The sequence below is a fragment of the Cucumis sativus genome, chromosome 7 (genome assembly GCF_000004075.3).
Source record: "Cucumis sativus cultivar 9930 chromosome 7, Cucumber_9930_V3, whole genome shotgun sequence".
NCBI lineage: Eukaryota > Viridiplantae > Streptophyta > Magnoliopsida > Cucurbitales > Cucurbitaceae > Cucumis > Cucumis sativus.
In genome coordinates this window covers 16,287,319-16,359,407 of record NC_026661.2, presented here as the reverse complement: position 1 = coordinate 16,359,407, position 72,089 = coordinate 16,287,319, and the positions used below count along the sequence as shown (strand labels likewise).

The 72,089-nt window shown below is 30.8% G+C and overlaps 5 protein-coding genes and 1 long non-coding RNA gene across 6 annotated transcripts in view; 3 read left to right on the top strand and 3 right to left on the bottom strand.

Moving 5' to 3' along the window:
• Nucleotides 1-6,049: 6,049 nt before the first annotated feature.
• LOC116405299 lies at nt 6,050-7,249 on the bottom strand. Its single transcript, XR_004218466.1, has 2 exons — nt 7,012-7,249; nt 6,050-6,303 (listed from the first exon to the last, which is right to left on the bottom strand). It is a non-coding gene; the product is annotated as an uncharacterized LOC116405299 (long non-coding RNA).
• A 19,827-nt stretch (nt 7,250-27,076) lies between these two features.
• Nucleotides 27,077-32,879, top strand: LOC101214996 (protein CUP-SHAPED COTYLEDON 3). The gene is made up of 3 exons (XM_004149278.3): nt 27,077-27,361; nt 30,432-30,697; nt 32,381-32,879. The coding sequence occupies exons 1-3, from the start codon at nt 27,193-27,195 to the stop codon at nt 32,708-32,710; spliced, it is 765 nt and encodes a 254-aa protein (XP_004149326.1). The 5' UTR covers nt 27,077-27,192; the 3' UTR covers nt 32,711-32,879.
• Nucleotides 32,880-35,751: 2,872 nt separating this feature from the next.
• Nucleotides 35,752-39,719, top strand: ABCA19 (ABC transporter I family member 19-like). The gene is given in 6 exon segments (NM_001280772.1): nt 35,752-35,938; nt 36,353-36,513; nt 37,036-37,087; nt 38,594-38,730; nt 38,956-39,042; nt 39,423-39,719. Coding segments are annotated over 6 exon segments (921 nt in total).
• Nucleotides 39,720-41,869: 2,150 nt separating this feature from the next.
• LOC101212341 (FRIGIDA-like protein 3) lies at nt 41,870-54,802 on the bottom strand. The gene is made up of 4 exons (XM_004149267.3): nt 54,585-54,802; nt 45,525-46,585; nt 43,912-44,084; nt 41,870-42,551 (listed from the first exon to the last, which is right to left on the bottom strand). The coding sequence occupies exons 2-4, from the start codon at nt 46,573-46,575 to the stop codon at nt 42,123-42,125; spliced, it is 1,653 nt and encodes a 550-aa protein (XP_004149315.1). The 5' UTR covers nt 46,576-46,585; nt 54,585-54,802; the 3' UTR covers nt 41,870-42,122.
• Nucleotides 54,803-60,066: 5,264 nt separating this feature from the next.
• LOC101212588 (rhodanese-like domain-containing protein 4A, chloroplastic) lies at nt 60,067-64,613 on the bottom strand. Its single transcript, XM_031889237.1, has 4 exons — nt 63,857-64,613; nt 63,116-63,218; nt 60,829-61,069; nt 60,067-60,146 (listed from the first exon to the last, which is right to left on the bottom strand). Exons 1-4 carry the CDS (start codon nt 64,561-64,563, stop codon nt 60,067-60,069), a joined length of 1,131 nt encoding a protein of 376 aa, XP_031745097.1. The 5' UTR covers nt 64,564-64,613.
• A 5,589-nt stretch (nt 64,614-70,202) lies between these two features.
• The window catches only part of LOC101212823 (putative rRNA methyltransferase YqxC), a 3,783-nt gene continuing 1,896 nt past the window's right edge, over nt 70,203-72,089 (top strand). Inside the window, exons 1-5 of the mRNA XM_004149269.3 lie at nt 70,203-70,476; nt 70,566-70,651; nt 70,744-70,846; nt 70,985-71,141; nt 71,988-72,089. The exon at nt 71,988-72,089 is cut by the window's right edge and continues 27 nt beyond it. Of these exons, the coding sequence (XP_004149317.1) occupies nt 70,340-70,476; nt 70,566-70,651; nt 70,744-70,846; nt 70,985-71,141; nt 71,988-72,089 (585 nt within the window). The 5' untranslated portion in view covers nt 70,203-70,339. The remainder of the gene's footprint in view (nt 70,477-70,565; nt 70,652-70,743; nt 70,847-70,984; nt 71,142-71,987) is intronic.

Sequence of the window (72,089 nt, the reverse complement as noted above, 5' to 3'; positions counted from 1 at the left end):
ATCATACCAGCATTATTTTCAATGATGATAACGTCGTCAACTTACACAAGAAAAAGAAGAATGGAGTTGTGGAGCCTGAAAATAAATAGTGAGGTATTCGCCTTAGAATTGACAAAACCCCAATTTAGCAGTGTGTGTTTCAGGGTATCGTTCCAAGCTTGGGGAGCTTTTTTGAGGCTGTAAATGGCTTTCCTCAATCTGCAAACATAATCGAGATATTGTGGGTAAACAAACCTAGGTGGCTGTGACATGTAAACTTCCTCTATCAGTGCTCTATTGGGAAAAGCATTGTTGAAGTCAAGTTGACGAAGAACCCAATGATTTGAGACAACCAAGCTTAAGATTATCCGAATCATTGAAGACTTTATGACCGAACTGAATGTCTCAAAAAAGTCAACCCCAGGATATTGATGAAACCCTTTTGCCACCAAACGAGCCTTGTAGCGTTGTATGGAGCCATCAACTGCTCGTTTGATGTGAAATACCCATTTGTTGTCGATAACATTTCAATGTGGATTAGGGGGTACAAGATACCAAGTTCGTTTGTTTAGCAAAGCAGCAAGTTCTTCATTCATGGTGGATTTCCACTAAGGAGTTCGGGGAGCATCGACTACACTCGTCAATTTCGTTACTATCCAATCAAGACTGATTTTCAAGTCCCCGCCTTCGGTTTAAGGATTGAGGAATGATGGGAATTAGATGAATTATTAGGTGGATTGTTGGATGGAATGAGTATGGACCATATTGTTGAGCTTGGAGACAAATTAGTAGGTGAATTAATTTTGGGGCTTGGTAAAAGACTTGTCATTGGAAATAAAACAAAGGGCTGTCAAGAAAAATAGCAAATTATGAGTTTTATTTTGAAAAAATAGTAAAAATAATTTTAAATTGTTATAATAGCAAAACATAAAAATTAGAAAAATAAATGAATGAAACAATCCCCTCAAATGCCCCTATCCAATATAAAAAGTACAATTATTTACCTAAACCCCAAATACATTGTAATTGAAATAGCATATGCTATATAAAAAATTTCTCATAAAAACATAAAGATTAGAAAATTTATCATTAATAGGAAGCTCCACCTCATGCCTGCAAAATTTAAAATCTATTTCAATGTCCAAAAGATGCAATTCACTTGAAATGGGTAATTGCAAAATTGAGACACATTCAATCAAAGGGTTTGGCTCTACACCTGTCGAACAACCATAGACGAAAGCTTCAAGTTGAAAAGGGGAGCATTGTTGATATTATAATAAAGATGAAATCATGAAATTATACCATAGAATTCAAAACTTATATACATCTTAGCAAGATATGCATTGGTGAGTTTGTCCACTCAAATCAGTGAGTTCTTCATACATTCGAAATTCATTTGAGCTATTCTCTCTTGTTTGCAATAAAAAAAATGGGGCACTTGTAAAAATGACAAAATAAGTTATAATAATTAAGTCCATATCACACACATTTTATTATTTGTGAAATGACAAAAATGAAGCCCAACCCACACATCAAAAGGTAAAATGTCACAAATGTCATCGTTACTAATATAAGTTATTGAAGGATAGTTTGGGAATAATATCAAATTTAAGATGGAGAAGTGAAAATTTTGCTATATTTGCAAAATTATAAAGCAATGTGTTATAATTGCTATATCATATTTTCAAAATGCTATCCTATGCAATTTTTCTAAAAAAATTCTCTTTCACAGTGTGTTTATCTCTTGTTGGCTGCCCCTCTCTCAATCTCTTTCTTTTCTTATCTCTAATAAAACCTAAAAGAAGAGATTCATATAATTGTAAAAATGTCATTGAGGCATAATTAAACCTTAAAATTTAAATTCAAATTGTTATTAAAAATATATATTCAAATTTTTATTAAAAATTATATTAAAATTTAAATTCAAATTTATATTAAAATTTACTTATTATGAGCTATTTAATAAATTGTTTAAAATATAACAAATTTGAAAATATTGTATATATATTTGCAATTAGCATAAATCTAGCAACAAAATAGCAAATTTAGTTAACATTTACCAAATTTGGATGTTGTTTGCAAAATACACATTTTTAATAAAAGAGACACAATAACTTAATTTTTATAATAAAAATCAATCAAAATAAGTGTACAATTTAAAATATAAATTAAAATAACTATGTATTATCTAATAAATTTTTTAAAAATAATTTGAAATATAAATCCTATGAAAATAGTGGGTTAGTGATTTTCATTACTATTTTAGAGATTAGATTTCATAATATTTGAATTCAAAATAGTATGAAATCTAAGGAAAGAGAAGTATAGTTGAAAATCTTTTAACAATTTTTTAGGGAAAATATTTATTAAACATAAGTTTTATGAATTAAATAAATAAATGTTAATGAATTTGATTTGAATATTAAAAATCCAAAAATGTTATGAATTATAGGCATATATTTAAGAGATATTGGAAAAATTTTGTCAATCTCGAAAATATCTTAAATTAGTTAATATTTTTCAAAAGTTTGTACATATACTATATGGTATGATATTTGGTCTCATTATTTGTATCATGCAAATACAAGTAAAACATGTATTTTAACCTACATAAAGAGATATAACACACGTATTGTACTTCTTGATTACACATGCATAACAAGGATGATTGAAAATAAAACGTCATATACAAAATAAAACATCTAATTAAAATAAATATGAATATTAACGTAATTAAAAAACACAAGGTGAAAAATAATTATCTGACATGAAAAATAATCATCCGATACAAGAGACACAATAAATTATTTTTTTAATAAAAATCAATAAAAATAAGTGTATAATCATAATTAGCACTTGTAGTGATGATAAAACTTTGTTTTTAAATTATTATTAACCATACGTATTATGCATTATCTGATATGTTTAATTTATGCTTGCCATTAAGGATATATGTAATATTTGAAATCAAAATATTATGAAATATAACTATTTGAGAATGGTTGGAATTCTCGTAACCATTTTTTTTATTAACCATAGGTACTATGTATTATCATATGAAAATAATAAAGTAGTGATTATCATTGTTTTAGGGATTAGATTTCATAATATTTGAATTCAAAATATTATGAAATCTAATGAATGAGAAATGGTTGAAAATCTTTTAGTAATTTTTGTGGGAAAAATATTTATTAAACATGAATTAAATAAATAAATGTTAATTAATATGATTTAAATACTAAAAGTTCGAAAATTTGTTATGGATTATAGACATATATTTAGGGGATATAGGAGAAATCTTGTTAGTCCAAATTAGTTAATATTTTTCAAAATTAATTGTAGTTTGCAAATTCATTGTATCTGTGATTATGTGTTATTTTGCAAATACATTATATCTAAAAACACGTACTATCCTACTTAAAGGAACGGGTAAAAAAAAATCCAAAAAATTCTATAACCGCCAGTTTAACCATACTAAATTTTGCTATTCTCACATTTACTCTAAAATAGTTGGGGATGGTGTATGGTCCATGGATGGAGGAGAAACTTTTGAGCGAATGAAAATTCCTCTTCGTTGAACTGCACATCTCAAGATATATACAGCCAAACAGTAAAACTCAAACATCTATGCCCTTTGTGATTCAAGCTTGGACCTAAGTAAACACACTTTTCTGAATGAAAATTAAACTTGTTAGTTTGATAAGAGCGTAAACAAGGAAAACAGGCACAATCAAATGTACGTAATGATGTGATATTAAGTTGCCTATTTAGTAATACTTCCATAGGTGATTTGTCATTAAGAACATAGGATGAGAGACCGTTCATTAACCGAGTTGCTGTTGAGAAGGTTGCCCACCAAAATTTGAGTGGTAACTTAGCCTGAGCCATGAGTATCAAGCCCATTCAGCTACATGACGATGTTTTCGTTCAGCACGCCCATTTTGTTTCGAGGTGTGAGGACAAGACATTCAAGATAATATACCTCTTTGCCCACACATATAATGAATTAATTTTCTTTTGTACTCACTACCATTATCTGATTGTAGAACTTTGATGTTGTTGTTATATTCAGAAAATTTTCAAAAGCTGCAGTTGTGTCACTTTTAAGTCTAAGAGGATAAATCCAGATATATCAGCTAAAATCATCAAGAAATAGCATATAGTAGCGAAATCCATAAGTAGACATGATTACAGCTAGCCCCCATACATCTTTGTGAATTAAGTCGAATTGTTTGGTGGCACAGGATTCAGACGGAGAGAATGGAAGAAAATGACTTTTACCCAATTGACATGATTGACAAAATTCTATTGATTCATTTTTTAAAGCCACATTACATCTTCTAGTGATCAAATAAAAAACTCTTGACGATGGATGACCCAAACGTCTATGCCATATGTTCTTAGACATAATACTGTTAACAAAATATTTGCTAAAATCATTTGGTCTTCTTCGATTTGCAAAGCGCATAAAAAAATGTCTATCTTGATGGTTTTTGCCCATCAAATAGGCAGACATCAAGAAAGCCCGACCATCAAGAAAACAAGTCATAAAAAACTCTTTCTTGGTAACTTCGATGTTTTTTGTCTATCAAGGAAACTGAAAAGGCCATCAAAAAAATGATTTACCATCAAGAAAGGGAACTTCAATGCTTTTGCCCATCAAGAAAACTGAAAAGCCCATCAAGAAAATTGGCCAAAACATGAAAGGCAATACCACATGAATTGTATAGGCTGTAGACTCTTTGTGTGTTATCGCTCAAAGGAAGATTTGGAATTTGCTTCTTTCATATATATCTTCTAGTATGACGTTGGATCATGATTCATGTGAGTCTTTCGATGTATAACCTTGGTAGATTAAAATTTTTCATTCATTAGACAAATTGCTTATTCTAGAATAAGTGATATTGGTGTGTAACAATAAGCTGATTATTTTGTAATTTGAAGGTATTGATTTTTATATCGCAAATTTCACAATAATTTAAGGATGATTTATGTTCGAATTTTTGTTCGTTATATAGTAGAGTATGAAAAAAATTAATATAGTGACCTTTTTTTTATGTCTTAGTAATTTTATAATTCCGCAAACATATCGCAAACATCTTGCAGATATCTTAACGACCCCAATTTTCAATAATTATGCTAGAAAATTTTTAAAACAAAGAGGATAATTATGCTAAAAACTTATTAAGATAAACATCTCACACATTCTAAACTTTCATTTAGCATTCCATAATCAAATTTGTATCTCTCTTAATTCCTTTAGAGTGTTTCTACACATGTTTAGGAAGCCTTTTTAGGTATGTATGTATTATTTGCACATCTCTCGCACATTTCAAACTTTTACTATGTATTCCAAAATCAAATTTATATCTCTCTTAAGTTCTTTGGAGTGCTACATGTGTTTAGGAAGCCTTTTAGGTACATATTTATTATCTCGCACACATCTTGCACACATCTTACACATATCTCGCACATTCCAAACTTTTACTATTTGTTCCAAAATCGAAATTCTACCTCTCTTAAGTCCTATGGAGTTCTTTTACGCATGTTTAGGTAGCCTTTTAGGTACATATGCATTATTTTGCTCACATATAGCACATTCCAAACTTTTACTATGTGTTCTAAAATCAAACTTCTACCTCTCTTAAGTCTTATGGAGTGCTTTTAAGCATGTTTAGAAACCATTTTAGATACATATGTATTATCTCGCACACTCCAAACTTTTACTATGCGTTCCAAAATCAAATTTCTAACTCTCTTAAGTCTTATGGAGTGCTTTTACGCATGTTTAGGAACTCTTTTAGGTACATATGTATTTCCTCGCACACATCTCACACATTCCAAACTTTTACTATGCATTCCAAAATCGAATGTGCACCTCTCTTAAATTCTTTTAGAGTAATTTTACGCATGCTTAGAAAGCCTTTAAGATACAAATTTTGATTAGTTTACAAATTAGAAATTAGAAAATTTCTAATTCCTCATTCCAAATTTTGGCAACCAATATCAATTTACAAATTATAAAATTTAATTAACAACCCAAAAACTCAGAAGAAGAAAAACCAGCAGAAATCAAAGATTAGTTTCTACACAAAAGAACAATGTCCAAAAAATCTACGAAGAAATATTCACTACAATGGTTGGAGTTTGAAAAAAATTTCTAATTTGTAAGAAAAAATGATGTCCACTATCATCCAAGCCTTCATTGTCGCCGCTATCCACCATTTGATCATGTCACCATTATTAGATGGAAGCACTTTTCATCGTTGTAGATCAGTAGTGGTGCAGGAGGGATATGTTTGTGTAAAATCACCCTTAACTCACCTAAAACAAGTATAGAATAATTAGTTTGAATTTGAAAGAAAAATTCACTATATTTTTTTTCCATACTCCACTATATAACGAACAAAAATTTGAACATAGGTCATATTTAATTATTATGTGATTTGCGATATGAAAATCAAATACGTCTTTTATATTACAAGAAAATCAACTTATTGTTTAATAAACTACATCAAATACCTCAACAACAATAATCAAATCAACCTACAAACAGCAGTAAAAATGCATAGAAAGTAACACTGAAATGGGTAGTAATCAAAAGCAAAAAAGAAACCATCAAACAAGTCATGACAGCAAATTCTCAAAGAATATCAACCCCAATCAATTTAACAAAAGAGTTAAGGTTTCTAATGGAAGTAAATTTTGAAAATCAAATGAAAAGCATCATTAAAATTGCAATTTACTGTTGTAAGTAACCAATATATTCTTTTTGTTAAGTGTGCATAATTTACCATTCAACAATTCAGCAAATGATGGAAACATCGAAATGAGACGATCTAACTCTTAGAAAAAAATTTAGATATAGGCAACGATGGAATGATCAAATGGAAAGATTTTTTTCTTACAAATCTACACACAAAATCTAGATCTAGACAGCAATGGAGCAAAAATGAATAAATAAGATTTTCACACCAACTAAAAATTTATCACCTACTAAAAAGTTCAATAACTAAACGAAAGTCGCCTTACCACATTGTTCAAACTCCTTCGCCACATTGAACTGCCTCTGTCTGATTTCCTTCACCATTCATTCGAAGATGCTATCACATAACAATAGAGATAGAGAGAACATCACATAAAAGTGGGGAGGGCAAGAATGGGAAGGGGAAGAAGATCAAATAAAAGTGGTAAGGTAAATAAGAGTCGATGTTCAAGCCATTATTCGTTTACCATTTGTCAAGGAAAAAATAGTAGGGGGGAGAATGAGGGCAAGAATGGGAAACACAAAATTGGAGGGAAAGAATGAAAATCATGAAATTAGGGTTTTACTAGGATAGTTATGACATTTCACATCAAATTTGTCCTCAAACACTTCTTTTAAAAGTAATCCCTAACACCCTAAAATGTCCCATTTTTTTAGAATTTTTCCTAATTTTTTTTTGGCATATTCAATCCATTGGAAATGGTGAACCATGTCCAAATGCAAATTTCAATAAAGTGTATGTAAAAAGTTAAATCAAATATTCTTGTATCCTTGAAAAGCCCTTTTTAGGGTCTCACAAGTCACCACCAACCACTCAAATGTCGGTTGATACCATGTCATAGTCATATATATATATATATATGGTAAAATATTTTGGAAGATGAACAATATGAAAACTCTATGTTCATCCCATCAAAGACATCAAACTTTTCTTGCTTCTAATATGGGATACACATCTCATCAAGTAATTGTTTCATTTCCTTTCCCACTTTCTTCTTTACTATATTCTCTCTTTATAGATTTTTTCTAATATCATGTGTGTGAGGTTGTCTTAAAAAGTCTCGGACCGAATCTAATTTTGGTTTTAGTAATTATTTTTCCATCCATTGTTTTAGATTTTAATGTGTTCACTATTGATTACTCACTTTCTGCGTGTCTTTTGCAACTATCTATGTTTATTGTTATGAGTATTAATTGGATGGTTATAGATTAGAATCATTTTCAATCCCAAACTTTTACAAAAGTTACAATTTTGCATTTTAACTGTTTTTTTTAACAATTTAGCTTTTTTAATTTTAATTTAGTCTTTGAACCTGGGTAACAATCTAGTCCCTGTACATTATAATTTGTTCTAATAAATTGTTACACAAGTTTAAGGATTAAATTATGCTATCTAATCACGCTTAACTCATAATCATTCTAAGACTATGTTTTGTTTCTATTTCACTATTTTGTAGATTATGAGCTAAACAAGAGTGGAACTTGATGTTGATGTCAAATTAGAGCCTAACTGAGCAAAAATGAATTCATATAGCATTAATCGGGTCAAACCATGGAGAAATAGGGCCAATTAGCTTCTGCCTTGCAGCGTTACAACGATGTAAGACAAAATGGCCCATATTTGCGAAAATCCCATAACGCTGCCTTAAAGCACCACGATACTCCAAACCTGATGCTCGCAATAATTTATGTTAGCACCGCGACACCATTTCTTTTTTCCATATAGCTTTTAGTTCGTCTTGTGACCGCATAGATGTGTGTTAGTCCTTTTTGGTTTTTTTCTCCCCAAAGACTGATGAGTTTACTTTTGTAGATTGTATATATCTTTGAAACTTCAAGATTTTTTTGTTGGTTACTTTGCCTCTTTATAATTTTGTGCATTTTAGTAGTCACTTAATATTTTGATACTTCTCATGAAGCTACTTTCATTTTTCCATATAGATTTTAGTTTATCTGGTGACTGCATATATGTTTTATCCCCTTTTGGTTTCTTCTCTATAAAGACCTATGAGTTTACTTTTGTAAGTTATATATCTCTAGATCAACATGTGATATTTGTTGTTCGTTACTTGGCCTCTTTTTAATGTGCATTTTGGTAGTCAAATAATTGTCATTTAAATACCTTTTGAATATTTTAGGTGGTTTTGTGACATGTAGTCACTTCTAGTATGTTTCTAGATTGAATGTATCATTACACCATTTTCTAGGAATATTTTTCATAGTCAAAGTATGATTTAGCAATTCTTTTGGAACATTTTCGAGAGCATCATTAACATTGGTGCATTGAGTTCAACTCTAAGTAGATATATCGTGATCTACTTTCTAATACCTACTTGAACTCATTTGTTTGATATGTTTGGGTGATATTATGTTGAACTAAAGTATGAAATTGTTCATAGGTGCTAATATATGTCATTAATTGTTTCCTTTTAGGTAGAATTAATGAGTGCTTAACTTTTGATCTATAAATGATGCATGAGAAATTAATGCTTAGACTTACATTAACGTTGTGATAATCATTGACAATGATGCTTTGAGTTGAACTCTAAAATGAATATTATTGCACAAGCTCACTGAAGTGGTGAAGCTACCAAATTAAAGCAAGTGATTGCCGACGTTTAGTTTAGTAACAAAACTTGTAGCAATTAATGTAGTTATTTGGGACAGTCACTTGTTGTATTTAGTTTCTTTGTAAAAATTTTACCAAGCTTTTTGTTAGTAGTTTTTTTGTATTTACAACTTTGGGATGTTCGTCGTTCAACACTTTTCTTGTATTTAGTTTTTCTTTGTAAAAACATTATGAACTTATTTTTATACATAAAATTTCATATTATATTTACGCATTTGTTTCAATTTTGTGAATAGTTGATGAAATTCACATGTGTAATATCGACAAGGTTCAAGAAGTGTTACACTTCATGTATTCTTGACAAGAAAAAAATGACATTCAACTTTCTTTTTTTTTTTTTTTTAACATTTTATAGTTGTCAATAACCATAATACTACAAAAATTAGCCAAAATTAATTTAGTTGAGAACAGTTATATATCATTTCATCGTAAGCTTGATGTGACAATTAATAGTTGTTAGTAACAATTGCAAAGTGAGTCATAGACTCTTTAGATTATTTCTTGAACATGCATAACCCTAATCTGACCATGTACTGTTTTAAAAAATATACTAATAACCTTAAATTTTTTGTGTGATAGATAGCTTATTATTGTCAATAAATAATTAAATCACGGTTAAACTAACACATAAATTTGAGGTTTTTAGGGTACAAATTAAATTAAATCAATTTCTAAACCTTAATAAACTAAAAATTTTCTTTTGAAATGTCATGGCTTTACTAATTAAAAGTTTAATAAAGTTTTAGTTGTTATTATCAAAAGGAAAAAAACCTACAATAACACTCTAACTTATTATTAATATATTATAAGAGCAAGACGAAGCATCGAAATTCATCCTCCTCTTTCCTTTACACAAATGAAAAAAATAAAATAAAAACACGTTATTTCGCACACAACCAATATATAAAGATAAGTACAACCAAGCATCATTCGAACATTTTATATATATTATAACAATTAACCAAACAAAATTGATAATCAACACACAAGGATCATCATATTCATCATATTGTTTATATCATATTTTCCAATTTCCCATTATGGAATTACAAAATTATACGTTACATACATGAATATGTCAAATACTCTTAACAAATAATTCTTATAACAAAAAAATTATAAAAGAATACGAAAGAGAGATTAGCACAAGAAGAGCCAAAAAGAAATATGGCCTTCTTGTCGATGAACAAAACAAAAAGTAATAATTTGGAACAACAAATTATTAATATTTAAATACGTAGGTAGTGAGTAGGATCATATTCAGATTCTTACAAATAAGTAAGGAATCCAATTATTGTTACCAAACAAAAAATCATTCATTGGTTCTTAATTATTCTTTAATTAATTCGACAAAATCTCTGAACTTGGGACATCATGTTCCACACACCTTAGGAGAATATTTGTTCATGTATAAAAATATAAGAAATTTTTACTCTATAATATATATACTTCGATAGATTCAGTGTAGGTTCAAGAAAGTTCAAACTTCCTCAACTTTATGATTTTTATATCATACATATATATATATAACTAAAATGATACTAATATCAATGGTCATCATGCTCTTTCTTAGATCCAAGTCTAAGCTCTATTATTTACATTTATTATGAAATTATTTGTAGTGGATTGTAAAGCTTTTGTATATATATTAAATGTGTACATACTATACTCTTCATGGAGTTTTCTAATCAATGGTTTGTACGATCTAATTAATAGTCAATTAACATAGTAAGTGGGTTGTTGAAAATTGAGGATAATGTTAGAAAATTATTAAAGCTCTATCTCGTTATTATTCAAAAACAACAATCCTCATTCAAGAAGAATTATGAAAGGATCCTCCTAGAAAGAAAATCAAATAATTATAAATATGGTTAGCTAACATTTTGTTGGGATCTTAATATAATTGAATTTGTGAATGAATTTTCAAATCATCACTAGGTTTGGTTACACTTTTTTTTTTTTGCTCCTATGATTCACATTATTTCTTTGAAGGGTTATTGCATCTCATAATTATGAAAAAATTTTAATATAAAAAGATACACTAAAATATAATAAAATTTAATATCTATTATCGATAGATATATAGATTTACAATGCGTGTCTATTATTGGTAAAAATATAAAATTTTATTATTTTTTAAACAATTTTATCATTTACCATAATTAATATATTAATAATTATAAATATTGCAAAACTGATCAAAAAAATAATCTCTTCTAGTGATATTGAGTGATTTTTAGACAAAATTTTGATTTTTATATTTACAACTCTTGCTCAACTATAATTATTATGCTTTTAATATATTTTTCTTTCCTTAGTAATAAAAATGGAGGTGGGTATGGTAAATAATTGTTGTTTTTTTGTTTCGTCTTTCTTACTATTTGAAATGACATAAATTATTCTTTTATAAAATAAACATAAACAATGATCAATATCTTTATTGTCTACCTATATTTTTTTAGTGATATTTGATTTTTTTTGCTATATTTATCTTATTAAATAAATTATTCAAAAATTAATTTTCTGACATTTTTATTTTTAAATATTTTATTTTGTGTATTTTATAAGTGAAAATAAAACTTGATTGTGTTAATTTCCAAAATTTATATAATTTTGAATTATTGTCTGAAAAATGAGAAACAAAAAGAAAACCTCAATGTCATTTTTTTAGATTAAGTCTATAAATATACTAATTTATATTAACTCATTTCATTACACTTCACCAAACAACCACTGATTATGTTAGTATATAACGACCCCTACTTTTTGAGTATAATGTAACTACGAATTAAAATAATTATCTCCCCTTATATATGAAAGAGACATTTCCTTCAAATTCTTACTCATTTATGGGTTGATCATAATATTAAACTGATTATTGTAACCGGTAATATATCATTTCAAAGTGAAAATGACATAATGAAGATGAAATAGTGTTTTTAATTTGGAAAACTTAGTTACCAAATATTATTAATTAGTAACCTGATGTGTTTTCAACAAAACAAAATTGAAAAAATAAATTGGGACTATGATGTTAAATAAATTTTAGTTAGATATACATATATAGGTAATTATCTTTATTAATCTTAAATACCCAAAGCGATCGAGTGTACAATTGTTAGTTTTTTCTATAGATATTTATTTGAGTATTTCAGGTTGTCTTTTTTTTTATCTAAACGGAAAAACGGAAAAACTTTGAGATTCTTTCAAGTATTTGTTCGTTGTCATATTTAAGCCTAATTATATCATCTAGCTTAAGTGGCTTTAGTCTATTTGTTTCCGATTAAGTTGTAATAAGTTTGCTAGTGTATTCTATTCATATTATATTCAAACTTTCCCCCCACAATCAAATCATACTAATATATAATTAAAACTAGCGTGGTACTTAAAATCAAAAGATGTCATTGTCTATTCATACATATTTATTCTCATCGTTAGACGCTGATGATTCATATCTAGAATCTAAATCACACTCATACATAAGATATATCATTTTAATCTGCACAGTTGTAATATGATCACAAAAAACCTGGTCGTTTGTTCAAATATATTTTTATTGTTAAATTGTGATTTTTCTTATTAGGTTTATGTCACACTCATACACGAATAGATATACCATTTTAATCCCATTAGTAGCTACAAAAAGACAACTTTATTTTCAAATGTGTTTCTATACTTTGAGATCATGATTTTCATATTTTTTGTTTAGATCACATCTGTATACATAAAAGAATAAACCGGTTCGAATGTAACTACCTCAACTCAAATAGTTGTTATGTAAAAGTGTAAGCACAAAATGGAGATGTAAAGAGGCAAATTGACAAAATTACTAGCACCTTTTTTGTTTTATATTTCTAAAGTAGCACAGTTTTAGAAAATTCGTAAATTTGTTTTTTAGGGTCAATCTTAGTCGAGATCAATTACGAGATTCTTTTGGAATTTCTCAAATTTTAAAAAACTCTTTGAGGATTATTTCGGTCTCTCTCGATTGAATGCATCACAAAGAGAGTGCGCTTTTCACTAAAAAATTGAAATTGAGATTAACTCTTTTCGAGCCAAATTTGTCACAAAAGTCCTTGTTGTGATTTATTTGTTCTAAAGTCTTATTTGATCCGAGATCATACAATAACATTCAAATTAATACAAAAATTAATATTGTATAATCAATGATCCAGAGCCAAAGTTGCCTCGAGATGGCCCCGAGATCCAAAAACATAAGCATTATGTCAATATATTGTCAATTTTTCCAATTATATCAATGATATCTTGAGTCAATGTGCCCCAAGATCCAACTATATAAGCATTATGTCAATGATATTGTCAATTTTCCCAATTATGTCAATGATCCCGAGCCAAAGTTGTCGGAGATGGTCCCGAGCTAATAAAACATAGGCATTATGTAGTATGATCTCGTCAATGCACGCTACCAAGAGAGACTAAGATAAATCCTTCAAAGAGTTTTAAAAATTTGAAAAGAATCTAAGCTAGGGGTGTTCAAAAAACGGTAACCCGACCAACTCGGATTACCCAACTCAAACCGTAAGGGTTGGATTGGGTTAAATTTTGTATTTGGTTAAGTTGGATTCGAAAATTGAAGAAACAAAAGTTAAGTCGGGTTGCCGGATTGTGCAAGTAAGCGATCGGGTTAACTCGATAAACCTGATTATGTGTATAAATAAACCTAAAATCTAAGACAAAACCTTCTTTTAAATAGAACTTGTATACTTGAAATTTGAAAAACAATATGAATAGAAATTATATATATTATATATATATATACCTTGAAAGATAATTTGTTGGCATTGCATAATGAAAAACAATATAAAATTTTGTCTAAATTATGAGGAGAAGAAAAAAAAAAAAACCAATCCGTCAATCCAATATGAATTTATTGAGTTTGAGATTTGGTTGAGTTGACGTTGACATATTGAATCAATATGGTTTATTTTTGCCAACTTGAATACTTTGGGTTGGTCCATAATTTTTCTCCAACCCGTGTGACTTATGTACACCTCTAATCTCAGTCGAGATTGACCCCGAGAAAACAAAATTATAAGTTTTCTAAAATTGTATCCGTTTTAAGATATAGAACAAAAAAAATGCTAGTTTTGTGGAATGTAAAATGTGAGGAATTTCAAGTTAAAAAATAAAAGCTAATAAAATCAACATATTTGATCTAATTTACTCAAAAATTGTTACATCAATACAACAAAACAAAATCAATGTTCCTATTAGATCCTGAGGATAACACGTTACACGTTCCTTACACATCATTTTCAAGATAAAGTGCTTAATTACAACAAAAACAAATCCCTAAATATTAGGTTATTACATATAAAAACAAATAAAATGAAATGTTCTTATTTAATCATGAACAATATAACCGTTTCACTATCATGTCATTCTAAATATATATCACTATCATGTCATGAACAAGAATTTTTATACATTGGATTAGTCCAAAACCCAATAAGTTACAAATTTGGACACAATGTCTTGGTAATACTATTAACACATGACAAATTTTCAACCTTTTCTCTATCAATTAACAGTACTTAGAATCAAATTTCAAAATTGTAAGCATATGTTTGTGTATTTTCAACCTTTTATCATAACCCCATGTTCTCCGTCATGATTTAAATTTTTATGATGGATCGTGATAGATAAGATAAACTATTATCTGTATTTATTATCGATTTTTGCTCTATGTATAGTCTATCACAAATAGATTGTGATATTTTGTTACATTTTTTACAAAATTTTTAACATCTAAATAATTTTCAAACCAATACCATTTTGTTGGGTTGTCGTGGGTAGATTATATATATTATAAAGCTATGCCCACAGATTTACAATAATTAGATTCTTGAAATAGATGTATAAGACCAAACGTTTGTTCAAACCGTATAATTGTCCTATTAAAGAATTAATTCAAACCAAATAACATTTTATATATAATGACTTTTTTAGGGTACCTTTTAGAGTAAAGTTTTTTAAGTGAGGTATTTTTTAGTACGGTATTTTAGCGATGTTTTACAGAAATTTTGTTGTAACGCTTAGAAGGAGTATCACCTAGATAGAACACCTAAACAAAATGTGTGCTATCTCGCCTTGCATCTAGCTCGCCTAGACAGAACACATGCTATCTAGCCTACTAGTCAGATCGCGTACAGTTTTGCTCACCTGGTTTAATCACATACAGAATAGCTCACTAATGATCAAATCGTTTGGTCAATTCGCCTACTGCAAAATAAAAACAAGTTAAGATAAAAAGGTTGAATCGCGAATCTCGCTTTCTTTAAGACATTTTGCAGCTTTGATCTTTTGTTCAAATAATTTCGTACAGCCCCGTCGTTTCCATAATAAAATAATCGTGTACAACGATGCAGGCATTGTGATCTTAGCAAATCCACTTTTGCCTATCTACTTTTCTCTTCCAAAACTTAGATGTCCCCGTTAGGACTCAAACCTACAAATAATTGTGTGGATATTTGAAGAAACTTTCACCATGATGTCATAGTAACATGGGACAAGCAAAATGTGTTTTTGTAATAATTAGATTTTCTTCAAAAATTTTCATCAACGATCCTCCACTTGAAAAATTTACTATCAACCCCCCACTTAAAATTTTTTGGAACATTTTCATCGAGCAGTGTCTATATGTACAATATTGTGCTTAAGCAAAGGTGTCTTATGACTTGAACCTTCACGTAGTGACAATAATTTAGAATATTGTAAAGTAACTCGTGGTTTTAAACTTTACTTCTAAGAAGATTGCACACACAACATATTCAAGTGAAGTTCTAAAATGTCTGTGCCTTAAGGTCATGTATGTATATCTCATTTTAGTGGACGCTCTAGAGAATTTGCTTGGAATTCCATTAGGAAACGGCTCTCACTTCCAGATCCACAAGTTAAGATATTCATGCTAGGTATACGGCTCTTCATCCACTTACCCCATGTGTGCTAAAATCATACACTCTTAATCTCTTCATATAATCCACCCTCTACGTGTCATATGTCCTATAAATAACATATTTTATTAGGGGCTATTGACTAAAAAATTTCGACAAATCACAAATTGACCGATCATTAATTAAAATTGATCAACAAATACTAGATTGAGTAGCACATCCAATCAAATTTAGTCATGTCGAGGTTGAGCTTGAAAGTAGACCAACTTAAATTTATTAAAAGTTTTGGGTCAAACTTAAATAAAAAAATATTATATTTTAAAATTTATTAATTTAAGTCCAAGCCCAAAAGTTGGCCCAAAGTCCCCAAGAATCATAAGAGATATAACATCGTTTCTAAGGGTCATTTTGGAAAATAACAAAATTACTTTTTCTTTTGAATTTTAGCAAATAGCATTTTTTGCACGTACATAATATTTTATTAAATACCAAAATATCCCATTTTCCAACTGAAATTATTTCGTTTCTACATTGTAATTAATTTATGTTATGTATTTTTTCAGCTTTTAATTATTTTTGACCTAGAAAAGATATAGTATAACTCATTCTCTGAGCTTGCAGAAGCCATGTCAAGGGCGGATTTATTAAGGGACCAGGGGGCACGTGCCTCCCTCACATTATCAATTTTTGTATTTTAATATTAATTTTGAAGTGTTAGATTACAATTATATTAAATTTAGCTTTATTTTGCCTAAATTCTACTTTTGCTGTATTGGTTGTGCCCCTAAATAATCTCGGTTGTGAGTTCAAATCGCATCTACTATAATTATTTTTATGAAATAGTTTTTCTTCCAAATATCAATATATTTTTAAAAGAAAATTGCATAAGGTAAAATTTTGCAAATATAACAAATTGTTTATTCTTATACTAAAAAATTTATTGATTTTTTCGATCTTAATCTTAATTTTAAAATATTAATAGTATAATAATTGCAATATGAAATATAATATAATGATTGTTGATCGGAGTAATTTAACTTCATTTGTGATTTTTTTTTCCTTCGATGTGTATTTTGAGTTGAATCTGATTCCAAATGATTTTGTTTTATTTTTTTATATTAATTTTTTGGTTTTACTTTGTCTCAATTTCGTATATCAATGTTTTGATATACTTATATTATATGTATTAGTTGGTTCACATACTTACTATGTGATTTTCGTTTTTTCAAAGTTTATCCAGTTCATTAGAGTATTATTAAGTATATGAATTATATAATTCAGTGTATCATTATCAAGTATATCAACAATATATTGTTAATCATTATCAAGTATGAATCAAATTTACAAGTGTATATCAAGTGTATAAATAGGACTTCAAGCATATCAAGTGCATTTAATCAATCAATTGTATAAGTGAAAAATACTAAATGTATCTGTAGTGTATCAGGTGTATCAAACATATATTAGTAATGTTTCAAGTGTGTATCAAAAGGTATCAAATGTATCAAAGACTATCAGGTGCATCAAGTGTATCAATCAAATGTATCGGGTGTATCAAGAAGTATCAGGTGTATTAGGTGTATCAAACGTATATAGGTAACGAGGACATTTATGACATTTTACCTCTTGATGTGTGGGTTGGGCTTTGTTTTTGCCATTTTCGCAAATAATAAAGTGTGTATGCTATGAATTTAATTACTATAACTTATTTTGATATTTTTGCAAGTGCTCTTTTATTAAAAGAGGAAAAAAACTCATATATAACTCTAACTTATTTCCTACACATCATTTGTTAGCTAACAAAAAAAAAAAAATGCAACAAAATCGGTGATTCAAACTTCCACTTCCTCAACAATATTCCATGAAAAATATATTATTCTTTTTTTTTTTTCCTTTTTGTATACAAATTTTAAATTCACATATTTACATTACAAAAACAATCATGTGAAATTGTCAGTATTTCTTTATTACTACAAATGTAGTGAATGTTATTGGAGTATGAGTGAAACGTCGAGATATTTTTTTAATATTTTTATTGTGTTTATTATATAGTGTCCGGTGTCCCCTACGTAAAATTTCTAGATCCGCCACTGACTCATGTCATAACTTTTTTCTTAATATCTTGGGACTCAACTAATGATTCAAACTTTTAATAAGTTTATTCAATCTTACTCATTTCAAAATAACCAAATTGAATTTGAATTTCAAAATAACTCAGTTGAATTTCGAAATAATAAAATTATTATTTTTCAGAATTTGAGAATCTCAACGATAGATTTTATATCAAAATAACATTAATTGAATTTCAAAATTAAAAAATCTCAACTTGTTTGCTATCTTATCTCAAAATAACATTAATGACTTGAATATCAAGATAACCAAATTATTATTTTGAAACGAGAAGAATCTCAACATTAATTTTATATTTTAAAATAACCAAATTATTAATTTTTCGAATCGGAGCATATCAACTATTGATTTTAAAATGCAAATTCAACATAATACAATTATTATTTTGAAGTTAGGAGAATTTCAACCATTGATTTTATTTCAAAATAGGGTTTTAATATCAAAATAATATTCATTCGTTCAATCACAAAAATAACAAAATTATTATTTTAAATTAAAATTTTCTTATGCCTTTTTGTTAAAGTGAGAACTCCCTTATTTGTTTACCAAATGTTTCTTATTAAATTTTAATTAACTTATTCTAAAAATATTGTATGGTATATATATATGAAATTTTAATTAACTTATTCTAAAAATATTATATTGTATACATATATAATTAGTTCAATATCATTAATTCATGCAATGGTGTAAATGAATTAAAATTAAAAAACAATTACATTAATTGGACTTTTAAACCAAAACATGTTAACTTGATTTCATAACATTAATTAAATTATAATTTCTAGCAATAGTGGTTTAAAAGTATAATTACTGTAATTATTTCAATATATTGCGTTCTTCTCAAAAATCTTTTATGTGTAATTAATTTGTGATATACAGTTATGAGTTTATCAAAAGTCTTTCCAATATAATTAATTTGTGTTATGCAATTACGATTATGCGTATGTAATTAATCTCAATCGGTTAATAGCGTAGAGAACCCTATCATAACATCTTCCTAATATCTCGGGATTTAAAATATATCAACAACTTTGTTCATTTTTTTTATTTCACGGTTGAGAACTTTAACAACTTTATTTTTTTTTATTTCAAAATAATCATATTATTAATTTTATTTCAAATTTTGAATTTGAAAATTAAAATTAGTTTTTGTATTAAGATCTCAACATTTTTTTATTATTTGGAAATTAAATCTCAACCCTTTTTTATTTTAAAATAAGTTGAATCTTTTAATTTAGAAATTAAAATTAGTGTTCGTATTAGATCTTAATTTATTTTTGAAAATTGAATTTATTTTTCCAATAAAATAGGCTAAGCGGTTGTGTTTTTATATAAAATCTCTCAAATTTCACTTGCATTTTATTAAATAACTTTTAGAAAAAACACAACTAAAATTTCCTTGAGAGATAACTTTTGTATTTTTTTGTTGTGAGTGAAGGTTTTTTGTTCTTCCACCCCAAGCATTTGAGATTGCAGGTTGTAGACTTGAAAATCAAAGATGGAAGATAGAAAATGAAGATAGTATTTGCGTGTTCAAATATTTATATTCTTCTTAAAAATGCATGATGAAGTTTTTTCTTGAAAATGCATGATAAAGTTGAAGATGAAACTGAAACTTCGAATGGAAAATGATGGAGATTGAGATTTGTCCGCTTCAAGGTGGAAAGATTAGGGTTTGCCCGTTCATAGAAGATGAGATCAAAAAAGAAAAATGGATACAAAGGAAGAATTTCAAAATTGAAGATGAGAAACGAAAAACAAAAATGAAAAATGAAGAATGAAGATTGTTGCAACGGGTCTGGAGAATGAAGATGAAGGGTTATGACTTTGATTGGACAAGTATGTATTCAAGATTATTAAAGTGTATTTATTCTATTTTAACTTTAAGAAAATAGCTTACACTTTATGTCTTATTGGGTTAAGTTAAAAATATTGTCTAATTATTTTAGTATAAATTTATTTTCAATGCTTTCTAATTCAGTTTAATATTTAACAGAGATCGAACAATAGTAGACTTCAAGATGTTGCAGATAATCCACAACACGTCCTAAATATATGCCAACACGTCCTAAATATATGCAGCGATAACGTACATGGAGAATATTCACTATATATATGATGTCCCTATTGTACCTGCTCCAGTTCAAAGGAGACGTGCTCGAGGGCAAGTGTCTGATCAATCGGCAAGTGTCTGATCAATCGGAAGCAGTTGACCAACATATGTAAGAAGTGCCTTTCGTGACACAGACAAAGCGAGCATGGTTACATTAGTCCAATAATGATGATGTCAGCATTTGGAACGACATATCATTATTCAAGAGTCGATTATTCAAGAGTCGGTCAATCGTCAGACTGACTTTGAAACATGATATTATAATTTAGAGGCAGGTTCATCATCATCAAACTTTGGGTAACAATACTATGATTTAGGGAGCGATCCTTTATCTTCATATATGCATGGTCATGGGCGCGGTCGTGGACAACATAATGAACGTTTGTACTACGAAATGCCTACAGAAGTATCCGAGCAACTAGCTAGATGAGCAACAACAACAAGTGAATCAGAAGGAAATACAACAACAAAGGATTTAGAGTCGATGACGACAACCAACTAGAAATCGTCGACGTCTAGGTTGTGGAACACATTGATCTTTTTTTTCATTGACTGAAAATTGCTAAATTATTGTATTAAAAATTTTGTTCCATCTTTTAATTATTTTCCAATCAAAAGCACTTACTACATGTTTACCTCCTTCAATTAATATAAAACTAGTGGATTACAATAATAAAAATCCATAAATTAGAAAATTAACGTAAACATAAATTTCAAAATTAAAGAAAAAAGTTTAACAAAATTTCATCAATTCAAAAATACAATGAATATATATTTTCAATAAGCTTCAATAACAATAAAATTGGTTTTCATAAAACAAATAATTTTTTTTCATGGAAGAGAAAAAATAAATGGGTATTTAATTAAAAAATTAGAATTTAAAATAGTTAAAAATATAATTTATTTGTTATATATAATAAAACTTAATTAATAAAGATATTATTTTCAAATTAAATTAAATGGCGTGAAAATGAAAAAAATGGAAATAGAAATATAACTCTCCCTATGAAAGAGAAAGAAAAAAAATTAAAACAACCATATTCTCGTAATTAGTTTAAAAAAACCACATTTTGGTAATTAATTTGACAAAAATGCATGATTAATATAATTTTACCTATATTGTAGGGTCTATGAATATAATTTAAATCTAACCAATATACTGATAATATTTTAATTAACTTCGGTAACAAAAAAAAATTGTAACGACTAATTTTAATCAATCTTTTCATTATTTTCAAATAAAAAACACTTTCTATGAGTTTATGGTCTTCAATTAATACAACACTAGTGATTACAACGATAAATATTCATAAATTAAAATTTTAACGTAAACATAAATATAAAAATTAAAGAAAAAATTTAAACGAAATTTCATCAATTTAAAAATACTATGGATATACATTTTCCACAAATTTAAATAACAATCAAATTGATTTTGAAACAAAAGAAAAAATTCATTAGAGAGAAACAAATGGATATTAAATTAAAAATTTAGAATTTAATTTGGTTAACAAAATAAAATTTATTTGTTGTAATAAATAAGAGTTAATTTTAAAAGGATATTAGAATTGTTCAACTGCGTTTAAAGGGAAAAAAAGAAAAAAGAAATAAAGGGGGCGAGTCTTGAAAAGAGAAAAAATTAAAATAGCTATATTTTGGTAATTAGTTTGAAAACAACTATATTTTCGTAATTAGTTTCAAAAATTGCATTATTCACGTAACTTTCCTAAGTTAAAACCCTTTGTATATAAAAACAAAACAAAAATTCTAAAAGTTATATAAATGAAGTTTGGTTGTATTTGAGTTGCGCGTGATTTTTGTTTTTTCATAAATGGAAGGTTTGATATCAGAGAAACGAAAAATTGAAAAAGTAAATGCATAAGATGTGAGACGACTCAAAAGATTAAAGAGGTTAGAGCATGCATTTATCATTTATCAAACAACCGGGTTTTTTAAATATATTTTTAAGTGTTTAATCTAAAAAATAACTTATTTTGAGAAAATTTGGAGTGATGGGTAAACACTCAAAAATAATTTTTCAATAGTTAATTTTCATAAATATAACATAAAATCAAAAAGGCCATGAACTCGACCCTTTTTTTAAATATCATAGGTTCGCCCTTTCTTTCCATCTTCTTTCTTCTCTTTTTCTACAATTTTTCTTTTATATGTTTCTGAAATCATGATTTTTATTTTCGATAAACCATAAATCTTGTATTTTTTTTTAAAGTGTTATTTGGTACACTAAATATAAAAGTACAATCTTAAACAAAAATTGTTGAAATATTGGTACCAAATCTAAACAACCAAGATCCGCGATTGTGTACCAAATCTAAATAATAAAAAATAAAAAAAAATACACCTTTCTGAATTGTATTTTAATCTGTTTTTGTGAAAATTATTAAAATTAAAAAAAAAATCTCAAATCATTCGAACCAGTCAGAAAATTTTAGAATTTATATAAATTATAGAAAGAGAATGACTTTTAACGAGGAACTCAAACTCCCAAAACCTATATTAAATCTATGGACGATACACATAGAATTTGATTTCAATATTGAATTTTGATATAAAAAAACAATTGAATAATAAATAATGGTGAATTGTTTTCCAAAATCAACAAAGTTGATGAATATAACAATGAGCAAGAGAGACAAAATACATGCAACAACATGCCAAGTAAGGAGGATTCCATTTTCTTCCATGTGTTCAAATAATAGTGGATCCCTTTTGTCACAATCCAAGCTATATTAGGGAGGTAATCTTTTTTTTTTCTTTTAAATATCAACCCTAACATTCAAACTATCTACTTTTAATAATTATCTTATCAAATCGACCCTCATAGTTTATCAACGAAAGACTTCTATCATTGATAAATCTATCGTTGATTGACTTTGCTATATTTATATTTTTTATAAAAATATTATTATATATTTAATTATTATTTCTAAAATTGCTAATGTCTCAAAGAAAAAGATGTTCGTGCAACTTATATAACACATATCTTTGCACATTCTACTAAATCGGTCAATTGTAAATTGGTGTATGGAAAATTCTATTAATTTTTTAAAAAATATTTTAAATTCAATTTTTATGTATATGATAAAAGTGGAGATGCAAGAAAATACTATTTTAGACATTATCGAATTTTAAAAAGATGGCTAATTAACATGACAATATATGATTTATAAGAAAAAGGTATTGATATTTTCCCTCCTCTCTCTCTTTATTTTTCATTCTCTTTCTCGTTCCTCTCTTCTTCATTCTCTTTCTCGTTCCCCTCTTCTTCATTCTCCTTCACTATCTGTCTCTCACTCTCATTAAGAAAATGCTTAAGAACTCGAAAATAAAATGTCTCATTCGAAATCTTGGAATTCAAATGTACCTATTTTTTATGACACATAACCAAAAAAGTAACTTTTAGTAGAAACATTTTCAAATATAGTATAATAAACCAAAATATTTACAAAAATGTGGCAAAATTTCATATTTTGTAAATGATAGACACTAATAGACATAGATAGAAATTTTGATATATTTTATAAATATTTTTAATAATTATGTCATTTATAATAATTTTTCTAATATTAATTAAAGCAAGTCTAATAGCCTAATTCAAATATGATCCAAATAAAAAACAACAATAATTTTAAAAATTAAAGAGATTTAAAATAAATTATAAAATATGAGGGGAAAGTGGTCTCTCCATTTTAAACTCACCCCATCTTCAAAACAAAAATTAAGCAATACTAACATGTTGTAGCCTATAAGTTAGGTTGCAACTAAGTCTCATTTTCAAATATAGATGAAAAAAATCGAGAACACTCATTCAAAATTATTTTGATTCATCCCCTTTAGGAATTGTCAAAACATTTGACTCTTCAGCCATTGCAATATAAAGGATTAGTCAATCAAATAATAGATAGTAAATGGGTCAGTTTAAAAATAAATGAATTGCTCGTTGTAGAATATTATTCTCGTCAGACTTAAACCTAACTAAAAAACAAGGGTTCGGACAATTTCGTCCTCCCCTTCGCCGAAGTCTAAGTAAAAAGACCGAAGGAAAGTAAGGTTTTGATCCGGAAATTTTTCTATCATTCATCTATCATTGATCGGTAGGGGGATTTTCATCTCTTGTCCATTCTTTCCAGTCTTTTCCTTTCCGTACCAAAAAAATTCGAAATAAAGAATCCATAAAGCAGTGTCAACTTTTCATCGAGTGAAAGAGATGGGTGCAACCCAACTATATCTAAGTTTTTTTCAAAATTTTAAACTCGACAATTTTAACTTTGAAGGTTATTTTGACTTAGAGACTCTTAGCTCTTTTTTTTTTTTTTAGCCTAGTTATTTTATCCACAATTATTTTTTTTCTCATCTTAATAAGGGTTATACATTGGACAAATTGCGTGCAAATCTTCTTTCGGGTTAGGCCAACCAGTCCAACATTCTTACTAAGTGTACTACAGTTTCATCTCTTAAGACTTAGGCTATGTCGGTCCTTAGAGTAACATAAGAGGTTCAACCAACCGATCAAGCTCATTTGTTCTTAGGACTATTACTTCAGTTTTTTACTCTCCTCTTTGACCATTTTACCTTTATTCTAGAATCCATCCATAACAGTTATATATGTCGTAAACATTAATGAAAAGTGACCGCATGGACCAAAATTTTACTTAAAAATACCTTAATTTAGAGATTAAGTTCCAAGTTTGAATCAAAATACAACAAATCTAAAACCTTTATAAGAATTTAATATGATGGCAAGTTTGAAAACGAAAGAACCAAAACCTCTCCTAGAAAAGTTTAACTGATTTCCCTAATTGTTTTTAGACCTTATGCGTGATATGTATAATTGTATAACTATTTTTACATTCAATAATTCAAGGAAAAAAAGTGATGGTATTGTCACAATTAGTATGAAGTAGCGATATGATCAACTAAAAATGAAGGTGACAGATATTGTTACGTTTGGCGATACAGCTGATAACTTTTCTTTTGATGAATTATTAGGCTTGGTTAAAAACTTACACATAATTCATAAAAGAATATATATATCTCTTTATATTTGAAAGCTTTATGAGTGATTTTATGTAAAAACAAGTTCAAGCATGTGTCTCAGCCATGGTTAGAGAAACAATGCAAAATATGTGCAAACAAAGTCAATTTTTTAGCCATTCTTGTGTTTTTATGCCATTTGCATAAACCTATAAATGTATATATATATAGGCCCAATGTACATATTTTGCAACCCTTTAGATTAAAAAATATAGAGTAGCTAGGAAGTGCAAAAAATTGTGCCCATGTTGTGAGAAGAATATGGTTGAAACCTAATCAGAATGTAAAGAAATTGGGAAGTGTGCAAAACTTGTACCTATAAGCTAGTTATGCCCTAAGATGTGATTGCAACCCTAGAAGAACAGAAAATTTCAAGATTTTCATGATTTTTAGAATTAGTTTTTAATTCGGCCCAAATGAAATAAAATTTTCATCTAGATTGATAGGGAAAAGATTTTAAGTAGTTTTCATAGCAAACCTAACTAGGTCATGGAAGTAAGTCTAACAAGGGTATCATTCTCTCGTGCAAATCTTCGAGTATCGTTTTTAAAAATAAACTACAATCATGTTTAAATGTAGTGTAACGAAAAGAATAAGTATTATGAAAGTTTATCAAAATGTAAGCTATAATAACATATTACTTTGAACATTAAAGAAAATGTAATGCTTAAATTAGAAGATATTCCAAACATGTCTAAACTTTGATAAATCAATTTTAGTCACACTTTTGCATAACAGCAAAACATGTCCAATATTGTTGTTTTCTTTTCTTTAACTTTATATTTGAAATGGAACATTTAAACTTACATTTTGATTCTGTTTGAGATTCAAATTGAAACCGAACTATTAGTTCAGTTCAAAATTCTATTTTAGGCAATTCAATTTTTCAATTTTACAAGAAATGTCGATTTAATATTAAAAAAATCTATAAATATCACTCACTATACAATTCATGTTTGGTTCGATTTCAAGTTTTCTAACTCAAACTAATGAAAAAAAAAATTATTATTAAATATGTAAACCAAACCAAACACATTATATTATATTGATAAATATCAAAATTTTAGTTTGATTTGATTCAATAATTTAGCTTTATAAAATTGAAATAATATATGTCTTTCACTAGTTGAACTAAATACTCGTAAATGGAATAATTTAGCTTTTTTTTAAGTAATAATAACATATATTTCAACAATTTGAAGTACAAAAAATTCAACAAATCATTAAACACTTGTGTTTACTTATTAAAATTTTGTTTAATCCTCAAAGTAGACGTTTCCCTCTGTGAATTAAAGCTTTCGTATAACTTTGGTTTTTTTTTGTGAAAGCTTCATAATTTAACCAACTTAATTCTTACCCTCGCTCTCTCTCTTCCATAATTTAAGGTATTTTAGCCACATGTCTTCCTCCATTATCTCTATATAAGCAATAATGACTTCTCTTCATCTCTTCATACAAAAGCACTTTTGAGAAGAGGAAAAAAAAAATACAAAAAACCCTTTTCATATTCTATGATTCTCTCCCAATTATACACAATATTTTAGTTTTTTTTTTTTTTTTTTGAGAGAAAGAGAGAGATCAGAGAGTTTTGTAAGGAAAAAAAATGGGTTTGAAAGATATTGGAGCAAGTCTTCCTCCAGGGTTTAGGTTTTATCCAAGTGATGAAGAGTTGGTTTGTCACTATTTGTATAAAAAAATTGGAAATGAAGAAGCTTTGAAAGGCACTTTGGTGGAGATTGATCTGCATACTTGTGAGCCTTGGCAACTTCCTGGTATGTTTTGTAATTTCCTTTTACAACATGATTAATTGGTGAGATCATTTTTTAAAAATTGATAAGATTTTTGTAATGGGGTTTTAATTTTGTAGTATTTGTTTTGTGTTTATATTTTGGGCTGCTCTATTTTTGTGTAGTTATTGCATATTGATCTTTTGAAATCCATAATTCTTTTCTTCTTTTAACTTTTTTTTGTATGAGTTTTACAACTATTGCATCAGACATGGATATTATGAATAATGGAGGCTTAATATGATGATAATCCATGTTTTATCAAAAACTATTGAGCTAAACTTGGTATTGGAAGAAGGTTTATCAGTTAATTTTTTTTCCGTAGAAGAAATACGTTTCTCCATTCTCAACTTGTATATAAAATTATTATGTAAATTGTTGCTATATTATTATTATTAGAAAAACATAAGAAGAAGAAACACTGTTTTTTTTTTTTTTCCCTAAAACCCTAATCTATGAGGATTTCACTACCCAAGTTAGAAAAGGGGGGAGGAATTTAATAATTATGGAGTTAGAGGTAAGAAACGCGCCATGGACCCCACCTTATTATACGTTACGATTCAAATTAAAGGTATTGTACATATCATGTTGCACGAGATAATTCATCACTGAACACGATATCAGCTGACAGCTGACTGTCGCGTCATAAATATAAATATATTTTTCATGCAACATAAAATAAACTTAAACTTCATGCCATATTTGATTAGTTTTCTTATTTACCATGATTGTTTGATTATATTGATTTTTATAGAATACAATATTGGAGTACAATTTGGGTATTCTCGAACCCTTTGAGTATAAAATGGACAATAATAAGTATTGTGTTGATGTTTTAATCAATATTAGAGTTATGTTTAATCTTTATCATTTGCCTCCTATTCTTCTTCTTTCTTCTTTCTTTTTTTGTTGAGTTCAAAAATATGTAAGAGAAGATTCGAACCTCTAATATCTTGATTAAGGATGTTGGTGAGTTATTTTCATATCGACGAAGGGGAAGAGGGTTTGAAAAGAAATAGATGAGGGTGTGGGTTTGTTGGGGAAGAAATTAAAGATGGGGGAGGAGTGTGTTCTTTTTTAACATTGATGATGATGAAGAAAATTGAAACTATGGGCGACGACCCGAGATGGGGGACGGTTGCTTCGCTGGACTAGGGTTAAAGGAGAAGAGAGAGAGAGTTTTTTTTTAAAAAAAAATTACTATCATTATCATATATTTTTATTTAAATGATTGCCATATTAGCTTCCGTTACTTATTTTTGACGGTTACGGTCAATAAAGAGACCAAAGTTAAGTATTTTTCAAAAGTTCGAGATTCCATTGCACAATTTTGAAACTCAAGTAAAACTAAATCTCGACATAAATTTCAAACCTTATGAACTAAAAAAAATAGTTGATTCTAAAACTTATTTTGGAGATTAGAGAATAAATGGTGTGATTTGAACGGTTTTATAATAACTAAAATTTTAAAATTTTAAAAAAATAGAAAATTAAAATGTATATATATATATATATATATATAATGCCATAAAATATTTGTCTTGCAATTATGAAGACAATGAAATAATTACTATTTGTGAAAATGAAGAGGCCAATCCCTATTTCCCATATTTGTCCAAGAATGCCATTATTATATCATAAACAAATATACAAATACCAACTTTGTTCTCTTCTCACAAAACCTGACTGATCATTTCAGAAGAAAAATGGAGAAATTTGACTCATGCATTTATTTTTTCAACATGCAAATGATTTATGGAAGGATTATTGTCCCCTACTTTTGTTTTCTTTGTTGATTCATACATTTATTTTCATTCATTAACCAGTTGTTTTATCATATAAAAGTACTATATGGATAATTCATATTATTATTACACAATGTGACATATAAATATGTAATAATAATATTATTAGATTCCATTGTTGAAGTCTCTTTTCTAATTGAGTACTCATAATTATTTTCACTTTTTTAGGAATAGATGTGAAGTGAGTTTTGAGTTAACAAGAAATACCTTAGATGTGTGTTAGTCTTCTAAATTGGTTGATTTTATTGGATCATTTTTTATAGTATATTATCACATTTTTGTATGTTTTTAGATATATAAAAGACTAAAAATAATAATAATAACAATAAAAGGATTGTTCTTAAATATAACAAAATGAACAAATATATATATTATATATATATATATATATATAAATTATAGTTAAATATTGTAGCCTATCTAGACTATGATACCAATATATATACTACAAATGTTGTACCTATTTGAGACCTTGACATTTTCATCCACATCATCCTTTTTTAATTTATACATACATACACATATACATTCATATGTTATTTTATGTGTTCTCTTTCTTAATTATTTAATGTAAAGTTAAAATAGGGTTGGATTGTACATTGAATTTTGCTTGAAATAAGTTTTCAAAATAGTTCTCTCCTCCAAGTATTTAATAAAGAAAATTTGTTATAAATAACAAAAATATTTAAATTATTTATAAAATATATACATGTGATAATTAACATATAATCCTTTTAATTTCCAGCTTATACCAAAAAAAGTACAATAGGCTATTATTTTAGCGAAAAGTTCAATTTTTTTTTTATATATAATGGTGACTTAATTAACATATGATATCAAAATACTAAGTTATATGATTTAAATTATTTTTCATAATGTCATTCTCTATTCTCTCAATACATTAGACCTTAATAGATATCTATTTTTCAGAAAGAAAAATCTAGTATCTAGAAATTCAAAGTAGTACTTACATAAATTAACAAATATAATCAATTTCATGTAGGCTCATTTGTGGACTTTTGGTAGATATTGAAATTAGAAGTCTATATATTTATATTTTTAGTTTTTTTTTTTTTTTTCAAAAAACTATATTGAATAATAGCATATAAATCTAATATGTCTTTTTAAAATGCATTACATTATTATATATATTTACAAATTAAATTTGACAACTTAGTTCATGCTTATGATCCAATGTCAAATAACTCAAGTGTGATTATAACTCTATTTTCTCAATGGATAATGGTTAGACGTAGCCAAGTTGAATGGAAATGAGTGGTACTTCTTCAGCTTTCGAGATAGAAAATACTCGACGGGTTTTCGAACCAATCGAGCAACAACAGCTGGCTACTGGAAGGCAACAGGAAAAGATAGATTGGTGATGGACCCAACAAGAAAAGAGATTGTAGGAATGAGAAAAACTTTGGTGTTTTATAAAAACAGAGCTCCAAATGGGATCAAAACAGGATGGATCATGCATGAGTTTCGAATTGAAACTCCACATATGCCCCCAAAGGTTCCTATCTCTCTTTTCCCCCTCATTATTAGTACTTTTTCTTGCCTACTTATTAGATTGTCTCCCACCATACTCACACAAGAAAGAGAAATGTTTAGAAACACTTCAACATCGGTTGGAGTTTTGGTTGAAAATCAAGATCTGAAATAGTATATGACAGTAGCTAGAATGAAAATTGGTACCCAAACACACACCATATTCTAGTTATCTATTTCCATCCAAAATATACTAATTGATTTCTACTTTAAGGGTAATTTGGAAAATTTATGGAAGAAAGAATATTACAGCATATTTAAACAAATGGAAAAATGTAGGGGTCGTCTTTCTCATAATATACAGTAAATATATATTTTAAATAAGAGAGTTTAGAATGTCAAACTTGATAATAGTTTAATTAGATAAGATATACATTTGACCAAAAAGTTAGAAGTTTGAATCTATCTTGATATGATAGAAATTAAAGAAAGGGAGGTAAAATCCTCATGCTTAAGTTAGATATAGCTATCATTTGTTTGTAAGTTAGAGCTAATGTGCATCAATCACATAAGAAGAAAAAGTTAAGATCACAATATACGAATTTAGGTAGCTCAACTAGCATAAAACTTATTATCCACTTTGGTAATCCATCTATAGTCTATTTTTTATTTTTGAAAACTTGGTGCATTTAGTAACTAGTTCACTTTTTTTACTTTATAAAATAAAAATTGACTTTATTTTTAATGATAATGATGATAACAGTAATAATAAGACAACCAACCAAAACTTTAGTTCAATCAAATTTATCTTTTAGACTTGGTCTCGTTCAAATTGGAATTCCATTGTGTTTAACTGCCCAATTAGGGTTTCCATAAGGCACCTATTTTCATTCTTTTTATATATATATAATTATTTCATTACATTGTACTCTAATCTCAACCTTGACCCTAAATTTTACATAATTAATTATACATTTGCAGCCTCCCAACCTTAACCTACTACAGTCTCATTCTCATATAGTAACAGACAATCTCATATATATATATATATAATTTAAATATTATTTTTATGTCTTCTATCTATTCCATTCTTAACTTCAACCATAAATTTCAATTCATTGTTTTTCTTGTTTTGGCTTTCTAATAACTTAATTTATGTTGCAGATATGGCTTATTTCTCAGGGCGTAGTTGAAGTTAATTTATGATTATTCCTTCCCATCTTCTTTTTCTTTTTAAGTAAAACAAACATGGAGTATGAAGATTTGAAGGATGGAAATATGTGAAACTTATGATAAAAACTACATCGTGATTCATTAAAAACAAGAAACATAACCATTCTAAAAAGACAAGAAAATGAAAGTTAGAGGTAACAGAAGACAACATTTTTTTAACATTCTGTTGAGTGCGTAAGTTATAATGGAGCATTATTTATGGTTTAAGAATATGCATGAATCACTATTTAAAGTTTATGCTCCTATCAAGCACATCTTTACAAGTTTATTTAAGTAAACTTACAACAAACTAGAGAATAAGAAGAAAGAAAAACATTTGTCCCAAAACAAATTAAATGAGGGAAAAAACCAAAACAAGATAGAAGAGCTTTTGAAAGGTAAGTTAGTTGTAAGAACTATATATATATAAATATATGTATGGATATATATATACAAAGTGTGTAATGATAAAGATACTCTTTATATCATTCTACAGGAGGATTGGGTTTTATGCAGAGTTTTTCACAAGACCAAGCCAGATCAGGACGCCACAGAAACAACAACAAAACACACCACCTCACATTTTCCGCTTGATGCAGTGATGGAGGCACCGTCCTCCTACTACTCGCTGCCAAACAACGACATCGAGTTTCTGCCTGGTGACAACTCGACCGGGCTGCTACCCTGGGACATCAACTTGGAAGAAACATCCTTTAATAGTTCATCCTATGGAGTTGGTGATTCAAATTCACAAGAAATGAAGTATGACATAATTGACAACACCTTCCAGAATAATGCCTTCCCTTTTAACTATTTTGTTGCTTGAGAGAAGAGATTTTACATATATATCAAACGTGAGATTTGATTATTTTGTTGTTGAATTATTACAGTGCATGTATGTGTAACTAAAAGGGTTTTGGTTAAGTACTGTTTTACTTTTTAGTGTCTATGTAATAATGCTTTGTATAAAGTGGTGTTTAATAATTAATATTATCGTTCTTCAACTGGCTTAAGTTAAAAATATAAATTTATAATGCATTTGAATGAATAATAATGAAGAATTTGTGTTAAGTTAAATTATATTAGAAGTCCTGTAATAATACTTGTCCTGTAACACTGCTATGATAGGCTTAAACCTATGGACTTTTTCCATCTCTGAGCAATAATGGTCTTCAACTATAAAAGCATACATATAAATGGAGTCAGTTGTCAGTAAATGAAGTGAGTGAAAACATTGAAGGAATCACTAAGTTGAATAGTGCTACCGTTGAAAATAGGGTTAAAATAATCTTTACTCTTGTTTTCTTAATACCAAACCCCACAAATGCATAACCCAACCAATTCTTAGTACAATAATTTAGAGCTTCAAACACTCCATAAAGCTATTTATGGCCATTACTTTGTTGCAGCCACCAAAACCACAAAAAGTATAATATAATATAATGAAATAAAAATTTGTTTGTAACTCTGGTGTTTGAAGAAATTTTTAGTATCATAGCCAGGGTATGTATTCTCTTTATTCCCTTCTATATTTTTATTCCTAATAGACTCTACATTTGTATCGATGGATTATTTTAGGGAAATTGCCAAAAATGAGATTATTTGGATGGGTAGTGAGAGTTTTGAGATGAGATTTTAAAAAAGAAGACTTTTAGGACAAATGAGGTGTGAAAAGTCTATATTACCCTTTAATTTAAAAAAACCCTAAAAATTAACTTTATGTCATTTTCTCCTTTTCCTTCTCCCTCACGTTCTCTTCTTGCGGCTTTCTCCTTCTCCCTCACTTTCTCTTCTACTAAGACAAAGGGCAACCCGACTTCAACTCTTCTCCTTTCTCAGTCGCTGTCGCATCTCATTTACCGTTGTTAATCGTTCAGGCATCCATTGGTGGTCAGTTTGTACGTGGTCGTGCAAGATTCTCCGTCGAAGATGCGGCGTGCAAGATTCTCCTTTCTCAGTCTTTTTTTTATAACCACGCACTTTTTGTTTAGGGATTGTTTTGATCGGATTGCTTTTGTTGTTGTGCATTTTCATTGAATGGTTGAATGCACGTATCTCGTACACATCTTGCACGTATCTCGTACACATCTCGCACCTATCTCGTACACATCTCGCACCTATCTTGCACATTTCAAAACTTTTACTATTATTTTCAAAATCAAATTGTTACCCCTCCTCGTCGGAATCCAATTTTCGCAGCAAGATCACGAGTCCCAAGTCATGTTCCACAATGAAATCACCGGAACTACCATTGTTTTTGTAGTTTTGTGAATGAAAAATGAGAAAGGAAGAAAAAGGAAATCAAAGGTTTTGTGAAAATGAGGAAAAATGGAATACGGATAGAAAGAGAGAAAAATGAAATATTCTTTTTGGAAGTGAGAAAATGGAGGAAGAAGGAGAAGAAATTCCATAAATTGTTTTTTAGGTTTTTTTTATAACTAAAGGGTAATATAGACTTTTCCTAGTTAATTTGTCCTAAATGTCATCTTTTTTAAAATCCATCCTAAAACTCTTTAAACCCTTAAAAATTATCCTATTTTTGTTAATTTCCCATTATTTTACTCTATTTGTAAAGCATGTTGACATGACACAAAATAAGTAGATGTAATAGTAAAGGAAATTTTCGTTGGTTCACAATATAAATTTGAACACTTACAAAATAGGACACAACAAAGCGCATTAATTAGGTTCGTAGACCAAATGTCCTCGCTATGTTGATATATACTTGATACACTTAATTGATATACTTGATAATGGCTAATATTTACTTGATATACTTGTCAATCATGCACTCATTTATATTGTTGATAATCTTGATACACTTTACTGATATCTTAGATATACTTGATAATTAATGATGTACTTGACTGATAAACTACTAATAAATTTGTTAATCATTCACTCATCTATATTGCTGATAAACTTGACTAATATACTGATTATGATATATTGACTAATTACTATTGATACATATATCAAATTGATATAATATTGATGATGATACACTTGATTGAGTAGATATATGTACTTTATAATGACACTTAGATTTTAAAAAAATTGAATTGTTTTGAGAAAAAAAAAAAAGAACTTCTTCTTTCTTCGTAGCAACAAACATCCTCACACATCTATCTTTGGTTAACCAGCACTTCTCCGCATCATCTGTTATTGGCCAGTGCTCCACCTTCCCATCACATACCTTCCTTGATCTTTCTTTCCTCTAACATCTCTCTTTCACCGACTAGCATTGTTTCGTACCATCTACAATCGACATTATACTTCCCTCTATTGCTTAACTTCGTCGATCATAGCACGTTTGGTCATTGATTACCGCTTTTCTTTCTCAACCAATTGTGAGTTTTTAGGGAAAATGTGGAGTAAAAAAGAGTTAAAATCCATATTTGTAAAATATCAGATATGTATGACACAATCAGTAGATACCAATTCAAATTCTTACACATTGCCATTTTCCAATAAATTGAGTTCATTAATTTGAATAGATCTCCACCATTCTTAAAAGCAAACTAATGAGATGCGAGAAATACTTCCCGTACGAACTTTCCCCAACAAGAAGACGGTGCGCCAATTTCCCGCGAACTTCCACGACATCTATCATTTTCAATGCGATGAAATTCCAGTTTCTTTGATCTCAACAACTGCCACGTTGTGTTCCAATGGCGCATCAAATCCTAGCCTCAACTTCACAACCAACCAATGTGGTCTTCTTCTACCCTTTACAATCCTCCAACCACCATCTTCCCTGCTTTTGAACAATCACCCACCAACTTTCTTCATTCCCTGCTAATTCCCCACAAGGGTTTTTAAATTCTCTGCCCAATTCTCCATCTTCCTCAGTTTTTCTCTTCACAAATGGCGGACAACGGAATTTCTATCGCCGGGAATGATGGTATTGAAGTTTTAGATGAGAAGGGTTCCACCAGCATCAAGGTACAAGCGATGCAATTCTCTTATGAAAGTGATTCACCTCTTTTTGTCGAGTTTAATCTCCAGGTTGGCTCTGGATCTCGATGTCTTCTTGTTGGCGCCAACGGATCTGGTATTTCAATCATTGTCTATTTCTCTCTCTTTCTCGTTTGGTTTACTGCGGGAATATTGGGTTTAAATATGAATCCGATGAGAAACTGGAATACAGAATCTTTTTTAGTTTTTGCAGTCCACCCCCATTGTTTCTTTGAAGTTGAATGATGTGCAATTCGTAAGCCATTAAAGTGCTCATGAATTCTCTTGGACAGTGGTCAAGGGTAGAGCGAAGGAGTATTGCTCCTTTCTGCTTCTCTTAGATTAAGAAAATTATATCAAAACACTAAGTTTTTCCCTTGTTTTTTAAATGTATGACTATGGCTACCTCCCTGCTCTCGGGGCAGGCAGATTCAACTATTACAGAAAAAACGTAATGGTCTCATTGGCAGATCTTTAGTGACATTGATATATGTTATGCACTTGTGTGCAGGGAAGACGACTTTGCTGAAAATTTTGGCCGGAAAACATATGGTTGGAGGAAGAGATGTTGTCCAGGTTCTAAATGGTTCAGCTTTTCATGATACTCAACTCGTCTGTAGTGGTGACTTGGCCTACTTGGGAGGATCTTGGAGTAGAACCATTAGCTGTGCGGTGAGTACTTTACTTACACTTCTTGTTTAAGCTGTAAGCTGCCGTATTGCTTTTATATATTTCTATTATCCTTGCATTGATATCATTGTCCATGCCTTTTATATGACAAGTATCTTTCAAGAAGTATGGACATAATAAATTTGCTCTGATTGTTTCAAATTCAAACAAAGCATCCGACGTCTTTGGCACATTACAAAGGCGCAATCCTGCTCTTCACCTCACAAAGTTTAGTTGATTTCCTATAATTTGATTATTCTAGAATTCTCAGTGGTCTCCATGGTGTAACCCTCACCTTTATTACAGGGGAGGTAGATTACCAACTAAATATAATTTTCTTAGACATCCATTTGGTTTTAGCGCTGAGCTCTCAGACATTTAGCATTGATTATGCTATAACATGTTACCGCTGATTATTTTCTGTTTATTAGCCCTAAACAGTAACTGGTCACCTTCAATTTATCTCTTGCAAGAACATGGATGAACTTTCTAATGTTGAATGCACCCGTCTTTTTTTAAACTCAGGGAGAGGTTGCATTACAGGGAGATTTTTCTGCCGAGCATATGATATTTGGAGGTGGGCTATGTTCATTTGTATTATATTTTCTGTCTGGGACATTATAAATGTGGCCTTTCATCATATTTCTTAAACTCATGTGAGGAGTAGATTCTTTTTTCTTCCTCTAGTCAGGGGTATCTAAGGATACGTGATAGGAATTAAATTTGATATTTGTCTTAATAAAGGAAACAGTACAAAAGATGGTTAAGAACCTCCACTTACTCATCTAATTCTGAGCCAGTTGGAATACTCTATTTAAAACAACCTTCACCCTAGAAAAAACCCTTTTTAGCCAACTCACTAGTTATTACTAATATAATAAAGAAAACCCCTTAAGAAACACTGTCATTTATCTTCTCCTAAAATCCTTCTTTTCCAGAGGAGAGGATGTGAGCTATGTTCAAGTGAGGAATGAAAATGCTGGAAAACTTATTTAGGTTTCTTCTTTTTACTGAAAATGAGGATGCAAAGCAACATGTTGTCTAGAAGCTTATCACTAACACTACTTGAAGTTATAAGTGTAAAGTAAGAAATGGTGGCATTGGTGAGAAATATATTTGTACCACAATTGTTCAACCAACCAAACTTCTTAATCATTTGTTGTATATTCTCTCATATTGAACCCTCACATTCTTACTTTATAAGAGTTGAGAACTTGAGAGGGGTGCTTGCAATGTGTGGTCCATCTGTAGGTTCTATGTTTCTCTTTGGGTATTGGTTACAAAGTCCTTTTATAATTGTTCGTTAGGTTTTATTCTCCCTTCCTCTAATATCCTTTAATAGGCTCCCTTTTGAGCGCTTTTTTTTGGGTTGTCCTTGTATTCTTTCTTTTTTTTTTTCCTCTTTGACAGTTTTCTACATCAGCATATTAAGTTTCTTAGTTCCCCCACTCTCACTGGAAACACAACCCTCTTGACCATCAATAACTTTTCTTAGACTTATGAAACTCGAGCTCATAATACCCTGTCGGGATCTCAACTGATGGCATTTCCAAGTTCCAATGAGCTTTTCATTGTGAACTTTAACTTGATCCCTCCACAACGCATAAGTGCCTAGATGGATATGGCCTATCTCCAAATAAAAATCTGGCTGTTAAGAGTTCGTTTCTTTCATTTTTATCTCATGGTCGTTTCTTCATTAACTCTTGCAAATTGAGGCTATGGTATGATATTGTGCCTCATCTTGATTGCTTTTCTAATGATGGAATTGCCCGCTGACAAAGCTTAGGACCAAGTTTCATTGATGTATTAAAAAACTCATAGTATACCGTATATGTCCAACAAATCTTCCTTGAAACTTTTGTCCATTTCCATCCTCGCTCTGACAAATTTCTCTAATCATTCATTAATTATGATTAATATGCTTCTAAATAAGCCATTAATACTATTCTATCAGCACTTTAGGTCTCTTGCATCCTGGATTAAAATTTTCATGTACTTGGTTCAATTTCAATAAGATGTTTACGTGTTTTTTTTTATTGGTTGTAAACATGTACAAATTACTACCTCTTATTTATGTTAATAGTTGAAGGGACGGATCCTGAAAGGAGAGATAGGTTAATTGACCTCCTTGATATAGATCTTCGGTGGCGAATGCATAAGGTATCTGATGGGCAACGTCGTAGGGTGCAAATCTGCATGGGCCTGTTACATCCTTTCAAGGTATTAAATATCGAATTTTCGATTGCCGTGGACTGGGAGAATTAAGTGTACTCTGATAATGGAGCCCATTCTTTCACTATGTCCAATTTCTGGACCAGTTGATTTAAAAGTTTCCATTGAGCATTTCCATTTTGGGCTGGCTCCTGGTCTACATTTCACGTTTGTGGAAACATCACAACAGTTACATTCTCTGCTAATTTTCAATTAATGCTTTTGATTTGTTAGGTTCTCTTATTGGATGAGGTCACAGTTGACCTTGATGTCGTCGCAAGGATGGACCTTCTGGATTTCTTGAAGGAAGAGTGTGATCAGGTATTGAATACTCTGCAAAACTACAGGCACTTATTATGTGTGCTAAAATTTCACCATAAATCTTGTGTTAAATAATTGTTTCTTTTACCAAAAAAAAATAAATATGTGTAAAATGGCATTACCATCATATATCTCTAGTAATCTTTCTCAAATCAACGGTGTCCCAACCTGATAAAGAATCTAGTACTCAACATTTATGGAAAAGCCGAAGTCTCATAATTATTATGAATACCTTTTTTTATGATCATGCTCTTTCCAGATTGCATGTTAGCTCGCCTCTCATTGTAATTTCCTTCACTTAACATTATTTCAGTTTCTTCCCACAAAAACAAAAACGACCATTACCCTTGAATTTGAGGATCTGACTGTTTTCGTGACAGAGGGGAGCTACAATTGTATATGCAACTCACATATTTGATGGACTGGAGACATGGGCAACTCATCTAGCATACATTCAAGATGGTGAGCTAAGAAAGTCAGAGAAGTTATCCAAAGTTGAAGAGTTGAAAACTTGTGCAAATTTGCTATCTGTGGTTGAGACTTGGCTGCGCGCTGAAACCAAACTTGAGAAGAAGAAGAAGCTACCAATTCAACCTCCATCCAACAATCAGAAGATTGTTTCTCCTTTCGGTTCGTCTCCTTTCATGTCTTCCAGACATATGGCTTATTATCGTTAGCTTTCGATTTAGTAGTATTATTTTGGGCATAGAATCTAAGAACTGTATTATGATTGACTCTACTTTACCATTGTTTTAGATCGAAATTGATCTAAATTATAATGGTAAAAGTAAGAAAAAGTGAGGTTGATAAGCCCCTGAGGGGTGGCACCATAGTCAAGAACTTGGGGTATCTCGATCATACCAACTTAGAACTTAGAAGTCCCAAGTTCGAACCTTTTGGAAGCTTAATATTGAAAACTATTGATGTCTCTCCAGTTCAGGCCTTGGGAAGGGTATGAGTGTCAATCGAATATAGGAGCAAAAGCTTTGACTCCTAGTTATTATAAAGAATTCACAGGTTTAGAATTCAAAATAGATTTGTATTTTTCTTTTCTTTTCTTTTGCGAGCACTGTAGACTTCCATAATCAATTATTTGATTCATGATTTGAAGTGGAGTTGATATGCAATGAATTATTTCTTGTGATAAATACTAAATACCAATATCAACAAAACGTGTTAGCCATACTAGTAGTGATGGATATTGACTTTGATAGGTAATAGGTTCATTTGAAACTCAAGTGGAAGGAAGTAAATTCCAAAGAAATCCTAAACATTTTATAATTAAACTTGATGAATATTCTTACATGCACAAAACCTTGAAATACTTGTCAAATCTATTTCAAATAACCAACTTGGAACTTTAAAACATAATCAATCGTATGGCTGGGGTGAAGATTACATTTCTTTTGGAGTTTTTAAATTTAGTAATGATCAAATTATAAAAAATGTTCTGAAGTTTATATTTTGTGTCAAAAAAAAAATATCCAAATACTTTTGAAAGTTTTAAAAACTGCACTAACTTTCAAAAAATATTATCCAAAAATACTCTTACTTACGGTTAAGACAGAAACCTTCGAACTATTGAAATGAACTTAGCTTCGTTAGTGTCTGTTAATAGCCAAATACTTTTTTTTATTTGATTAATTGTTATTTTAGTATGTTTTGGAAAGAAAATTTTATTGTGAAACTTTATGGTTTAACTTGAAATTTTGGTTTTTATTTTGGGTATGGATTAGTTTTGGGGTAAATTTTGGATTAATAAGGGTATTTTTTTAACTTTTTCCAAGTTTACTTTTGAAAATTTTCAATAGCTCAATAGTATCTTTTAAACAAAACTTTAATAGTTTCTATCCATGTTGTAAAAAAATTTTTTAACCCTTCGAGAAATTTTAGGGACATTTCTGCAACTTTTGAAAATTGAAGAGCATAAATAACAGAAACTATTAGGTTCATAGCCATTTTTTTAAATATAATTTAGCCTTTAATATTTTATGACTATTTTCAAACACACTAAAATACAAAAAAATAGCAAAATATTGCCGTCTATCTATGATAGATCACGATAAACTAATAGCTTATGCAAGCACTCTCATACCAAACTAAATTCTTGACATGACAATGACGTTGAAACTTCGTTGTGACAATTTTCCTCAAACTTACTCAAACTTAATGCTCAATCATAATTTATAAACTAAATCATCAATCATATCAATCTAAATGGGTAAAAGATTTCATTAAATCTTAATAATAGGATTTTGTACATCAGAGACTAGATCAAAAATGAACTTTTAACTAATATTATTTGATTTTAACTAATATTATTTGAATGTTTAATCTGTAAATAATACAGTAAAGACAAAACTGTTTAAAAAGTGTTGTAAAATATTATAAAATTTCAAATTATAAACACTGAGACTACTTATTGAAGTTTACTAGATAATATCTCAATTTTATAAATATTTTGATTCCCTAAGCTATATTTGAAAATACTCCTAAATTAAACTAAATGTCACGTCAACATTTTGGAACAAAAAAGGATCCATTCAACTTCCAATTAGCTAATTCAAAGAAAAAGTTGTCGATGATTCCAAACAACGAAAGTTGAAATGTTTGAGTTTGAAAACACAATAACCCAAATATAATTTCATCAAATGGTGAGGAACCCTACAAGCAAAACAAAACTCTTTTAACTCAACAATTGACCCTCTTGAAATGTCCTAAGCAACTCAAAAGAACCAATATTCACTCAATCATACACGTTAATGAGCTAAAGGTACTCAGAGAACAAAAAATATACCGACTAAAAAGATAAAGAAAGTTAAGCAGATAAAAATATTACACATCAAAGTTTTGTGCATATATATATATTAGAGAGTTGAAATATCATCCAGTACAACAAGAAATTAACAAGGAAGTTTGGTCGGTCTCTTTTTTTTTTTTTTTTTTTTTTTTTGGTTTTTGGGTAAGTTTCTGAGTTTTACTACTAAACTTCATTCATACACTGCCAATAGCCATTGAGGGTTAATATTCTAAACAGTTAACAAAGGATCATAGTCACCTCTTACCATCATTGATCTGATTCAGTGAAGATATGCAGCAGCTTGATACTGGTAAGCATTTCCAAAGTAGTTTCCATGAGCTGCAGGAGACATGTTGTACATGGCCGAACCCAAGAGGGATGGGCAATGGTTGTCGTTAGGGGTCGGGTACATGTACTGTCGATCGTACATGTACTGTGGGTATCTATCTGTCACTCTACCATAAAAGTTCTTGTCAGCAACATTGTTGTTGTTATTCACGAGGGGGGCATAACCAACACCATTTGCACGGGGTCGCTTTGGTTGAGGTTTTGTAGCCTCAGTCACCCTTTTCTTGTCGGCCTTAGCTTTCTCGAGTTGGATGACCCGTTTCTGAAGAGGGTCAACAGGATATTGCTCTTCAAGCTTGTGCTCTTCAATGCACTTGATTACGGCCTTAAGGGCGGTCAGCTCTCTGTCACTAACATCATTCTGAAATTTGTACAAAAACAATGAGGGAAAAGAAGAAACATCATATAACAGAGAAATAAACGGTAATGGAAGTTCACAGGGAGGGAGGCAAAACAATAGTACACAAAGTCCCAACTCGGAGTAGAGGATCTAACACCTGCATTCTTTTGATTCCCAGTAAAAGAATATCCAACCTAAGAGAAATTCAAGTCAATTGTAACTCCACAAAATGTTCACAGAAAAAACGATATTGTGGGATTACAATTGGTGGCCATGTAGTAAAAAATGAGACAATCTCAAGAAATGATAAGAGATCATGGGATCAATTCATGGTGGGAATTAATTTTCTACAAGTTTTATTAACACCCAAAAGTTGTGAGATGATGCAGGTTGTCCTGTGAGTGATCGTAAGCTGACTCAAAAACTCACAAATATCTGGAAAAAAATGAAATATTGGAACTTTGCAGACGGAATTTTTCTAAGTAGTTTTTTCGTTGGTCTTTGTTCTGAAGTTGGTGGTTGGAAACTTTCAATCTAGTGCCTTAGGTTTGATTGTTTTCGTGGGTGTGTAAGAGAGTTTTGCAGGCTTTATTTGGTTGACCATTTTCATTTTTTTCCCACACCATGCAAGTTTCTATGATTTAACATTTGTATTCTTTTCATCCACGCTTTTTTGTGTTGGGTTATGGTAAAATATTAGAAGGGTGGTTGTCCCACATCAAAATGTTCAAGTGATGGGTTCCAAACACTAAAAAAGTTTATGGCTTTGGATTCAAGTTTGTTCTAGTTGATCAGAAACACTTTAAGCTTGGTGTTCCAACTCTATTTAAATTCTTTTTATGTCTCTAGTTTGAGGGGAGGAAAAGGATCCAAGAGAGAGCTCTTGTAATTGGAATCAAGAAGAGAATACTTTTGTGTAATTGTAACAATTTTTCACATGGTGGATTTATTTTGTGGGTCGTGGTTTTCTTCAAGTTTGGAGTTTTCACATAAATTCTTGTGTTTCTAATATAATTGTTTTCTTTTAATTTCTCTACTAGTTTTCAGCATCGGAGTGGGAGGTTTTTTCCCAAACATTTTGTAAATTAAAATTTGAAGACAACTATTCTGACCAAAAAGATTAACCAGAAGTAGAAAGATTGTGAACTTCTGCCCCTATGTTTCTTAACTTTGTGTCAGTGATGGGATAATTCTCTAACCAACTACACGGTTTGAAACCAAACCACTGGCTATAGTGGTGGTATTAATCCTAATGAAGAATACAATAATTACAAAAAATTTATCATGCTCCAGATCCAGCTTTAGTAACCAGTTCGAGATTCCAACATTATTCTTCAATTCAAATGAAATAATTAAACAAAACTTGGTTAATATGGAAAACCTGTGCAGTTTGGGATGTATTTCCAGATCTGACAGGTGAAGACACTTTCTTTGCCTCCTTTAGATAAGACTTCAGCAATGGCACTGGAGAGAACTGCTGTGTAATTTCAAATGCAAAAGCCAAATTCACTGCATCAATTTGCCTTCCACTATTAACCAATACTTCAATGACACCTGCAGAAAGACAAGCAAAGAAATCATTAACAAAAATACAAAAAGAACAAAGTTGAGGTGAATCACACCCAATGCCCTAGACTGAATATGCTTATCCAAACTTCATCCAACATTCCTATGGTCAAGAATACTATATCAGAAAGAGTTAATATATGGACATGAATAATTATAATAGTATTGCAACCATGACAATCTCTCACACCCAATATTACTGGTGTTTTACAATGCGTATGGTTTTATAACTTCAAAGTGAGCAATTCAGGATAGAGAGAAAATTGGTTTGAATGCGTGTCTACACCCACCCTTTAATCAAATCTGCTGAATAATAGTATCAAAATTGAATAAAGAAAGAATGAACATGATGAACTCGATTAACAATATTAATATCTACAAATACCCACTTCAACATTTTTCATTCGCCCTTGCTTGCATGAACCTTGACTATTCTCACGAGACTACCAATTGACCCTATTACATTTGGTTGCTAAGAATCTACCATCTTGTTGGCTCCAATCGAGAAAATTACATCCACCTTTTTGTAATTCTATCCTTTTGTTGCTCGTTGCTCGTTGCTCATCAAAAAGGCATTTCATAGTTTTATATCAGTAGTATCTTATTTCTTTAAGTTCACCATATCATTGAAATATCTGTCACATCTCCATTCATGGATTCAAAATATTTGATCCCCAAAAATATTTTTTGATCATGTTGTCTGAAAAGCTATTGCTTGGTGCAAGCTTTCAACATCCTTTAGGTCATATAGTTTTTGCTTCTTTGCTTGCAAATTGGAAATGTAATATGTAGCTCTCTTGTTCAGGGGCTTCTTTCCCATCTTGTAATTTCATTTAATTATTGAAATTGTTTCGTATAAAAATATATATAATTTGACCCACAAAAACAAAACTTAAGACCAGGGGTAAATATAAATAAAAGTAAAACCTGCTTAAAACTTGTTCTATTTTTACTTCAAAAACCTTCAAATATTCTGTTTCGTCATCAAACCTAATGTTTCTTCCATTTTGGTCGCATAACTCTTATTTTAATCCTCAGTATTTTTTTCTAAGATTGACATTTGCTATTAATTATTCAATATAGATCTAAATAAATGAGATCCAACACACGACCAACCCTATCCGTGGATCCATATATATACTTTTCTATCCAGAAACTCGTGAGAAAAATTAATAAAGCTAGGTTTCAAATAAACAATTTTATTACAAAAACCAATAAAAAAAAAATGGTTTTTATGAAAATTTTGAGAGACTAAAAAAAATATTAGAAAACTTGGGACTAAAGAGGAAACGATTGTCAAAAACAATCTAAGCCCTATGAAAACAACGACCTGAAATTGACCAGACCTCAAATCTTATTGTTAACAAAAGCAATCTGAAAGCCAAAATTGGTAAGTCAAGAATGGCCCATTAAGAATGAAACACTGACCTGGCATTTTGTCTGATAAGCCTAGAGATCGACATAAATCAGCTGCTTGACGGCGACGGGAGACCATTGGCACAAGCCTGGATAACTCCACATCATTGAAATCAGATGCAATTCCAAAAGTATCCAGAAGCTGCAAAAAGGCATGAGCCTCCAGTGAGTTGCCATTACTAGCATCCACATCAAGAGCATCCAACTTTGGTTTCCATTCTCCAGATATTTTCTTTGCTTGCACCTTGACTTCAGCTGACATTACTTCAGAAACAGATTTAACATCCATAGTTTTCAGCAAAATGCTTAAGCATTCCATCAACATGATGCAGGTTCGACGTGAACCCAGTAGATCTGAGTTCTTCTTTCCATCCAAGTTTGCAACTTCTCCATTGTAGAAGTCTTCCAAGGAGTCCAAAACCATACAGGCTGGGTTTGCTGCAGCTTTTAGTGCAAATGGAATCTCCTCCCTTACGGCAGCAAGGTTCTTCCGATTATCTGATATAAATTTGTGCAGTCCTGCAGAGTCCATCTCTTCACATAATTGTACTAATTGTGGATAAGACTTGACCCCATAGTGCCTATCTTCTTCAGGAGTATCTTTCAAATCTTCTGAGTTATTTTCACTAGTCAAAGAATCAGGTGGTTTATCTACCACATTTGGTTCTGCACTTTGATAGTCATCAGAGGGAGAAGGTATTTCTGATGCAACCTTCTTATGCTTCTCACGTGCACTAGCAACAGCAATCGCCGCAGCATCTCTTTTCTTTTGAAGACTCTCTAGCATTACATGCTCTTTAGCCAAAATAGCAGCTTCCTGCTTCTCTAACATTTGGCGTGCCTCTGTTGTTTTGGTTTCATATTCCTTTTCTTGGTCTTCTAACTCATCAAAACGCCTCTTCAAAGATTTCTCTAGCCCATGGAAATGTTCTTCAAGTTCTTTCCATTTCAAGTTAAGTGTTAATGCTTTGTGACTTTCAAGCTCAGCAAATGCTTTCTGAAGCTGTTGTATCTTAGAGGTTGTAGAGTCAATCAGTGTTTCAACTGAATGTGTGACATCCATGTCAAAGGAGCTGAAGGTGATCGGAAGAAAGAAAGATGCTAAACCGTCAGTTTGGATTTATTAATCTGATTAGACATATATCACTGAAAAAAGAAATATGGATACTACACCTAGCATGAAACAATATATACATATAAAAGTAGCGCTCACTCTTGATCAATCAATAATGAACCACACTTAACCAAAACAACTTTAATGTAGCAAATCTGAAGATCCATTGAGATAATCAGTTCAAGTTATTAAACCCTCACAGAAAAGAACCACACAACTATGAAAGTGAAACAAAAGGCACAAATGCACAGGTCAACAGACTTCATAGGCTTGCGCTGCTTTAAGTAAGTCCCTCCAAGAAGAAAAAACAGGATGCAGGTAGATTCAAGACGAGAAACAAAACGAAGCTTAGATCTTGATTTTCCAAGCATTAAATATAAATATTGAAAAATGGGAGGAAACTGCACTTTCAATGGGAGGAATGGAAGCATTTTGAGTGAGTATTTTTTGGCACATCAATTATCTATAGGACTTCTCAACAAAGGTCGTAACCAGTAATTGTACGTCCACCCTCCACTAGAATGTTTAAATGCTAAGAAGTAACTAATGTTAACAGGGTAATACCTCATTTCGAATAAACAAAAAAGTGCAACACCTGGCAAAGAGTAGAAACAGTCAAATGTTTTACTGCTTATGCCAAGTATATAAACCAAGACTGTAAAGCTAATATTATGATTACTACGGTTCCCCTTCTTCCTATCTCCTCAGTAAGTCCATCCATTTTCATCTGTTTGTCTTTCATCCAATGGAACAGCTGGGGCTAAGTTGTCTTCGCGACCTATGAAACTCCTCTCAAAGGGAAAGTTGTATATAGCATAAAGAATTCCAAGAAGCTTTTAATAACCTTCTAAAGATGATAGACTTAAGATTGTTGAAAAGATATCAAATATTTTAGCTTAATCTGTTGACTTTGGGCATAATATTCCCTTGACCTTTGTCCCTCCCCTCTAGACAATCAAAAACCAAATTATGATCAACGTAAGTGGGTTTCTGACCTATTTCTGACAGGTCTGCAAGGGGAATGTATAATTGTGGTTAACATAAGGTGCTCCCACAGCGACTGGTTTAAGATTTATTTCTATCATTGGAGAAAACTTTGGTCAATTGCACTATGCACTCACCCTTTACTCATTCCAACACTCTCCAATGAACTGTGCATTCTTACTTCTTAGTGTACTGTAAAGAAGTGATGATGATCGTTGGATAAAGATTTACACTTAAAAGTTTAAAAGATGAATGGTGAATTGCATGTATGACCGTAGATCTAGGATTTGTACCAAGATTTCGGATTTTGGATTCAGCACCCAATGTGTCCTTTGTAATCCGCCACTTTTCATAATGAACTGTTGGAATGTTTAATATTTATAATTCTATGAATATTAATTTTCAATATTTAGACTTTATTCTGTTTATTTTCTCCTTATGGTGCAGAAGTCTCTCCTGCATAACAAGACGTAGGTTCTACATATTTGAATATCACATAATATTAAGATTCTCTCCAATTTTCTATGGTTTCAGAGTTGAGAAATCTAGTCTCCCTGAAAATGAATAAGTACACTTCCATTTTCCATTTTCTCCTTCTAGAAATATTACATCCTTGGAAAATTAAAAGAATCATTTTCCATTGAATTTGATTTTTTGTTTCAAACAGAAAGGAGAAGTCATGGAGATTGTGATTAGTGGGAAATTAACTTACTCAACCAACCATGTCTTCAAACCCAAACCAAGGGGTATAAATTATGGTGTATACCAAATATGAAAATTTTATTAATGTTTAAAAGTTGTGAATACAAGAAGACAAGTACTCTACTTATTATTGAAAAGCAAACTAATCTTAATCCTAATTTATAAAAGGAACTGGTCCTAATTAAGGAATTGACCATAACACCTTATTCCTACTACATCATTCTATCCCTCCCCAATAAAAAACCTCGTCCTTGAGTTTTAAAACGAAAATGAAGGTAACAATGAAAAGGTAAGCCAATTGAACGGAAGCACTCCAAATTGCATAAGTCGAGCCAAGATTTTTCTTTTGAAACAATAAATTATTCGGCAAAATCACCATGAATTAATCCAGTAATTATGTTATTCAAAAGATCCATTGCCATCATAACCAAGTCTCAACCAAGTCTCGCATTGCTTCATCATCTTCTCCTTTTTTCGTCGGGTCTGTCAGTTCAACCATCTCAGATTTGCTGGCAATTATTGCCAGAATACCTGCATTTTTTCAATTCCAAACATGGAATCTCCCACGTTGTTTTGCAATCAACTTGAATTAGGTTTTCAAGTTTATTCAAATAAGTTTGCCCGCCAGGATTCTCCTCTTCTACCTCTTCAACGACTTCAACTTTGATATCCCTTACGGTGTGGAGAGATTTGTGGGTCGGGTCACTTTCCTCCATTTTTTACATTGATTTCTGTTCCGATTAGAGTCTCACAATTTCCAATTTGAAAGTATCTTAGTCAATTTCGTTCCCACAGGTTGTTTCTTCTTTAGACTTATCATACTCTTCAACTTAGAATCTTGATCTAATTGCCTTTACCGATAATTTTCCCTTCAAAGCCAAGAATTTTGATCGTATTTTCTTCTTTTTTTGAAATTTGGTGTGGCTCCCTGATTTTTGTTCATTGTTTTCTTCCTCGGCGAATTTCTTGAATTACATCTTTTTCAAGTTTTTGCAAATGTTCTGAAAATTGCTCCACGTTTTGAGTTATCTGTCCCAACAAACATTGCATTTTCTTGACTTCCTTGTTCCTTCAACATTTCTTCAAAAACTTCACAATTGATTTACAAATTGAGTGTTCTTGAATAAGATTCTTCATCATAATTGCTATAGGATCAATTCTTGAATTTTCTTGCATATTTCTCGGTCTTTATTGGTTGTTCTCTATGACAAATATATTAACTTTTGCCCCAATTTGTATTAGTTCCTCTATAAAATTCCATTCTGGCAAAATCTTGATAACTCTTTGGGTTTATTTTATTTTAAGCGTTCCCCTGTTAGATGTGTGTTGTTTGGCAACGAGCACAACTCACAAAGCTCCCTCTTGTGATCGGCATCACGAAGAGTTTCTCGGTTTTCCACCAATGGCAGTCAACATTAGCCCAAACAGCTACTATGATACCAATTTAATGTATACTAAATATGAGAATTTTATTAATGTTTAAAAGTTGTGAATACAAGAAAAGTACTCTACTTATAATTAAAAAGAAAACTAATCCTAAGTTCCTTGCTCACTGTATAACCCTCTTGTACTATGCTTTTGTCTCTGTTTTTTATTGGTTAATAATAGAGACTTGTTTCCTCTTCAAAAAAAAAGAAGAAGAAATCAATCCTAGTTCTAATAGATTAAGGATTTGAACATAATACCTGATTCCTAATACATCAAATTAAGTGTTTTTGCCATGCATTTGTCATCTATATCCAGGTGAAAGGTGAAGAAGCATGTGTTAGATCCATTAAGTTCACGATTCAATTTAACGCAAAACCTACTTGATTCCATGGTCTAGTTTGGATCGACTCATTTCATTGCTAATTCAGTTTGGTTGGGTTCCAATGTCACCTTGTCATCCTGGATAGTTGATTGATTTCTTTAACAGAAATGCTCGAGAACAATTATGATGACTCAAATTTCTCTAGCATGAAGCAAACTTATCAACTCTTGAAATTGTCTTCTACCAATGTACCTTCTAACAATTCTTGCATATCCTTAGCAAAAACAAGTACTTATCATGATACTTGTGCTAACTTAACTACGGATCAAATTTATAAACTTTGAAGTTTTCGCTTGTGTAGTCATTCCTATTCTCCTTCGTGTTCAATGAAAAAATTAATATTGTAAATGGCAAGCTTTTCTTCAACCATTAAACAGACCAAGACTAATTCCCTATAACCTTTATTTGTCCATCTTAAATCACTAATTCAACTCAAAAGCTTAAGTTGATGGCTGAAGGCAAATTTAATATTTTCAATACTCCCCCTCACTTGTTGGCTTGAAATACAAAGAAAGACAACAAGTGGAAATCAATATTAAATGAGGAGGAAGCAACAGTGCAGAGGCTTGAACACAGAACCTCTCAGGACCACCTACTTTGATACCATTTAAAATCATCTATGGATCCAAAAGCTTAAGCTAGAGGGTAAATGCAAATTTAATTATATATCACAAACATTTTATTGAACTTTTAAGTGATTCTAATTGTCATGTTACTTTCTCCATGAAGATTTGGAGGAGACAATTGGAAGTGTTAGCAAGATTGGTGATAGTTGAGGATGGTACTTTTAGTAATAAAACATGGGTAGCAATGTGGCCTTACATTGATTGGAGACAACCCAAGTATTAATATGATGGCATGAGGGAGAAACCCAATGTTAGGCATAAACATAAGAAAGTCTCAAACATGTACTTGTTGTATCTCTTTAGAAACAACACCCCATTCACATTCAAATCTATCCATAAAGTCTACTTTCCTCAAATTTGACTTGAAGTCCATGGTAAGTTGTCTCCAAACGACCTTTTATTAATCCCTGATTCAACATGTACAGTCATTCCACAACATAGATAATATCCAAGTTATTGACCAGTAGAAATAAGAAGTTCTCCACCCTGCTTTACCTTTTAATTTGACAAAAAGATATAGCTACCACTTTAAATATTGTCATTCCCTTATCTCATTATGATAAAGTAACTTCTCGTGAAACTTAATTGTACTGGAAACTCCTTGAGTAACTAATCTAAGACGAAGGAATAAATTGTCATTATCATTCAACAACATAACCAATCCACAGCCAAGTTCACGTCAGCTTAACTACTTCACTCCCGTTAGTAAGTTTGCAAACATCTTTGTTGGTCTTGGTTCTTGCATGTCCATCACTAATTTGTGCACTAATTACACCAATGGTTTCGTCACAAGCTTTTCATCATATTATAGCAACCTTTTTTCTAATTAAAAAACAAAACAAAAAAAAAAAGCTTCCTTTATTGCCTATAGAACGAAAGAAATATCAGAATTTTTGAAGTATGTCTCTTTTAATTCTTTTTGGAGGGTTGTGCAACACACAGCCTCTTGTTGGTGTACAAATTACATCAAATCCCTTCGTAATTATGGCTTTCCATGATTTTTAACAACTGGAAAGCTCTCTACATTAGTCTTTTTGGGTGGGGTTTTCTCAACCCTACGTAATTAGGTTGTTCTCCACTTTTTTGTTTGAATATATCTCTCTGTTTCCTATAAAAAACAAAAATAAAAACAAGAGATTGTAATTCAGGAGGCAAGAGCCCAGCCAAAACAACCTACGGGGCGAAGGGGTAAGGCTCCACTCTACTAAAGAAAGTATTACAAAGAAACCTAGTTACAAAATCGCCTACGTTAGGCAGTCCAAGTAAAGGCCACAAACTGTACAAGGTCACAAAAGAAGAGAGATTGATTAATCTAAAAACACTCATCTCTTTCCAAAGAAGCCAAGGAATATCCCAAGCAAGATTCATCCAAAGCACTCTAGCTTTGTCTTTCAGCCACCCCCGAGATGATTTCAGCCGACCAAGAAATCACACCATTTTTTTATTGAAACAACTTTCATTGAGAAAAAAACAAAAGAATACAAGGGCATACAAGAAAAATCAATCCCAAAAAATGACTGCTTCTAACATGATATCTCAACATGAAATAAACAAAAACAAACTTTAGCCTCAAAAGTTAAAAGATAAAAACAAATCTTTCCAATTGACGATAAGAGCAAATAACTATAATTTAAAAGGAGAGAAATTTTGCACCACGCGATGGCTAAATAGGTTATTCAAAAAACCTATCAAAACACTGTTCTTTATGCTCCATTTTGAACTGTAGAAATTCAAGGAGTGATGTCAAGGCCAATTCCACACTTTGGAAGCAAAAGGAAAAAGGCTAGAAAAATGATTAAGATCCAATCCAGATTCATGAAATATGCGGCCCAAGAGAAAGAGAAAAAAAATCTTCTTCACGATCTTCAACTTACACAATTTAAAGAGAGAGGCAAGAACAAGCCAAAGAAGGACAAGAAGATGATCCCAATTAAATGAATAAAGATTTAGAAATGCCATAGAATGTTTCAGGTTTAAATACCAATGGCCCTTTTACCTTTAGCTTGGTTCATTTTGGCCCTTGCACATACAAAGGTTCATTTTGTTCCCTAGACAATTAGCTTTTTCCATTTTGGTCCTTGTACCTCCATACACTCAAATTGGTCCCAAGATTTATAAAAAGTGCAACTGTCTAGGTACCTTCATTTCTTTGTTATCTATTTTTCCAATCACAATGTCAACACAAGATTACACTCGATAGATTTCTTCCAATACAGTCATAACTTTGTATAAAGAGTTCCGTTTCGGAATAGAGCTTTTTTTACATCAAAAAAGAAACTGTACAAAACAAATTCAAACAGAGACCAAAATGGTTACTTTTTAAAAGTATAGGAAGCAAAACAATTGTTATTTAAAAAAAATGTAGGGATCAAAGTTAATATTTTGTAAATGTGAGGACCAATATGCACCTACTTTCGAACCAAAATAAGATTCAAAACAATATTTTAATTGGAGAAAGATTTATCTTTTCGAATAAATGATGAAAATCTATCTCTTTCTTATCTATAAGAAGCCGTCAATAAAAATCAAAATCAAATAACCAAAGAAACCAAAAAAAAAGAAAAAAGAGAGAGAGAGACTATTATTCCGTTCCATATAGTGTTGTTAATGACATCAAGGGTAGGTATTAGAGTTTTCTCTCATCAAACAGTCTTGTTCAGTTATTTTTAGGTTGGGCTCTAAACTTTTATGGACAGTGATAAAATTTCTCCATAAGCTCCAAAATTTTGTTCAAATTCCTAAATGATCTATTGAATTATTTCTTACAGCCTAGTTTCACCCATCCGTTTCAGCAAACTAGTGCAGTTTGAACCTACTGCAAATAGTTCAAAGTTGTGATCTAGTCCAATATCCATTTCTACAATCTTCAAAGTGGCCGCAGGGAAAATGGAAAATGCAACACGTTGGATAGTGTTTAATAAATAAGAAGAGAAACACATCTTACAGAAGAAAAGGTAAAGTCACTTGGAATTATAGTTCACAACCTGAAATTGTCAAACAAAACCAGAAAATTTCAACAAAAGGAACTCCTTCGTGACCTCCAAACGGTTGATTACCCTTTAATAACAAAACTACGCAGATAAAAGCTATCAGTTTGGCTTCCCATACTCATCATTTTCTACATTGGTGGATTCATTGATGAGAGACTTTTTCCATTAATTTATTTCATTTTACCTACTCATTTTTAATCAATGGAAGTTCTACTCGTTAATTGACACTTATCAGAAGATGGTTGTGGTAATCACAGCACATGACAACCTCTGCAGCTACATAAGAGCATAGAAACTAAACTGCATGCAGAAAAATCCTCCTGCATGAAATGCTTCTCAGCATCTTACAAATCAAAACCCCTCGTTGAATAAAAAAGACCCGAACTAAACATTCTTTCAGATCCTACGTAGAAAAGGGAATGAAATATCCAGCACCCAGAAGAGATTCAAACCAGCTTTGTTTACAGAAAAATGGGACATAACATTTCGAATAATAAGGTCAAGAAAAACCACCAGAGTCCAAACTATCATTCCAAAGTATTACCTTTTAAACAACTACTAAAACCCCATTCCCAATTTTCCACCCTAAATCAAACGAATTCAACAAAACAAAGCAAAGCGATCCTAAAACAGCAAGAAACAGAAAACCCATCAACAAAAACACAGTAATAGCTCAAATTAGGAAAAGGGTACTCCATAATTGAACCCTTGAAGAATTAATACACCCCCACAAAAAGGTTCTAGCACAGTAAAGAGCAGAAAAATGAAGAAAAAAAACCCACAAAAACAAATAGAAAAGAAATGGATCTATCTGGGTGAGTAAGAAAAGGGAAGAAAATAGATTACCCGATTGATGGAGTGAGAGAGAGAATACGGAAGTAGTCCGAAAGCTGCAAATAAATGCTTGACCTAACACAGTAAATACAAACATCCAAGCTAAAGAAGAGAGGCGAGAAAGAGAGAAAAAGAGAAGGAGATGGGGGGGGGAGGAGAGGGAGAAAAATGAGAGGAAAGAGGAAAGTAGATTAGGGAGAATGAAAAGTATTTATTGAAGGCAGTGAGGTACAGCATCAGTCGCTCTCTTTCTCTTGCCTTTTTTGGGGCGCTCCCATTTTTTTATATTTCCAATCCCTCCATTTCCAACTTTCTCTTCTTCACTCCTCTGTTTTCCTTTTCCGGTAAAAAATTAAAAAGAATCTTATGTTTCGCCCAATTTTTACTCCACCATCTAATAAATAATGCACGAAAATATTTCATTCATTTTTGTAATTTATAACAATTTTCTTTTTTGGTTTTGGATCTATTTTTGTTTTACTTCTACATTTTTAATTTGGCTTACTTTTTTGTTTTTATAATTAAATCTATAAACATTTTTGTTTTTAGCAATGTTTTAAAAAATCAAACTATATTTTTTATTTTTTTATTTTGAATAGAGAGTAAGAAATTAAGAGACAAAAAATAGATTTGAGTTTTCAAAAGTATAAAATTGAAATGGCTATTAGATTGGACATGCATTTTAGTTTTCTAGTTTGGAAAATTACAACAAGTGGCAAAATTTGCATATGATATTTTGCAATTGTGTCACTGATTATCTTTGATATTTTACAAATATGGGGAAGAACTTTACATCTAAACTTTTATTTGTTTTTTGTTCTATGTTTTTCCTAAACAAACAATTGATAGAGCCAGAAAAGTTACAACCAAACTTGTTAGGATCTACAAAGGTAAGTATTGTTACTTTTACAAAGGTAAAAGTGAATGATTGACAAATCAATCATCCATTTATAAGTTAAAACACATTATTATCAAGTATATTAAAGTATATGAAGCTTATCAAGAATATAAATGAATGTATGATTGATAAATATGTCAAGTGAGTTAGTCAAACGCATCATTATAAAGTATATCAAATATAACAGTTAAGTATATCGAGTGTAAGATGAGTGTATGTGCGACATGTATTCATTTTATACATGGCATGAGCTTCATTTTTGCTATTTTTTTTGCAAACAAAACAAACACGTGGGCTTGGGTCTGATAAATGTACTTTATAATACTCTTTTTGCAAGGGTCTTATAATCCCATTAAAATGTAATAAATGAATAGTAATCTTAAAAGTTGTCTCATTTGATTTTGTTTGTTGTTGTTGTTTACTTGTCTTCTGTAATCGTAATGTTGGACCAACTTCCAAGTTTTCAATTTGATAACGTAATTAATTATTGGTTTTATTTGTGTTTGAAAATAAGGTGGAACTCACTCACTTTGTTTCAAATGTGATTAAACGAATTCTCAATTTTTGTTACCGTTATAGATATTGTTACTATTGTAATTAAATAATTATGAAAATGATCAAAAGCAATCCATTGGTGTTTGCGATTGAGACATATTACAATTGACACATCAATACAAAATTTCATAATGGAAAGGTAAATGTGGCCTTACTAATTAAAAAGTTACACTTTGAAATCTCGTAGATCAATCAACTAATAAATTAATTTTTCTCAAGAATACGGTGCCTCTAAAATCACCATTGATTTTTTTAGGAGTACGTGTATAAATAAATTAAATAGTTAAATCCAATTAACTTAACACGATGCATTTGTAGTCGAAATAAACATAGTTCAATTGGCATATTGACCTTCAAGTCGAAGATTTTCGACTTTTTTCTCACCTTGTAAAATATATGTGTGTGTAGTGCTTTATACGGTACGCATTTATCTAAAATATATAATTTTGTGTAGTGCTTTATAGGGTAGGCATTTATCTAAAATATATAATTTTTTACCAGGGACATTAGGTTGTTGTAAATTTAACATATATCTTCTTCTTTTTTTAATTAGAACTTAAAAGTAAAAAAAATTATACGTACAAGCTTAAATTTAGAGATTAATTTATATAGTTAGTCTCTAAATTTTCAATTGTTTATTTAATAGAACTTTTATCTATTTAACTCCCTTTTTAAATTAACAAATGCGACAAACATAAATCGAATTTACAACTAATAAAATTCAAAATCTAATAGATTTATGAATTAATTTTTTTTATATTAAATAGATTTGAGATACATTTTAGATACGTCATCGTTTGATGGAGTGGTCTCTTATCTCTCATCGTTAAAGGTGATCAACGATGATGGTGAAAATATCGAAGTGGCCATATTAATGATCAATAGCCAATAGTACGTAATGGTCAATAAAATGGACAGTAATTGGTGGTGGGCGATGTCTTTTGCTCATTTTCATATATATATATATATATATATTTTTAAGTTGATTTTTAGTGTTTCACTGCAAAAAAAATATTTTTCTAAAGTTCATTTTCATAATATATATACATTAATGGTTATCAAATATATTTTACATGATATAGTGGACATTGAGATTTTACTTCGCATATGTTAGATGCACTTCCAATATGTAGTGTTTATTTCATATACATAATATAGTGCAACATGAGAACCGAATATAAAAAATATTACGAAAAATTCAACCAAACACGTGTTTTTCAGTTTCATTCTATTTAAAATTGTTGCTTTAAATATCAAAATTGATCGTTACAAGTAGTTATTATTGTTGAGGTTTTCTAACGTTTGATTTTTTTTTATGAAATGTAAATATTTGGTCAAAATGTTCCACTTCTTACAATTTTCCTTTCAAATTTAGATAGGAAATGATAATAAAAGTTATTTTTAAAAAGATTAACAGCAACCAACTAATATGAATTAGTTTTCACATTGATTAAAGTTTGATAAGCTAAATAAAGTCAAACTAATAACATAGCTTTAACTTGTTCCATCAAGTTCAAGGTGAATCATAGATTTTAATTTCTTAATTTATAAGTTAACATTGGGAAAACTAAACACCAAAATGATTTTTTAAAATGTATGTATATATATATATATAATATGTATGTATGTATAAATTGTGCTTGAAAATTTAAAGACAGAAACTTGAAATATCCATAGCTGGAAAAAGATTAATAATAAATAAAATGAGTAAAAGACAAATAGAGTTGTGGTTTGGTAGTCTTTTTGGAAACTAAACTAAACAAAACAAATATGATTGGATTCGTTAGGTATTTTTTGTTTTCCTCTCTCTTTCTCACTCCCTTTTGTTTTATTTTATGCAATTCACGTTTCTTAATTATGTGACATCATTCAAATGTTGGAGACCACTATTTTATTGATTAAAATATCATTTTAATAAAATTAGGTTGTCAATGTAATCGTGTTGATAGGTCAATTGTAACGAGTCACGATTATAGACGTATTTGGAATATTGTTTTTTTTTAAAAAAAAAATTATCATGTTTAGTTAGAATTATGAATTTGTAACATAATTTGCCATATTTATTGTTACTGTTACTACTATCTTTATTGTGGATGACCGTTAACAGTAACATGACAGATCCATTTTTTATTTAGTCAAAAAACTTGTGAAAACATATTAGTTGGAGTTTTTTTTTTCTTTACTGACTTTGCTTAATCAATTGAATAGATAGATAAGTTCAATGGGCAGACAGTTGAAAATTTCAAATGTCTATTTGTAACGATAACAAATTTGAAATGGGTAATAGTAAACAACTATGATAAAGTGTAGTAGAGCTCATGTAAATTTCAAGCTCAGTCAAATTGGATGGTGGCGATTCTTCTATCATATTATGTTATATGATTACAAAATTCAAAGTGGATCCCACGTTTCATTAATTTATATGTAACTTTTTTGGACCTACAATTTTGAGGGATGTCCTATATAAATGCCTTAATCGTTACCATATTGGTATTGATATTTTCTAGTATTCCCCTCAAATAGTAAGATTGCTCTCTCTTTTTGTAGGACACAACTAGCACGTTGACAGTGAGTTATGTAACACCTTGTACTATTATTTATGAGAAATTGTATTAGATGACAAAAAAATTAAAAAAAAAACAGTTTATAACACCTCTTATTTGCATATTGCAAATTTGACGGTAATCAACTTTTAAATTTACTAGTTTTATAATTTTGAAAATATAAGTGACATGAACTTCTCCTTTCTTTATTAACCATGCTATCTCATTTGATTTTTGTATAAAAATATTGGTCACACGTGAACATATAAAATGAGGGATTGTATAGATTGATTTTTTAAATGCATATATAGCATTGAAACACATGTTTGGTTGAAGGGATTAATGGATGAAAATAGGGTTGGGTTTCTCAAACCACAAACATAACAATTATATTCAAATTAATTAAGTATATAATAATATTGCAAATATAACAAAATCTATCAAAGTCTATCAATAATATGAATATATCACTGATAAATCATGTTGCAAACATTGGTCTAGAAGTCTATCACGGATAGATTTTGCTATATTTACAAGTTTTAAAAAATGTTGTTATATACTTAATTATTATTTTCAAAATTGCTAAACATTGTAACCAAGCCTTGGTTTGGAGGGTTTCATTAATCCTTATCTCTAAGTTTGGTGGTTTGTTATACTTTCTACTAATATTTTAAAACATCAAACCAAGTTTTCGTTTTTAAAATTTGACTAAATATTCATATTTTTCACTCAAATAAAGATGAAAACCATCTAATGGAACTTAGAGAAAGAATAATTAGTTTTCAAAAACTAAAAAGAAAAAGACCACATAATTACCAAACAAATCCATAGTTTGTTTATTGAAATGCATTACCTTCGTTCCCTCTTTCTACGCATGCTCTTTTAAATCCCGCCGGTTTCCTCTTTTTAGAAATATTCAATCCAGTTCTTTATAGTTCTTTCTATGGATCATCATCACGTAGGCAAATAGATTAGGTAACGGGGTTAGGTGATTCTGGATCGGATTTGTGAGTGTATATTCTTTGTTAGAATATTTGTGCTATTTGATAGAGATGAAAAACATAGCATTTTCTTTCTTAACTGCATAACGCCTCTTATGCCATACCAGAAGCTACTCATGCTATAGCCACAAATGATATGAGTAATTGTAATGCTCCCAACCATTAATTGACACATCTATATTCTTTGTTAGAATATCTGTATTATTTAAATCTATATTCTGAAGTCATTAAGCCTTGTGCTTCATCTAACTATCCCTTCCATTTCCCTGTAACTATTCACTGTGGAAAATTGAAATGCCTTCATTTGGTTAAATCTTTACTTGCACCAACCATAGGAGAAGCAAGAAGACTATATTAATATATTATATACAGCTAGTTACCAAAAATTTGGAGTTTACAACAAGCACATGGAAACAATAGCGCAGCCTCTGATGACATATTGAAGTCAACTTCTCTATGCAGAACAAAGATGGTCAGGTGAAAAACTTGCGAGTCTTTCACTTCCCTGGCTTTGAGGGCATTGGAGATGATGGTGGTTTTAAATCTGGGTACTGCCATTTATCAGTGTTCAAGAAAACTGAGTCAGTATGTAAGCCACATGCATATAAAATCCACAATAAATAAATAAAAAAAACTAAATCATGACAGTGAGAATTGTACATAAAAGAGAGTTTCAACTTTTACTGAGTCGGAAATAATTTTGTTTCCTACAAGTAATGAAACATGCATTCTCTATTAGCTGTGTGACTTCTAGATAATTCTGGAACAAGTATTTTTAGATGAAACACTGGATAACAAGCCGTTTGGTTGGAACAAGTATTTTTAGATGAAACACTGGATAACAAGCCGTTTGGTTTTTTGTTTTTAAAAATTAAGCCTACAAACGCCGCTTCTATCTCTAAATAACTTGATTTAACATCCAACTTCTACTGATGTTTTCAAGAGCCAAGTCTAGTTTTGAAACTAAAAAACAATTGTTTTTTACCTTGAAATTTGGCTAAGAATCACTCTATTACTTAACAAAGACGAAAACCATAGTACGAAGGAGGGAATATATTTAATCGTTAAAAACTAAGATGCCTAATTAAATGGTTTAACCAAGGGTTTTTTGTTGTTTTTAAAATGTTTAGAAGCATATTAAGCTAGACAGTCAAACATACAATGCTTTTGTATTTTAATTCTGATCTTAGACCATTATTTCTCTACTTGTTGAAAAAACAATTTACACTTAAAAAGATGTATTAGTTGGCAGAATGAACATACATTTGGATAAGGAGAGGACGGCCTTGACTGGGTTTTCAACTGTGACTCGGCAGGTGACGATGCATTGACATGGACATGTGACGGTTGTATTTCTCGATTGGAGGATTTCAAAGAGGGAACAGCCTCATTGTCTCCATTTTGTTGAACAACTCCATTGGTCCCCAACTTTGGCGAAGCTTTACCCTTTTTCCTTCTTTTCATGTGAACAGAAGGTGGCAATAAGCTTTCCTGTATTGCCTGCAAAGAGGATGAAAAAATAAGTAATTGAAAGCTTTATCAAATTTTGGAAAATAGTCTTAACATCTGCTTACTAAATTCCGCCAAGTCAAGACTCGGAAAGGAAGGAAGAGACGAAATTAGACATAAATGAAGAACATGAAAAGAAACTACTCATACCAACTAGAATCAATTAGTTAATGTCGATCAACTAAATTTGAAAAGTACAAAGGCATCCTTGTTCAGCACAGGTAAATCAAAAGATCCTAATGACGAAATCATAAAAGTGCTTGCTAGTGTGGCTTTCCACTGTCGATCATATGAAAAAAGAAAAATCAAAATTACAAGTAACTTATCTGCCTTTTGAGTGTAATGGTGATTTAACATGGCCTAAATAATTGTTTGTTTTGCTAATTTTCATGTGCAAAAGTGTTAAAGAATATGTATAAAAAATTAAATTTTCAGACAATAAGTGAAAATGTATATCAAAATGTATTTTAGGTGTCCACTAGTGTAAGTGAAGCAACAAAAAGGCAAAAGAGAAGATATGAATGCCCAATTATACTCTAAAATTTATATAGGAGAAAAATGAGATCTAATATCACGAAAGGGGCATTTGAAATACATTTTCAATCGTTTAATTAAAAAATAAGTCATTTTGACAAAAATTGTGGTCCTTTGACAATCACTCAAGATAACTCTTGAAGTGTATTTTAAACAATTTTTATCAAAGTAGTTTGAACAAAAATGAGTTCTTTGAAAAATAAATATTTTTCAAGCCAATCTAGATGGCCCGAAATTAAAAAGAAGCAATCATAAGTGATAAGTACTTGTATGACTTGTGGGAGAGCACCATCAACTCTCAAAGGCAAAACAATAATGAAAATTCAGTTAGAAATTAAGATGTCAAGAAAAGGAAGTCCATCGGTTAACTTGGTTTATTCAAATCTTGCTAGGCTTGATTTACAGAGTTAAAAATTAATAGGTTAAATTTAGGTATGTTTTCAATATAACAAAATGAGCTAATTTATTTACAAGTATAGCAAAATTTTACTTTTATATCTATGGTATACTCAAATAAACATCTATCACTTTAGTGGTAGACATGGATAGATGCATATCTGAATCTATTGCATTCTATCACAAAGAGAAAGTAAAATTTTGTCGTATTTGTAAATACTTTCAACAATTATGTTATTAAAAACAATTCCTCTGAAATTTATTGCAAACCATCAACTTTTAAACTTTTGAATAGATTAGTGATTTAATATGGTATCAAAGTGAGATGTTCTGTGTTTGAACTCCAGTAACACTATTTCCTCTCTGGTTAATATCACTTCTGCAAAGAAGTGTTGGTTGGGATGAAGGAAGGAGAAAATGACCAAAACATGATGAGTTGGATTTTGATAATAGTGATCTGACATGGGAGATGTAGCATGTGCTATTGCTACTAAAGATTAAAAAAGCCATAAAGCAAACTAAATCTACAATGTCTAGAGGAACAAATCACATACACTAGCCTCTAAGATTTTGAGTCCGAAAACCAACTCAACTTTACCACCTAGAAGAGAAGCAATGATGATGAAGATTTTGGTTAAGAGGAAATAGACATTGAAGATCATGAAGAGAATGACAAAGGAGAATCTTTAGATGAAACATAGATTTAGAAGAGGATGAGGACAAGGATGACCTTGAGTTTTGGTGTTCTGCTATTTTTTTTCCCTTCTTCTTCCTGCTCCTTTTCTTTTTATTATTATTGTTTTACGAATGGCCAAACTTTCATTGGGAAGAAAATGAAAGAATACAAGAGCATAAAAGATCCTACAAATAAAAGAGGCCACCAAAAGAAAGGCTCCCCACAAAAGAGATAAAGAAAGAACCTCTACTCAAGGAAAATAACACCTAACGGATAGTTTCAAAACGACATAGTACCATGATTATCGAACAAGAAAACAAATTAAAAAGAAAATAGAAATGCATCATGATTAAGCCTTCAACAAAATATGATTTTTTTAAATTAATTAATTAATATTATACGTATCAAGTAGATAGTGAAAGAACGCATACCAACCACCCTTTTTCGCCCCTAACACCATCCTTGATTGCATAGGCCTCCTTGAAGCCATTCTTGACCAATAACTCAGCCGCTTTCATGGAGTTACCATCAAAACTACCTTGGACATTGAAAGCACAGCACGTGACGAAATTGAACTCTTATAATTGGAAAGATATTAAAACGTGACATAGTGAAACACCTATTTAAAAATTTAAGCTTATTAATACTACTCCTACCCATGAGTTCTTTTAAATTTTTATTTGCTCTCAATGATAACCTTTTGGTTTTTGAAAATAATAAAGCTTATAAACACTACTTCTACCTTCCTTTATTGGTGATATGTTAAGAGTAAAAAACTCAGTAAATTCTGAAAACATATATATATATATATATATATATATATATATATATATATATATATATATATATATATATATATATATATATATATAAAGAAAACTTAATTTTGTTTTTGAAATTTGGCTAAGAATTCAAAGTGTTAGTTTTAGAAAAGATGAAAGCCATATTAAAGAAGTTGAAGAAAACAAGCATAATCTCAAAAACTAAAAACCAAATGATTATAAAACAGGCCACATTACACATTACTATCAAATGAGGCTTAAAATGATTCAGTCACAATTCTCCATAGCTGAACAGAGAAAAACACATCACCATGAAGATCACAGAAGCCTCTCCAAATTCCACAACACACACAAGCCCAATTTCACTCAGAGTATATGGAAACAACTTACTTGTCCAGGACAAAGACTATAGTATCAGCATCATCACCAAAGCTCTTCTTCACCTTCTTCACAAACCCATCTTCATCCTCTTCTGAATACACAACCCGCACCACATCCTTATTCAAAATCCTCAAATTAGGAGACCCCAAAACCGCCAAGCTCTTTTCCTCTCTAACATCCAACAGTTGTGCATTTGGTTCATCTCGGATTTTACGAAACGCATTAATGGCAGAAATGAACTTATACTTTCTTATAAAATAGTAATCAATCGAAGGTATCACAACAAGCCAAATGAAAGTACACCCAGCAACAAAAAAAGGGTATCTATTGAAAAATTCATCGATTGAAACCAAAATGGACTCCAGGCTTATCTTATCAGAAGAAGCTAGGTCGGTTTCCAAGGCGAAGCTAGGGAGAGGGGTGAGAAGGAGGAGCTGAGTTAGAGCAAAAGGAAAATGGGGCTTCATCAATTGGAGAAATGGGGAAGTTTTTGCGAAGAGGAAAGGGGGGTTTGAAGGAATTGTGGGGCTTGGAAATGGGGTTCTGTTAATGGAGGAAAAACGGGGGCCATTGAAAACAGTGAGAGGTTTTGAATTGGCGAAGGGAATGAGAGAAGGGGGTGGAGAGATTGGTTTCTGAGAAGAAAGTTTGTGAATTGCACGATGACTTTGGAGAGATGGGGAGGAGGAAGAGAGGTAGAGGGAGTGGGACTCCATTGGAGGGAGCTCGGTAATGACTGTGGAAGAAGAATGGATATAGGTTGGGATTGGGATAAAATAAAGAAATATATTTTTATTTTTTGTTTTAAAATAAATGGTCTATTTTATTATGCTATTTATGCAAAATTTCATAAACTAACCTACAAAAATACAAAATTTTCAATACTCATTCTTGTAAACTTAACCATGAGTTTACCTTTTTGATATGTGAAATGTCATTCTTATAAACTCATTCCTATATTATGTAATTCTCTTAATAAGTTGTTTTGCTTTTCTCTCTCTTCAAGCAACCCTTCACCAATTGAACAACAAATTTATCACCAACTTTATACCAAAAGATTTATTCTCAACTAACCTTTTACCAACAAAACAACACTGAATGATCTCAAATTGTATCAATAGTGGAACAACGAAAGTTGCTCTCAGACATAGAATTCTATTCTCATTCTCTTCTCTTCATGTTCTTCTCCAACCGTTCTCTCTTAGAGTTTTGGACTGTGAAAATTCTTTTTGTTCATCGCTTTCATATTTGCTCAGATTAGTCTTCGAAACCAAAGGTTCGGAAGGTAAGTTTTCGTGTTTGAAGTTTTTTTCTTCAAATCTACACAATCGTTTTAAATTTCACTAGACTATCATATATCAAGATCTAAACGATTGTTCAGACGTTACAATATAAACGACCGTTTAGTATTTGTTGCACGATCGTGTAGTTAAATCTAAACGATCACGTAGGTTTTATTCACTTTAATATGATTTTTAGTAAACCAAAACTCTCCTCGATCGTTGAGTGTAGGGTTGAAAAACCACATAATATCTATGGTAATCCATTACATATTTGTACAATTTGATGGGGAATGAGATCAGTCCTTCATGTTTATGTGGGGTCAGACTAAAGGTTTTGAAGATAAAGAATTATAATTACATATTCCAAAATTGTGAGTACTCTCCATCAAAGATTGAACATTGATGCATATATGCTTGATATACATGTTATGTGTTGTTATGAACTGAATGTGTCGACTCCTGATCTAACTTATATAATTAATGATGAAGATCTCACAATTTTTAGAAGGCAACAAAGCATCTAGAATGTTGTTACACATATAAATCATGTCAAAAGAAACTGAAAGGGTTGACATGAATTATACGTATGAGCAATGCAATCGGATGATTCCAGCCATTCCATCACATGATACTCCCTTTATGTCTCCATTGTACAATAATAATGTGCATGTGACTTGGATATGACGATAGGAATGAATGTGGTATGGAGGGTCATGACAAGCTAAAATGCAGGTATACTTTGATAACACAAAAATCAGAACCGTATAGGGTAAACAAGATGTAAGATATATTTTTCACATTTAGGTATAGTAAATGATCGCCTGGTTATGTTAAACAATCATAAGGTTATAATACAAAATCATTCAGGTCCTTTACAACAATTAGTTAATTCCATATTGTTTAAAGTAAACAATCATACTACTTTTCTACACGATCATGATGCTTTCTTACACAATTGTTTAGTTGATTTATATTATCTAAAGTTCACTTTATGACACGATTGCTCAATTTTGTTACACGTTCAATGTGAATTGTTCTATATTATTCTGATTAAAGTGTGGAATGTGAACTTAAATTATTCAAACTTAGCCATTTTAGGCTTTAAGTGATTCTAACTCTATTTGCATATGTAATTGTATAAATAATGGAGTACATATAATAAAATATTAAAAAAGCATTAGTATTATCAATAAAATTTATTGGTTCAATACTTGACCTCGTATTGATGTTTGAATAGTTTCATATTATCTTGATTAAGGCAACTACTATCTACATTAGTTGAAAGATATTCTATAATCTTGCTTGAACTTGGTAGTGTTTCATATTGTATATGATAGTTTATTTGTTGAACAATATACTTACTTTCTTTGCCTGGAATATGTTTATATCCAATATCTTGTAAGATGGAGCTTGGGTACAAGTGCACCTTAGTATTCAAGCATTTGTCCTTTTGCTTGTTTTTGTGGCTATCAACCTGCTTAAACTTGATAGTGTTTCACAAGTCCAAAAATGCATGATGTTAAAGTGTGCTGAAAGATAAAAGTGTCATCCACATTTAACTTGAATCCGACGATAAATAAAATAAATCTGAAAAGCAATTACATAACTATTAATGTTGTAGTACTAGATCGCTTTGGGATTATTTACTATTTTCAATTTGTATGCTTCCTCATTTCCTCGTTTTATGGTCTTTAAACTACATAGCAAGCGATTGAAGAAGAAAGACGATCAATCATAATTCCTAAACACCTCTTGGTCGTCGACAATTCCTAACTTCTTCGTATCAAATTGAGTTATCTTGTTCTTCTCAACATTTACAACCTCAATGAAAGCCAACACAAGCTTCACACTATTTTCATCATTTGTAAAATTGAATCGTTTGAAGGCTTCCTCAACCTTCGAACATGTTTTCACTTTCTCCTTTGGGAGCCTTGGTTCAAGTATAAGCTCTCGTAGCCTCTCACCGCATGTGTCTCTTCAACAATTACATCAGTCAGCCATAAACCAGTTACCAAGTTAAATTTCTCTTGTGTGAATGTAACTTTCTTCTGCAAAATTTTGAAGCTTATGGCGTTCGACCTCTCATCACTTATCTCCCTTAATAGAAGTGGTGGAATAACTAGCCATTGAATACCACATCAAAGTTTAACAATGAACCAAAGATGGTTTTATTGAAAATTTTCATATCTTCGCATGTTATTTATCCTTTATCACTGTATTAATCTTGTGGACTTGGCACAAAACAGTGGTAGGAAAATATTTATCCTCAAATATAGTCATACTAACGAACTGATCAATCATAAAATAATAAATATTTCAATTCTTTAATGAAGTCTATCTGCTAAACGATCAATAAAATATATCTAGACGATTGTTCACAGATATGTAAATGATCAATAATAAACCTAAACGATTAGGTAAAAAAAAAAAATCCTTTAACCTAAACTAAACACTCTCCCGAATATTTGTAATCGATCATTTAGTAAATGGTGATCATTTAGTAGGAATTGAGTGACCATTGAGTTTAGGTTAAGAAACCATTTTGCCTGTGTTCAAATTTTATTTAGTCTAGGTAGCCTACGATCTGCTTGATTCATTTCGTGTATGCATTACAATTGGACTCTAACTATACGATTAGGTTAGGTTCAAGCGATAAAAGTTGTTGATTCCTACCTGTATGTTGCTAAGTTTAAAGATGTATCATGTACGTACAAGTTTTCCTCTCTCTTGCCCAAATATAAGCGAAAAGAGAAGTATAATATAACTGTATGGGCAATATTATCTAACTTATACATATCTACACTATGTGCATTGGAGAAACAAGATGGAAGTGGCGTTGGTGATTTGTGGAGTGTGAACTCTAGTGTGTGTCAGTGATATGGATGCATGAATCTCTAAATAATTAGGTGCAAAGCAAGGATCACCAATTCAATAAGGCAATACAAAGTATTTGTTAACTTCGGATTTAAGGCGAGCAACCTCTTAGTGCTTTTGTCGTACTTGCTCGCTTTTCAGGATCCAAATACTTGGAGTTAAGAGATGATTTATATATTAACTTGTATGATAACTTTTAGAAACACAAGTTAAGGTAGCCTTTTATGTAAACTAATGAAGCCTTATCGCATTGAAATGGAAGAAAACGTAGGAAAAGTAGAGGATTTGATTAGTTTGTGTATCGTATGCTACAAAAGAACTTTATCCCTATTTTATCACGTTTTATATGTCTTATCGCAGGATATTAGGTAAAAAGAAGTAGAGCTTGGTGATAGAACGTCACATGGGAAGACACATCCAATTAACGAGGAAACGATCAAACAAAGCTAGGCGATTTGATGCACTAGCAGACAAATTTGGTTGGCGCGGATGTCAGAAGAAGGACAAAAGGACATCTGCGTGGCTCTGATGTAGCTTTAATCAAAAGCATTAATGGGGCATGTAATGTCCTGTCAACATCACTCCCCCTAAAAATAAGAGCATATACTTGAGAACAAGTGTGTGAAATTGGACTGGAGAGTAAGCTCATTCTATCTACCATTCTTTTTGTCTTGAGTTTTAGGTGAGAGCTTAGAACAAAGTGAGAGAGAGTTCTTCCCTTAACATTTCTCCCTCAACAAATAGATAAAAATCAGAGCCTAGGAGTATGAAAAATCACACTATGAGGCTTGACTCGTTTCTTTGTATACCATTTTGTAGTTTTTTTTTTTTTTTATTGATTTGTAAAATGTACTCTATGACCCAAAGGCCTAAGGTTATATTAATGCATTTCTTCTAACCACTCTCCCACCTCTCTTTTGCTATCAACTTTCAGTCCATTTAATTAGTTTAGGAGCAATGCAATGTGTTATTGATATTAGAGAATGTCTTGTAAGTTTTGTTTAGCTAAACGTGAATATCAAAACATTGTTTATTCGAGAGAAAAGACAACCGTGTTGACAACAATCACCTGACAAATAAACTCGTATTTAACTAAGCGAGCGGAGAAGAGATTGTAGCAAAGCAATACACTCTCATCGTCAAGTTCATTCTTCACATAAGTTACAAAGATGGTAACGTGTGTCGCGAAACACCAAAATGTTGCTCGCCTTAAATTAGGATAAATTACTTGCGATGCATATAAATTGATTAGAAACAAATCATAGCTTAACTTTAAGTATTTGGATCCCGAGAAGCAAGCAAGTATGACAAAGGTGCAAAAAGGACGCTCGCCTTAAATTAATAGATGTTTTGTATCGCCTCAAAATATGGATACACAACACATTGTGATTAGTTAATTAAATATTCCTTCATACCATGCCCAGAAAATGAGTTCACTTTCCATCACACTCCATTGCCATGATCACCTTGCACCACCAATTGCACCTTAGTGTATATATTTAGGATAAAGTATATTGCTCATATCCACACGATATAGATTATACTGCATGAGTATAGTTGTGCGATAGATTTAATAGGAACATTAATTCCTTGAGTTCAAACCTAGACTTAGACTTACCAAGAAACCTCTTTTTGCTTACACTTGGGCGATAGAGAAAAAATTTGTGTTACATGCATATCATGAGAAAATTAGCAACGTATAGATAGGAAATGCATCTTTTATCGCATCATCTTATTCTATTCACCTACTAGGTCACTCAATTAGAGCTTAACATGTCATACCCACGAACAAATGTTGCGAACCATTTGGCTAATTTATATACAACTCATCCTATATTAAAGCAAACAACCTTTTGGTGCCTTCATCACACACACTCGTATTTCGGATGTGTGTTAAGGACAAATCATCGATAAGAATGTATTGCTACATACTATTCGTCACTTGTTTAGTTAAATCCATGTCATCACTTTGTCAAGTGACAACAATCATTACTTCATTCTTTCTCTCGAATAAAATGAGGCATTGATTATTGCATTTAACTTAAGAAGAGAACTATCGTAGACATTAGAATTTTCTAGCAGTGATTATATGTTATGTCATTTTTACTTTTTACCGAGTCAAATAATCATAAATAGATAAAGAAATGGGAGAATGGAAGTATAATGAAATGACATTTAAAATTAAACCTTTAGGCCTTTAGGCCATGGTGGTCATATTACACCATACAATATAAAAGATTACAAATGGAAGTACAAAGTAGTGGCCATCGCATCCATCAATGCCATTTTCTCCGAGAGGAATTTGCATAGCGCTTTGAAAAAACAAAGCCCCATCATGTTCAAGTGCCTCCTGAGTCGGAATAATTGTGCAAGGATTTTTCTCTTCTCACCACTATCTTCCTCTCCGATTCATTCACCTTCTCCTAAAGCCTTTTCCGTTGCCAAGTCCGGAAAGATTCAGTCATTGACCCTGTACGGATTTTGTTTCTTTTTAATATCTTCCCAAATCTCTGAAATCTGTGTTTGTAAGTTTGAATGAAGCTGTTTTTTATGTTTCTTAGGAAAAAGAAGAGGAGATTGGATGAGGTATGTGTCGAAAGATACCAGCAATTCAGCCGAACAATGATACAGTCCTGGATATTACAAGGTAACCCTAATTGGATTTCTTAATCTGATGAACTTTTTTTCATTTTCGAATTCCTTCTCTTTCTGTGTTCCATTGGATGGGTGTTTGTTTAGGTAAAGTATTGGTAGATGGCAAAGTAATCAGTAAAGCTGGAACACCCGTCGCCGATAAAGCTAAAGTTGAGATAATTGCTGAAGTTCCCAAATATGTATGTAGGTGATAAAACTTAGCTGAAAACTACATGTTTTTCTTTTCCAATGTATATTGATGTTTCATCCTCGTTAGACTAGATGAAGTTTCAAAAGTTAATTTATCATATATGTTTCTTTTCTCTTTCTATTTCATGAAATCCAGAGCAGGATTGAAGTTGGAAGCTGCTATTGAACAGTTGGATGTTGATGTTGATGGAAAAGTTGCTCTTGATGCTGGGCTATCCACTGGAGGATTTACTGACTGTTTGCTTCAGCATGGGGCTTCATTTGTCTATGGAGTTGATGTTGGTTATGGGCAGGTGATATTTATAAACTTCTTTCACATATTGTTCTTTACCAACTCAATATTGTTGTCGGTTGATGAGGATATAGTTTTACAGTCAAACCCAAATTTTGGGTCCAAAATAAAATTTGCCCACTTTTTAATTCTTAAGTTTTTTACTTTTTGCTTGTGTCATCCTTAGCGGAAATTAACAAAACGATCTTATTGTGCATGCGTTGGGGTCTTGAGTCTCTATTTCTCACTATTGTAAATCAAAGAGCGAGAGAGTAGAGAGAGTTAGAAGCAAAAAAACCTGAACTTAAAGGAGTGAAAGGGATAAACAGAGAGTGGGGAATAGAAAAACCTCATGATAGCAGGATCTCAACCTGCATGTACAATGTTTCATTTTGGTAACTTCACGCCAATATGACATAAGCAGAAGGTAGAAAAACAATTTTTTTAAAGATTGGGTCAAGTGTAATTCGGGCCTTTTAAAATGGGTAAGCCGGACAAAAGAACCTATGGATGAGTGCAACTCTCTCTAATAGAAAATCAGTACTACCCTTCATTTTTCTGGAAAGTTTAAGTAAAGGTCTTATTTACTTGTCTATCTATATATACGAGAAGTCTTTGAATTGAAGAAGAGGTACATCAAAGAAGGGGGAGTTGACTAGAAATTAAATCCAATTCCAGGCTTAATAAGAGATTACAAGATACCATCCAACTAATCAGATTTAATAAACAAGTGTGTTTAACCCAGTCAAGTGATAAACCTTTCTTTACTTTTGATACCTTCAATGTTTATGTGGGAAATTAGCATATAGTATCCCTTCCACTTTCTTCTGTTCCATTGTGATGGGTCATTGATCTGCAGAATTTTTAGGTTGCTGACAAGATTCGTCGAGATGAGCGTGTTTGTGTGATGGAAAGGACAAACTTAAGATATCTTGCTGGACTTCCTCAAAAAGTTGATATTGTGACTCTG

Bases quoted from the DNA above. Each gene is read 5' to 3' on its own strand.
- LOC101214996 (XM_004149278.3), top strand. From the start codon at position 27,193: ATGGGTTTGAAAGATATTGGAGCAAGTCTTCCTCCAGGGTTTAGGTTT. The intron at 27,362-30,431 runs GTATGTTTTGTA...GATAATGGTTAG, and splicing joins TGAGCCTTGGCAACTTCCTG to ACGTAGCCAAGTTGAATGGA. The intron at 30,698-32,380 runs GTTCCTATCTCT...ATCATTCTACAG, and splicing joins CTCCACATATGCCCCCAAAG to GAGGATTGGGTTTTATGCAG.
- LOC101212341 (XM_004149267.3), bottom strand. From the start codon at position 46,575: ATGGATGTCACACATTCAGTTGAAACACTGATTGACTCTACAACCTCT. The intron at 44,085-45,524 runs GTCAGTGTTTCA...GTCTTTCTGCAG, and splicing joins CTTATCAGACAAAATGCCAG to GTGTCATTGAAGTATTGGTT. The intron at 42,552-43,911 runs GTTTTCCATATT...TACAAATTTCAG, and splicing joins ATACATCCCAAACTGCACAG to AATGATGTTAGTGACAGAGA.
- LOC101212588 (XM_031889237.1), bottom strand. From the start codon at position 64,563: ATGGAGTCCCACTCCCTCTACCTCTCTTCCTCCTCCCCATCTCTCCAA. The intron at 63,219-63,856 runs GTAAGTTGTTTC...TGTCCAAGGTAG, and splicing joins ATAGTCTTTGTCCTGGACAA to TTTTGATGGTAACTCCATGA. The intron at 61,070-63,115 runs GTATGCGTTCTT...TCCTCTTTGCAG, and splicing joins GGGGCGAAAAAGGGTGGTTG to GCAATACAGGAAAGCTTATT.